Source organism: Pecten maximus, chromosome 3 (assembly GCF_902652985.1).
Source record: "Pecten maximus chromosome 3, xPecMax1.1, whole genome shotgun sequence".
In the NCBI taxonomy this organism is placed as follows: Eukaryota; Metazoa; Mollusca; class Bivalvia; order Pectinida; family Pectinidae; genus Pecten; species Pecten maximus.
The window spans coordinates 4,789,092-4,861,180 of NC_047017.1; the positions used below are offsets into that span (position 1 = coordinate 4,789,092).

Consider the following 72,089-nt stretch of genomic DNA (forward strand, 5'->3'; position numbering starts at 1 on the left):
ACTCAACGAAAAAAAAATTAAAAATAAAAAAAAAATAGAAATGTAAAAAAAAAAAAAAAAAAAATAGAAAAAACTTACTTACAATTCAGAATTATTGTTTATTTTTTAGTTCTTTAACCTGTTTTCCCTAATGGATGCCAATGCTACAAAACAAACTGACCTGATGATACTGGTTGTTATCATGCATATGGTCCAGGGCGATATTCAAATCCACGGCATGAAGCTGAAATGAGGCCAAATAGTAGAGTTTGGTTTGTTTTTTGTTTAACGTCCTATTAACAGCCAGGGTTATTTAAGGACGTGCCAGGTTTGAAGGTGCAGGAAAGCCGGAGTACCCAGAGAAAAACCACCGGCCTACGGTCAGTACCTGGCAACTGCCACACGTAGGTTTCAAACTTGCAACCCAGAGGTGGAGGACTAGTGATAAAGTGTCGGGACACCTTAACCACTCGGCCACCGCGGTCCCTCAAAATAGTAGAGTACTAAATGAACAGTAAGGCACGCCTAGTTTCTAGGAATCTAGTTTATTATAAAGTTAATGCTGAAGTTTGATAGACAAAATCATTTACATCAAATCTTGATCAAGCATTGTAAATTCTATTCAGTTTTAATTGATTCAAAAATGAAAAAAAAAAATGGACGAGTACTTTGAAAGTCTTTTGGATAAAGCTATATGTCCCCAATGTATCTTATGAATTATACTCAAGTTTTCATTCACCGCCATCTCAATCAGTAATAAGGAAGGATGCTAATTCATTATATAATTGGCTAATCGTGACATATTTGGTTAAGAGATTCTGCAATAGCAACATTGATTTTAACCCTTGCCTTAGAACTCCCTCTACTTTGTAAAAATAAAGTGGAATGCACACTGGCAGCACTTAATCATTATATGCCCCCAACCCCCAACCCCCAATCCCAATAAAATGATGAAACATTAAAATTGTTAAATCAAAATGTCGCTAAAGAACAGGAACTACATGTACATCAAGATTACAAAGACTTATAACCATATTACAGTGCTATTAGTTGAAAACTGAAGAGAAGATTTCTGACAAATAAAAGTACACTGGTCAGATTGAGACTGGACATACCATAATACTCCCATCAAATTTTGACAAACATGTAACGACGATTTGAAAATACTTACAAACTTTGTTGGGAAGGCGATGAGGCCAGGAGCTCCATGATCCACAAAGTTGACAAATAAATTATCATTAGATTGACTGTAAAATAAATGAAAATATTCTCGGTAATTAGTGAACAGTGCTAATAGACGAAACAGGTTTTGTCATTATGTACAATGCATGTGTGTATGACATTTGTGTGGGTTAATATAATCATACGTGTGAGTAAAGTGTGTACCTCATGTGTCTGAGCATTTAACATGTGATAAGCCCAGCGCCCAAACATGTAACATCTGTCTAAAAGGGAAGATAAAATACTGAAAATTTATGCGAGGGGGAAATTTACGCTAATTACACGGAGTCCTTTTGATCGCGAAAATTTCACCAACTCGTATCATATTTGATAACAATTTGCATAATCTCGAGCTACAAATGAAGGTGGATCTATCTCGAAAATTACCCCTACACGTAAAGTTTACATATCAAAATCGTGAAATTAACCACCAGCGAAAATAGCCATGTTTACAGTACAAATTTGTTGATTAATTATTGAACATCTGTGGGTATTTTACATAAATTTGGCTGGACTTATCTCTAGACATGGGCTTATTGCCGAAATACTAAGTACTATATGTATGTTAATATCTTGTTCCTTTCTTCTGCACTTCCAAAAAAATTGTTCTTGGTAAGTTTACTAACTTATAATTACTAACTACAATGTTCAGAGATTCACTTTTAATTATTTTTGAACTTCCAATGACATTTCATTTTTATTGAGAAAATCTGAGGGTAAGAGTTGGAAAAACAAGTACTCCATCACTATAAAGTATACAGATTGATAATAACCAGAGGGGTATAGGTTTGAGTTAGCACCGAGGCTGACCTGAAGGTATTGACCACAAGTTCTAACCCCAGGGGTAAACAGATAAACTTTATACGTATATCTATCATTAAAGCAGCTATCATATAATTCCTACGTGGTAAACGTATCTCACGACGATGTTCTAAAACAAGCAAATGTAGGTATCATAAAACTTTATTAAGAATATCATCTTAATCTGAACACTAGAGAATCACCATTGTCCAATTAAGTACTAATGAAAATAATGTGGTAGAATTTGTTTTCTTTTTTATTCAACTGAAACTCTCAGGAGCATTTTATAGCTGCACTTATTGCAAAAAGGTTTTTAATTCACTTTCTACATATTTTCTATCGCAGTCCCTTACGTAATTTGTTGAAGGAACCCTAGAAGAGATTACTGTCAGAAACCACAGAGACATGGTACGATTTCCCACCCAGTACCATTCATAATATATAATACATAAAAATTATTATATTATTACAGTGGGTTGTATATTTGTGCCAAGTCCCTGTGTCTGAATCTAAGAATCAAATATTTCAGTGTTGATAATAAAACATTTGATCCAAGGTCATCCAAGGTCACCGTAACAGCACTTCCAATACTGCTTCTTCAGATTTCTATGTACAGTGGACCCTCGATAATCCGAACACCTTCGTTCCCAGTCGAAACCGTCCGGATTACGAGTTTTCCGGACTGCCGAATTTCGTGTACCAGGTCAAAAAAATTGTTGTGTAAGAGTTATCTCCCTTGATTATATACAATCCGGGACGTTTCATAAACACGTCTAATTGTCAGTCTTTTTAACAATAAATATACTTATGTTTCTGATATGATTTGTAGAAAGTAAAAAATAAACTATGTTTTTAAAAGAACATGTAAAGTGAAAGTTGTTTTATTTATAGCAGGCATATTTGACCTACAAACAACACACGTGTCACGTCCCGGAGGTTCACAAACAAGTAGAAATTACAAACGTTAAATACCTTAAATAAAATACCCGGATTTTACAACTTACCGTCAGTCCATGTTTTTTTTAATGATTTTTACGTACCAGAAACCCCAAGCTATCTATTTAACCCGTGTTCACTTAACAATGTGACGCTTAGTTAAGTATCAGACGACTATTGACTAATTTGTGTGTAATCAACCCAGTTCTTGTGATCACTGCTTAATACGTAAATGTGTATGTAATTAATAACATGCATCTTTCAATGAGTCGTCGTTTCACGTAACGGTGTTACAAAGCCGATATCCGTGTTTACCCAATACAAGTAAGTGTTAATGATGTTAATTACCGATCATAAATTTATTACATGTATTTGAGATTGATTAATTATCGTATCACGTATCTGTATGTTTGTGCATAAATTCTGTAACATTTAGGTCGTACAGGAAAAGCAATGTACTGTTATAAAAACAAAAGCTACACATTGTAACACAGGTAAACACCCAGGCTATGACCTGGCAGCGGTCGCTATGACTACGCACAGTGTCAAGCGATAGTCTGTACAGCTGTCGACATGGGTGACTTGCCCCGACATTTTTTTCTCCTCGTGGTGAAAAAATCGTCCGGATTATTGAGGGAAATTTACTAATGAAAAGTACGTTCCGTTCCCAAAATGGGCTTCCGGAATCGGAATCCGAACTTCCAGACTGGTGAGTACAGAGTACAGTACGTTACGGAAATCCGTTCCCGTGCATTTCCGTCCGGACTGTGAGTTTTCCGGACTATCGGCGTCCGGATTATCGCGGGTCCACTGTAATTATCATGACAGAGAGCACAATAATTTAGATTTATTGCAAAGCCTGATCTCTAGGTCTCAAACACAGGACTTCTGCTTTACTTATTAATCTTTTGCTCCACTGGTAAAGCTAAAGAGAAGTTCTAGCTGAACAGTAGATAGTTAAATAATTTACCTGGGTCATGTTACAATAAATGTATGATAAATAAATGCAATGTCGGATATGATTTTAATTAGATTACATAGCAGCACGTTCTCACCTTTTTATAACCCTACCAGTGCCGATCCCTTTTACATTTTCTTCATTTCCTTGAAGTACGTCTAGAAACGTAGTTGGATTGACATCCTTCAAATAAAAGAGTTCAGACAACAGATATTAAAATTTTTCATTGCATGTACATAATTATCATAGATATATTACTGTCATATTGAATTTCACTGTAATCCATGCTTAATGATAAGCCAAACACTATATATATATCTATTGCAGTGGAATTCACGGGCTAGTAAATGACATTATTATTTCTTTGTCCAGAAGTAAGCCAACCCCTTCTCCCAGTCAGTGTTAATGAACTGACTCCCTGAGCTTAATTATTACAGAATAAAAACAATATCAATGTCTATATCCTTTGATAAGTACATTGTTATATAGAACATCTTAATTATTTTCAAAGAAATTCTTGGTTTTATGTACTGCAAAATAAGTCCGAGCTTAATTGAATTTAAAGATTTAAGACTTCTTTCAAATCAAATATCATATTTTGTTTGTTTGGATAAATCTTCATTATTTCTTTTATTATTAGAATCTGTAACGACTTAAATATCTGATTGGAAGTGGTCTTTATAGGCAGGTTTATGTTATATACAGGTGGTCTTTGTAGACAGGTTTTGTCACACACGTGACCTCTATAGACAGGTTTGTGTTATATACAGGTGGTCTTTGTAGACAGGTTTTATCACACACATGTGACCTCTATAGATAGGTTTGTTTTTACATACATGTGACCTTTATAGACAGGTTTTGTTATATACAGGTGGTCTTTGTAGACAGGTTTTGTCACACACATGTGACCTCTATAGACAGGTTTGTTATATACATGTGGTCTTTGTAGACAGGTTTTGTCACACACACATGACCTCTATAGACAGGTTTTGTTATATACAGGTGGTCTTTGTAGACAGGTTTTGTCACAAACATGTGACCTCTATAGATATGGGGTTTTTTTTACATACATGTGACCTTTATAGAAAGTTTTTTTTAATATAGAGGTGACCTTTAAAGACAGGTTTTTGTTATATACAGATGACCTCCAGGACAAATTGTAATTGTTAATGTATGACATATAATTTCACTCCAGTTTTCTACAAACCTTTCCTCTGTAGTCTATGGCCACGCCCTTGTAGACATTCTCACCATCAGGCTGGTTGATTATCTCCCCTTGGTTGGGATTCCTACCAAAGGAATAAATTAAATATACTAATAAACACTTGCAATTTTAAACTTAATCGACCAATTAATTTCGTTTTCATGTTTTCATTGCCAATGTATGCCCCCCCCCCCCCCCCCCTATAAACTACGGTATATAAAATTTGCTTCACAAAAATTGTATCTAATTCTAATTACATTTACAAGAGAACTGTGCATGCATTACAACATTTAAAAAAAAATATGATTAAGGAGCAACCTTTTTTTTCCTCCAGAGAATGGAATATTGGTACTGTACATGAATTGAAATATCCAGTCACTCTTTAAGTAAAATATGTATATAACTATATATTATCGCCATAAGTTAGAGCGTGTTATCAAATCGACTGCTATCTAGTTACAAATGTAATTATACACTTAACTAGGTGCTAATTACGGTATCAGTGATCAAACAGACTGTAGATAAGAGTAATTAAGTCTCTAAAAGGAGATAGGTTGTACATTGTAATCTCGAAATGGTGTACTAGTTAGGTCAAATTCAAAAGTACCTGCAGCTACAGCAGATTTAAAGAAGTTCAAATAAACAGGAAATAAACACATGCAAATTGTTGTTCTTCAAAGGCTAAAGAAATTAATGTTTCTTCTATAATGAGTCAGAAGAAATAAGGATATATTGGCAAGGAAACTGAATTGTAATTCAGAGATAAAGCAAGGGAATTCTTGGCTTTAATAATTAATTTTAAATTGCCAAAAAAAATATTTTAAAATTAAAAAAAAAAAAAAAAGACAATAAGAATCAGCAAAGGCAGAAAATCATGAGATAAGTAGGGTTTGCTTTTTAAAAAGTCTAATCAGACCTATAGTTCCAACCTGAAATAACCTTTTTTGAGATTTCAGGGGCCCTATATATAACAGAATTGCTGGCTTAATATTAAAGGAACCATCCATCTCTAACCATGTAAATATGTGTCATATTACTGATAACATCAGCTCTATACAGTATATACCTATATCTACACAAGTTAGTAGTAACACAACAGAATGTTGTATTTATGTTGTAACTCCTAATTACTATTGGTTGTAGACTATGACATCATAATTATGTTGTAACTCCTAATTACTATTTGTTGTAGGTTATGATGTCATGTGATGTAACTCCTAATTACTATTTGTTGTAACTATGACATGTGTTGTAACTCCTAATTACTATTTGTTGTAGGTTATGATGTCATGTGATGTAACTCCTAATTACTATTGTTGTAGACTATGTCATATGTTGTAACTCCTAATTAATATTTGTTGTAGACTATGACGTCATATGTTGTAACTCCTAATTACTATTTGTTGTAGGCTATGACGTCATGTTGTAACTCATAATTAATATTTGTTGTAGGCTATAATGTCATATGTTGTAACTCCTAATTACTATTTGTTGTAACTATGACGTCATATGTTGTAACTCCTAATTACTATTTGTTGTAGACTATGACATCATATGTTGTAACTCCTTATTACTATTTATTGTAGACTATGACATCATATAATGTAACTCCTAATTACTATTTGTTGTAGGCTATGATGTCATGTGTTGTAACTCCTAATTACTGTTTGTTGTAACTATGACGTCATATGTTTTAACTCCTAATTACTATTTGTTGTAGACTATGACATCATATGGTGTAACTCCTAATTACTATTTGCTGTACACAATGACATCAATGTTGTAACTAAATTACTATTTGTTGTAGACTATGACATCATGTGATGTAACTCCTAATTACTATTTGTTGTAACTATGACGTCATATGTTTTAACTCCTAATTACTATTTGTTGTAGACTATGACATCATGTGATGTAACTCCTAATTACTATTTGTTGTAACTATGACGTCATATGTTGTAACTCCTAATTACTATTTGTTGTAGACTATGACATCATATATTGTAACTCCTAATTACTATTTGTTGTAGACTATGACATCATATGGTGTAACTCCTAATTACTATTTGTTGTAAATATGACGTCATGTGTTGTAACTCCTAATTACTATTTGTTGTAACTATGACATCATATTTTGTAACTCCTAATTACTATTTGTTGTAGACTATGACATCACGTGTTGTAACTCCTAATTACTATTTGTTGTAACTATGACATCATCTGTTGTAACCCCTAATTACTATTTGTTGTAGACTATGACATCATGTGATGTAACTCCTAATTAATATTTGTTGTAGGCTATGACGTCATATGTTGTAACTGTAAATTACTATTTGTTGTAACTATGACATCATGTGATGCAACTCCTATTACTATCTGTTGTAACTATGACATCATATAATGTAACTCCTAATTACTATTTGTTGAGGCTGACATCATATGTTGTAACTCCTAATTACTATTTGTTGTAGGTTGTGACATATTTATGTTGTTACTGTAAATTACTATTTGTTGTCGACTATGACGTCATGTGTTGTAACTCCTAATTACTATTTGTTGTAACTATGACATCATATGTTGTAACCCCTAATTACTATTTGTTGTAACTATGACATTGTGTGTTGTAACTCCTAATTACTATTTGTTGTAGGTTGTGACATATTTATGTTGTTACTGTAAATTACTATTTGTTGTCGACTATGATGTCATGTGTTGTAACTCCTAATTACTATTTGTTGTAACTATGACATCATCTGTTGTAACTCCTAATTACTATTTTTTGTAGGCTGTGACATCATCTGTTATAACTCCTAATTACTATTTGTTGTAGGCTATGACGTCATATGTTGTATCTCCTAATTAGTATTTGTTGTAACTCCTATGACGTCATATGTTGTAACTCCTAATTAGTATTTCTTGTAGACTATGACATGTGTTGTAACTCCTAATTACTATTTGTTGTAGGCTATGACGTCATATGTTGTAACTCCTAATTACTATTTGTTGTAGACTATCACATCATATGTTGTAATTCCTAATTACTATTTGTTGTGACTATGAAATCATATTTTGTAACTCCTAATTACTATTTGTTGTAACTATGACATCATCTGTTGTATTACTCCTAATTACTATTTATTGTAACTATGACATCATGTGTTGTAACTCCTTATTACTATTTGTTGTAACTATGACATTGTGTGTTGTAACCCCTAATTACTATTTGTGGTAACTATGATATTGTGTGTTGTAACCCCTAATTACTATTTGTTGTAACTATGACATCATGTGATGTAACCCCTAATTACTATTTGTTGTAGACTATAACAATATATTTTTCCCATTATTTTGTGACTCCTACTTACTCTTCGTTGTTGGCTATGTCATCATACATCATCACAATGATCTGCTCCGGAGGAATTCCATGGCTGCGTATGATTTGGTATGCATGGCAGATGTCAGCCTAAAAATAAAGGTCTGTATAGAGGTCATATGTCACAATCAATAATAAAACGGTCACATATCACAGCCAGTAATATAGAGGTCACATGTCACAGCAAGTAATATAGAGGTCACATGTTACAGCAAGTAATATAGAGGTCACATATCACAGCCAGTAATATAGAGGTCACATGTCACAGCAAGTAATATAGAGGTCACATGTTACAGCAAGTAATATAGAGGTCGCATGTCACAGACAGTAATAGAGGTCACATGTCACAGCAAGTAATATAGAGGTCACATGTCACAGTCCAGTAATATAGAGGTCATATGTCACAGACAGTAATATAGAGGTCACATGTCACAGCCAGTAATATAGAGGTCACATGTCACAGGCCAGTAATATAGAGGTCATATGTCACAGACAGTAATATAGAGGTCACATGTCACAGTCCAGTAATAGAGAGGTCACATGTCACAGTCCAGTAATATAGAGGTCACATGTCACAGTCCAGTAATATAGAGGTCACATGTCACAGTCCAGTAATATAGAGGTCACATGTCACAGTCCAGTAATATAGAGGTCACATGTCACAGTCCAGTAATATAGAGGTCACATGTCATAGTCAGTAATATAGAGGTCATGTCATAGTCAGTAATATAGAGGTCAAATATCACAGCCAGTAATATAGAGGTCACATGTCACAGCCAATAATACAGAAGTTAAACTCCTAGTAATCATATTTTAAGATTGGCAAGCATCAATAAAACTTGCCAAATATTGTTACATCTACAGATAGATGCTAGATTAATAGGAAAACTAAATTGATAGGATGACAGGGTTACAGCTTGATTCAAATGAATGACCTTGACCACCTATAATTCAAGTTCATAGGGCTGGGGTCAATTGTGTTAATTGTTGTTTTTTTTTCTAATTATCAGGAGGCTCCAGTCATGATACCCTGACAGGCTCGAATGAATGGTTAACCAGTTAATTCAAACGAATGACCTTTCAACATCATTAGATGAAATTGGTAATATTATTACGTACAATTTAATTCTTCAGCTGAACAAGGATACTATGAATCATTTTATTGAGCAAGGAGCATGATTGGAAGTTTTTTTTTTTCAAATGAAAATGTCTGTTAGACATAAATGTCCCTGATGCCACTTGATACCCCAAAACACAAAAAATGTCAGAAGATCTATGTTTCTCGTAACGTCATAGGGTTGGCAGGTTGGAAATTATATTTTTCAATGCTTTTACAATTCAAGATTATTCTTTATATCATAGAAATGAATTTTGACAATAAAAGTCCTTCTTTAAAATTAACCAAACAGACTTCAGGTTTGGCGCAAAAATAAAAGGTCAGTGTAGGGTCAGTGGTAAACACAGGTATTTTTAGGCCGTAATTAGAACTTCACTTTGTAGATTCTAGATAGAAGGTAACACAGAAAATTTCACAATTAAACTTCAAACTTTCAAATTAATAAGAAACATGCATACACATACATTGTATGTGTGCTATTTATTGTAATAAAGACACAAGGATTCATTGATTTCCAACTTAATTACATTTATTTAACAGCCCCCAATTGGACAAGATATTGATTTTACATAATGTATTCAAATACTTAACTTGAGTACCTTATGTATATATACAGTGTGGCCCTGGTACTACTTTACCAAATTATGGACTTGACCTCTGGCACGTATAATAATCGACAAGGACAGTATGTTAATTTCGAGACCATATGTGTTGACACAGGAAACTTAGATTGTTTGATTATAAATAGATAAGTAATGAAGTGGGCACAGTCGTTCCATGCTGTACCAGACTCAAATACTGTCTCCCTTTTCAGGGACATGACTATTTCTTGTTTTATCTTATCAATGCTATTATTGAGTTATTTAGGATTGGTTGTAAAAATATTTGTTAGCTTTAATATTTACATAGCTGCAGGAACATTTACAAAGTGGATTTTTTTTTTTAATTTGTATATGTTAATACTTAAATAATTCATGTAAATAATTCTTTATTATTTACAGATCAGATATATACATTGTATTACAAAATACCTGTGAGTTTAAGTGGTGAATTTAAATAAATTTCTAAAAATAACATCATGTGAATAAATTGGAGTCGTTGATCAAGCTCTTCATACATTAGACGAGACCTGTCTTGTGAGATCTGTCGATATGAAGTCTTGTGATACAGCCAAGCCCTCTAGGAGCTCACATGATGCTTAGTCATTACAAAATGTTCTAAACTGGGCACATAAGTAACTTACTGAATTATCAACATGTAGTCTTTAGTTAATTAGTTTATTTTGTGGAATATGTACATCAAAACACATGGTGTTTATCTTTTTAACATTCAACTATATTTTGACAAAAGCCAGTGACTTGTTCAAAAAGATTTTAAGTTGAAAATATCCAACATATGTAAAAACACAATTTATTTTTTGTAAATTTTATAATTTATATTATCACTTTATAACTGATCTTATGTCATAAAATTAGCTGATGAAATAACTGTTAGTTAATATATGTGAAACACCGGCTAGTTCCTAATTATAATCCCACCAATAATTTTTCTTTATGCTGTACAATAAAATTACTAAAAATTATTCTTTCACTATCCTGTAATATTTTAGCCCCGCCCCTGACATGCAGCTAAGAGGTTACCGCCTGTATATATACATGTGTTGGCCCCTCGGTCATATACACAACTGTATTACGTTATTGCATAGACCTGCTCATAATTATGACAATTTCTTTTTTTTATTAATACACGGAAATATTTCACAGAAAAACCATGAGCATTAAGTAACTTATATATATTAACCAAGAAGTTATTTTTACGTTGTTGTTTTGTTTAAATCTTCATTGACAAGCTAGCTGTCAGAATGAAATATATATATTAAAATGTTCCTGGAGTCTAGAGTACAAGTTCATTCTATTAAGTATTTGAGAATTTCCTTAAATCACAAAAAAATTAAAAGACAAATTCAGTCATGATGTCATATATAACACACATGTAACAATGCAAGCTAGTATAACCATGGGACCATTGCCAGATACCCATGGATGAATGCACTACACTACACTAATCATAAGTGTAGCGTTACTACAGTGCATATACTGCAATTATCATAAGTGTAGCGTAGTGTAGAGCAATGAAGCATGGGTATATGACAAAGCCACAAGGCAGAACAATATATACATCCCTCGTATGTCCTAGTGTTATGTATACATGTTTGCATTGAAATGATATTTCGTTGATTACCTTACGCATGGTTAGGCAGCATGCTATAACCCTCGTCACATTTCAATATAAAGTCAACGTTTGATTTTCTTACAATTTCAAGAATACAAGTGCTACAGAACCTGACTTCATTCATTAGATTAAACACAACTTAATTGATATCTGATTTTTCAAAGAAATTGACAGAAATTAATAGATCTCTAGATAAGATGCAAGTACTGGTGTAAGAGGAGACAAGAGGCCCAGGGGCCTTAACGGTCATCTGACTCTAAATTAAAACCCTTATATTATTGTAGTATGCATTCTCTGTAGCAAGTATATAGTGGCACTGTTGGCCATGGTGGCCATCTTGGATATCTGACCGACCCAATCAATAATAACACTTGGTCTGGACCATCTAAGGATCATTTCTGGTAAGTTAGAGCTGAATCCCACCAGTGGAATTTGAGAAGTTTGAAATAGGTGTTGTTCAGGAAAACCATGATTGCGCAATCATGTTACAAAATGGCCGCCATTGCTGCCATGCCAAAGTTTTTACAAGGCCGAAAAAATAGCAACACTTTGTTGGCACTCCTTCCTTAACATCCTCACCAATTTCAAGCTCAATGGCACCAGTGGAACTGGAGAAGAAGTTTAAAATGTGTTTTTTAAGATGGCGGATATGGCGGCCATCTTGCATTTCAGACCAATCTAAAAAATAACAACACTTAGTCGTGATCATCTCAGGAACATTTCAGGCAAGTTTCAGCCCAACAGCACTGGTGGAACTTGAGAAGAAGTTTAAAATGTGTTTTCAAAATGGCGGCTATGAGGGCCATCTTGGATTTCGGACCGACCCGAAAAATAACAACACTTGGTCGGGATCATATCAGGATCATTTCAGGCAAGTTTCAGCTCAATAGCACTGCTGGAACTTGGGAAGAAGTTTAAAATGTGTTTTTCAAGATGGCGCCTATGGCGGCCATCTTGGATTTCGGACCGACCCGAAAAATAACAACACTTGGTCGGGATCATCTCAGGATCATTTCTGGCAAGTTTCAGCCCAACAGCCCTGGTGGAACTTGAGAAGAAGTTTAAAATAAGTTTTTCAAGATGGCGGCTATGGCGGCCATCTTGGATTTCGGACGGACCCGAAAAATAACAACACTTGGTCGTGATCATCCCAGGATCATTTCAGGCCAGTTTCAGCTCAATAGCACTGGTGGAACTTGAGAAGAAGTTTAAAATGTGTTTTTCAAGATGGCGGCTATGGCGGCCATCTTGGATTTTGGACCGACCCGAAAAATAACAACACTTGGTCGGGATCATATCAGGATCATTTCAGGCAAGTTTCAGCTCAATAGCACCAGTGGAACTTGAGAAGAAGTTTAAAATGTGTTTTTCAAGATGGCGGCTATGGCGGCCATCTTGGATTTCGGACTGACCCGAAAAATAACAACACTTGGTCGTGATCATCCCAGGATCATTTCAGGCCAGTTTCAGCTCAATAGCACTGGTGGAACTTGAGAAGAAGTTTAAAATGTGTTTTTCAAGATGGCGGCTATGGCGGCCATCTTGGATTTTGGACCGACCCGAAAAATAACAACACTTGGTCGGGATCATATCAGGATCATTTCAGGCAAGTTTCATCTCAATAGCACCAGTGGAACTTGAGAAGAAGTTTAAAATGTGTTTTTCAAGATGGCGGCTATGGCGGCTATCTTGGATTTCGGACTGACCCGAAAAATAACAACACTTGGTCGGGATCATCTCAGGATCATTTCAGGCAAGTTTCAGCTCAATAGCACTGGTGGAACTTGAGAAGAAGTTTAAAATGTGTTTTTCAAGATGGCGGCTATGGCGGCCATCTTGGATTTTGGACCGACCCGAAAAATAACAACACTTGGTCGGGATCATCTCAGGATCATTTCTGGCAAGTTTCAGCCCAACAGCCCTGGTGGAACTTGAGAAGAAGTTTAAAATAAGTTTTTCAAGATGGCGGCTATGGCGGCCATCTTGGATTTCGGACGGACCCAAAAAATAACAACACTTGGTCGGGATCATATCAGGATCATTTCAGGCCAGTTTCAGCTCAATAGCACTGGTGGAACCTGAAAAGAAGTTTAAAATGTGTTTTTCAAGATGGCGGCTATGGCAGCCATCTTGGATTTTGGACCGACCCGAAAAATAACAACACTTGGTCGGGATCATCTCAGGATCATTTCAGGCAAGTTTCAGCTCAAAAGCACTGGTGGAACTTGAGAAGAAGTTTAAAATGTGTTGTTCAAGATGGCGGCTATGGTGGCCATCTTGGATTTTGGACCGACCCGAAAAATAACAACACTTGGTCGGGATCATATCAGGATCATTTCAGGCAAGTTTCATCTCAATAGCACCAGTGGAACTTGAGAAGAAGTTTAAAATGTGTTTTTCAAGATGGCGGCTATGGCGGCCATCTTGGATTTCGGACCGACCCGAAAAATAACAACACTTGGTCGGGATCATCTCAGGATCATTTCAGGCAAGTTTCAGCTCAATAGCACTGGTGGAACTTGAGAAGAAGTTTAAAATGTGTTTTTCAAGATGGCGGCTATGGCGGCCATCTTGGATTTCGGACCGACCCGAAAAATAACAACACTTGGTCGGGATCATCTCAGGATCATTTCAGGCAAGTTTCAGCTCAATAGCACTGGTGGAACTTGAGAAGAAGTTTAAAATGTGTTTTTCAAGATGGCGGCTATGGCGGCCATCTTGGATTTTGGACTGACCCGAAAAATAACAACACTTGGTCGGGATCATCTCAGGATCATTTCTGGCAAGTTTCAGCCCAACAGCACTGGTGGAACTTGAGAAGAAGTTTAAAATGTGTTTTCAAAATGGCGGCTATGGCGGCCATCTTGGATTTCGGACTGACCCGAAAAATAACAACACTTGGTCAGGACCATCTATGGATCATTTCAGGCAAGTTTCAGCTTAATCCCACTGGTGGAACTTGAGAAGAAGATTGAAATGTGAAAAGTTTACGGACGGCGGACGGCGGACGGCGCACGGCGCACGGCGCACGGCGGACGACGACGGACGAAGCATGATGGCTATAGGTCATCCTGACCCTTCGGGTCAGATGACCTAAAAATGCACAGCCAGACCAGGGTTCGAACCTGGGACCATCCAAACTCTAAACAGACACTCTACCAACTGAACTACCTGGTCACCTATGATCAACCCAGTCCAGTTCCGCTATATTCCTCCCTTCTTTTTCTCAAGTCTTCGCCCCAGAGACCACAAGTTTGGATAACCCCTTACTCCCAATGCTTTAAACAAGAGTAGGCAAGCTTGCCAATCATGTACCAGGAGAAAGAGAAAATATAGCAGCCAGACCAGGGTTTGAACCAAGGACCCTTTGAACTCTAGACAGACACTACCAACTGAGCTACCTGGTTGCCAATAATTAACCCAGTCCATATCCGCTACATTACAAAGAACAATAATTTTTGCAAAAATAGTTGAATCCTTGAATCCGAATGCCTTACAAGGAAACACAACATGTCATGATTATAATGCATACCAAGTTTCAAAGAAATCAGTCAAAAAAATAGGAGATCGATAGATAGACAACAGATATATATAACCCTGGCCGGACAGCACCATATACCCTAACACTGACTCCTAGCTGTCAAATTTGACAGGTGTATTTTTCAAAGAAAAATGAATATGAAAAGTTGACAATTATTCCAACAGGAATCATTTCTTTATATGAAAAAAGTCTGCAAATGACAAAAATAATATCATAATAAGCACATTAACTATATTTTGCGATTTGTTAGTTGTTGTTTTTTTTAATTTAAAAGCTATGAAATATCTGATGTTTATTAGATCATATGTTCAATTAATTAGCCTGAGGTAATTCCTTTGGCCCTAACACCAAACTTGGAACTAGACTTTGATTTGACAGGCAGTCTTGTGTCAGGGTCAGTAGAGCATTCCACTTAATCTAGGGGAATGTTTTACACAGGATGTCTTGTGTAACCAATTATTAAAAGGCTTATTTAAAATTCACAAACTTGTGTTCTTATAACTAAAAGAGTAACTAAATCTAAGCTACAGGAAACAAAAGCACCCGATACTACATGTATATACAAATGTATAAATAGTTTTTTTAAATAAATTCTAGACATTTGGCACTCAAGAGTTTTCAGTATCTAATGTTAAACACAATAAAAGATTTTTTGTTTAATGTATATGTCGAGGGGAGGCAATAAAAAGGTCACATACGACAGGTTGTCTCTAAATCCATGTTAAGGAAACTATTGTAGTAAATTATAAATGTCTATATATAGCACTGGGAGTGAAAGTATGGTGTATATATCGAGGGAGTCACTTATTTCTGACAGGTGGTCACTAAATGACTAAGGCAGGTGTGACTGTACAGGAATCGAAATAGAAGATCACCCAGAAATACATAAATCAGTTTGTATAAAGACTTTACATATAGGTATTTCTTACATAAATTAATTTTCTGAGACTATAACAAGTCCCTGTAGACAAAAGAAAATAAAACCAGTTAGGCCTACCTGATGTCTGTAATTGTACCAGCCATTAGATCCAGCAACAAGTAAAGCCCAATGTTTACCACCTTCTTTCAATTTAGGGAGTTTAAAATCAGAAGGAAGAGCGATGGTTACACTGACTAAAATGAGAACAAAAGCTGCTGAAAACATCCTGGTCGCCATTTCAGATGTTTCTGCTCTACTGGAGGTGTCACATGGCTGCCAAGCGTTTTTGTTTACAAATACATCGGAACCTTTCTGAACTTACCACATCGATAATGAAAAGTCAAGAGGTATTCCGATACAAAGGAATCTACTTTCGTTTTGATGCAACAGCTAGGTCACGATTTCTTGTCACATGAAAATTATGTTGTAAGATAGATGTCAGTCAATTAAATGCAAATTATCACAATGATATCACTTTCTACCAAGCTTTCTCTCCAGCAGTAAACTTCAAAAGAAAATACCTAAACTGTCACGATAAATGTCTAGAGTACAATATAATATCTGAATGAAATTTCAAATGTTTCCTTTGGATTACAACAAAGACAATAATACAAAAAATAAATAGAAAGGGCTGTACCAGCAGTTGTAATCCCTATGTAGGCTTACAACTCAGTACTTTGTAGGTGGGGACTGATACTTAAATTCAGAAAGTGAGTATTTGTGGACATGTTTCTGTCTTTCAAAATGTGCATTGGGAAAGTTTCTGCCAAAATAAGTCTCTGCTAAATTGACACGAAGTATGCTGATGCTACGGTGATTGAAACGACGTAACCTACCGGCAACCAGGCCTTCGGTCTATATGGTCGTTATTGTGAATTTATTTCCTTGTGCTAATTATCTAAAGATCAGCCAATGTTTAAATGTAGTTAACATTTCAATAAGAAATCTGTCAAATTTGATACTCCGTTGATAACATCGCCAGTGTTGTTTTCACTTTTTCTGTCCGAGATATACTGTAAAGTAGAGGTCGTTTATGCGCTTGACATCAAAGGCACTATACGAAGCCATTTACAAGCGTTTAATCAACCATGACTGACCTGCTACAAAACCATCACTACGCGTCCTCAGCTTAATTGGTTTTAATTAATTGTTTATTTATCGGGGTATTGTTACCCTTGCAGTCAGTGAAGTGTCAGAATTTCGTTACGGTCTGTGAGCAGGTCAGTTAACTGACCAATGCCCCACACATATGTCTTTCACCAGCCACCAGCGTTACCTGTCATAGGCCTAAGTAAATCTAACAAGATGAATAGGGGCTCCATACGGGGTTATCAAGACATATTCTCCAAAATCGGGAGAATACACTATGTTTTATCTATACGATCGGGAGACGGGGCAGGGAGTCTGGAATCCAAGTTGTGCCAATATCATAATATCAAATGGCCCGAACGTCTTCTTTCCATCTTCTTCTTTATCATTGACCAATTCCGTCAAAATGACGATTATATTAGCGATCTGTTGGAGAGAGGGACGCGAAGAGGGTTATATACAGTGAAAATTGAACTTGAAATAATGTTTTGTTTTTTTTCCACTGAAACTCCACTGCAATCGCGTTTATAAATACTTTTCACCCATATATAACAAAACTATTATTTTCTCAACAGATATTTTAGGTCTGTATTTATAAACATATATAAATTAATTAAAAAAAATGAATGTCGATCCATCGACCAGTAATCCATAGTTCAAGTCTGTATACAGTATAGTTAAGCTGTGAGCAGTACAAGGGAAATTAAACTCAGTTTGAAGAAGAAATTATCAAAATTGTTTGTGCCCCGACAGGTATGAACCCCTTGTTTTATTGATTTATTCAACCTCCTAATTATAAGCGAAAGAAGCATGCTCCATCAGTTGAGTGACAGAGACCATTCTTAACACTATGTAATCTATACAAACCAACTCTCCTGGCTCCAGCGTGATAATTCATAACTTTAAACATCCTGAGCAAATGATTAACACCATGGCAGCCACGATTGAGCTTCTCCTTCAACACTTATATTCAAGAGGTAAAATATAGGCATTCATCGCTCACCTGCAATGTACCTTCAATAAACCATTTTGAAAGCATTTCATATTGGTGACCTTCAAAGCAACCTCTTAAATTAAACCACGTTTTATTACAATAGTCAGCATTTCACTAATTTAACCCATGTGACTATTAATTAAGGGCCAAGATAACTTCTTTTTACAACTATCACACACAGAATATCAGTTTGCCACTAATTTCATCAAGCAGAGCTAAGCACTATTGTGATTCGGCTAGTCGTTGCTATTCAATTATAAGACTTCATTACCTTTGTCAAAACAAATAAATTTGACCCTATAACCTTGAATACAAATGTACATGTATTGACAAACATATACTTAGGTCTTCTATCTCAGACTAACTTACAATAAAAGCCAACTTTGTCAGGCTTCACATGCTCCTACCCTAAATGGTTTAAAGAAAGTTTCAAAGAAAAGTATTTGATGGACACCAGACACACATACTTTAATCACCTCTATGTTATTCCATTCTTGGACGAGTGCATTTGCTAACTGAGGGAGGGTATTTGGGGGGTTACGGCGATTTCGAATTCTTCTGTCTAATTCATCCCACAAATGCTCGATTGGGGACAGGTCGGGGCTATATGGAGGCCAATCTATAGGAACAATGTTCTGTGTCGCAAGAAAGTCTCTACAGACTCTTGCAACGTGTGGTCTCGCGTTATCTTGCTGAAAGGTTAGATGATGCTGCCTAACAAACGGCACAACATGGGGCCTAAGGATCTCATCCCGATAGCGTACGGCCGTTAAATTCCCATTGACTATCACCAAAGGCGTCTTCAAACCATGGGAGATTCCCGCCCAAACCATAACTGATCCACCCCCAAATCGGTCGTGTTCCAAAACACAGGCGTCAGCAAAACGTTCGCCTCGACGGCGGTACACACGTTGACGGCCATCTGCTCGAAATAACGTGAATCGAGATTCATCGGTGAAGAGCATAGACCTCCAACGTCTCATAGGAAAACGTCTGGGCATATGTGCCGTTGCCCATTGCATACGACGTGCTCGACGTTGCGGTGTTAGTGGTAAACCAACGTACTGTCGCCTTGCACGCAAATTAGCCTCACGCAGTCTGTTGATCACTGTTTGGGGATGAATTCGACGGTTATGATTACCAATCGTATTCCTTGCCGTTTCAGCGGCCGTTAATCTCCTGTTACGCAGGTGTGCCAACCTAAGAACCCGGTCTTGACGTCGCGACGTTACGCGTGGACGTCCTGATCTCGGCTGGTCATCGACTCTTCCTGTTGCGTTAAGACGTGAAACTAATCGACTAATAGTCGATTTGTGAACTCTGAATTGTCGAGCGACGTGAAGTTGCGTGTTCCCTGCCAGAAGCATCGCTATAGCACGTCCTCTATCAACCTTTGATAACCGTGGCATAATTGTAAAAGGAATTATTGTTTGCAAAAGTATTGGCGATGATGTGGCTCAATGTTAGTGATGAATTGATACTGGTTTGAATGAAAAAAGAACGCATATGTTTGTACAGGCACGGTTTTTGATGTTTTTACCGCGCCGGAAGTGCATAGGTCTCTAGTCACACTTGGGTGATTTTGAAGATTGGTATGGGTGTTAGGCAGGGTGCATGTTTATTTCCGCGATTTTTATACAGATATGTATATTTAATACAAAATTAATCACAATTTTCCATGTTGCGTTTCTTTTTCGTTTCAGTATATTACTTGAACTGCATTGTTCACTCTAAGCACAGTGAGCTCTACAAAACAGATTTGACCTAAACTTTCAATTACGTTACTTGAATAAGATTTGAATCAAATTGGAATTTATTTAGTTTTTAGACACAAAATATTAAACCTTGACCTTTGAATCAGTGACCTTGACCTTACTAACACCGCATCTGCTTTTGATTCAAATAGAAATTATTTCATATTGTTTATTCTTTGATCATGAAATTGAAGACTGCTTCCTCATCAAGCCCAAAATGAAATCTGGTAAGATTTGTGCAGTATCTCTGAAAAAAAACACCACCTGAACATTTCAGTATCCTGTGAGACAGACATGAATTATGTGGAAAGTCACTTCAATTAAATTCTAGCCTTTAACTAAATTTTAACAGATCAATAGCAGAATGATATATTGGCGTAACCACTCAATTGTATAAAACAATATTTTAAGACTCTATCATTGGCATAATCATAATTTAGCAGAATGCTAATTTCTTCACCAAAACGCTAAAATAACATTACTGCTAAAATATGTACATTCACAATATTGAGAGACAGAAAATTTCTACAATAAACAAATCACAACCATTTAGATATTGGCATATGTTTTAATAAACATCCATGCATGTTTGAAGCCTAGCTCCTCATTATATACATAGGATACGAGTCGGTCTTAACTGCAAAAAGTCCATCTTTGTGAGGCAGCAAGAGACCTTATCCAAGGTTTCTCATGTTGTAACGGCCAATATAAAAATTTTAATGACATTTAAATCATCAGAAACCTTCAGATTACTAGAGACCATTAGGAACCTTCTGATTATGATGTCCCATTGGAATCCGTCCCGTGGGATCCAAAAGATATTTACATAAAGATCTGCTGTGCTGCGTAATTTTCAGCATTGTATATAAAACATGTAACAGCTGTTACGGATACAGAAACTATATATGATCTGAAGAAGATATTTTATCATATGTAATCTGTAGAAAGAAAAACAACAACAACAAAAAAAAGAAAACATTTAGAGACTGGTTTACATGCCCAGTCTTCAAATTAGGGTAAAGAGAATACCGTGGGTGTCAAATGTTCATGAAATCTAACTTAAATCACCTTCAATTGAGCTTGTTAAGTCATCTGAATGCATCTTTATAACCATCAGTATGTCTTTCTATCCAACCCCACAAAAATCATTACTGAAATTTTCAGTGTAGCATTTTCAGAAATTAATTAGAACAGTACATGTATTTTCAAGATACACTAAAATATCTACCTGACCCCAGGACTCCACAATAAATCACTTCTATATACATGGTTGGATTGCCTTCCTATTACTTCTATGTAATTTATTAAATAAATTCTATTGGTGGTACCCCTTAACCAAATCTGGAGTGCTGGGGTGAGGTAGATGTTTTACTGGAAAAGTCCTAAGAATTATTCTTAAAATCTTGTACAATACATAGGCGGGGTTGAAATAATGAAAAGAACAAAGTCTATTTGTGAACACATTTCAAAAAATAGATTCCAGATTAAATTAGTTCTTTGTGAACAAAGACTCCAAGATTAGATCGATTTAGAGGCCGCGAGTGAATTCTGAATTGTAATCCTAAAACCCAATGTGTGTTAGAACTGACTCCATGGCTGAAGTGGTTTCTCGTCTATTAAAATGTAATAAACAAGATGAATATAAAACATGGCAGTGTACAATCATAATTCTTATAATGGTTTACATAATTACCAACAAGGAAATTTTCAAGTTTGCAGACATTTGATGACAAATCTTATAATCAATATTTGCAATTGTAAACTTATACAACCAGGAAAGTGAAAAGATTAAGTTTTTGGTCAGGAAAAATCAGAGGAAAAATTGTAACAACATACCCAGGTAGCATCCTGTTATAAGTTTATGCATTCCAGGAAAAACAGACTTTTTATTTCCAGTTTTATCAAATAAAAAAAAAATGATCTTGCCAAGTACATCACTAAAAAGCCCCATCTTGGTGAAGAAAATGAGCTGTCATTCATTTTAATTTTTTCATTTTTCCAAATTTATTAACCCTTACTGAAGAAAAATTTAATATCTACTTTTCTTGTGAATTTGATTTTAAAATCAAAAAGGTCTTCAATATTAAGGAACCTATACAAAACATGTTAAAATATTTCAGTTAATTCTACGACTCAACTTATGTTGATAATACATGTTGAAGCAGAACAATATACAATGTAAAGGGCTTACAATACAACATTATAGGCCTCTGCAAGAGGCCAAAAGGGCTGCCAAGAGGGTGGGTTGTACACTGAACAAAATGTTGAATATGCATCAATTTTAATGGGGATGTATTTTTTATGTACAGTGTTTATAAATTTATTAAACATGATAGACTCTTTGATAATATTTTGCTAGCTAGCCTGATTCAAAATTTCAAGTTTGAAATTTTTTGTCAGGATGCAGACGTATAACTTGTACAATAGCAGTCTTTTTTAATCCCTTTCCCTACCTTTATCTTAATCTTGTATTTTGCAAAAAAAAACAAAACAATTAAGGTTGACAAAAAGGTTATTAATTTAGATCAGACTATAACAAAATGGCCAGCCAATTTGCACTGAATCTATAATTAATCCTACTTTTCAGTCAAAATTGAATAACAAATAGATACAATGTATGTACCAGATACAACAAAACTGAAAATAATTGCGTACAGCCTCACCATCAGTATCTAAACAATAATATAAAGACACATTTACTTTACAAAATCATTTCAACAATAATTCTATCATTATAGCCGTCACATTTCCTCTATCTAATACCACAGTTACCGTAAACCTGGAATTTACGCAAGGCGGAAATTTACACTCAATACGCAAAGGCCTTTCAGCCGCAAAACATTTCCTCATGCAAATTATTTTGTGATGTATGTGGTATTTATAAAATAGATGCAAAAGTGCAGTAATAACTCCACATGTCTAGTTTTCCTATTAAAACCGCAATATTAATACGCTGCCTAAATAACCACATTTAAAGTATTCAATTTCAAATCATGAATTCACCATTCTAATATTAATTCAGTAAAAACAGATTTGAGAGTAACATCAAAGCTGATGCTAGGAGAAAAATACATATTAATTAAATCGACATGAGATTAAAGACTTTATTTATTCTAGAAACATTATCAAATTTGAGGTGGCTCTCTTGGTATCCATTACTATATTTGTTCAGTCAAATGTCTTCTAGAACTGATTATTTTTCAAATAAATAGGATTAAAATTATTACTTAAATACTGTGTTTGACCAATAATACAGCCCAAATCTTAATCTTATATCAGAACTAACATCAAAACCAATACCATATTTAAAGTTGAAAAAAATGTCTTTAACAATTTGCATAAATATGAGAACGAAAACACAATACACGTGTACTTAACTTTCTTACAATAATCTATGTTCAATGGCTTTAAAACTATTTCTAAGATTTTGATGACTCCATTTTTGAATTTACACTATTCTGCATGTACAATGTATTTATCTTCACCAAGAACGCTTCATCAGCCTATACACATTAATGAAATATTCAGGCGAGAAACTGGACTTTTGTAATACAATGAGGTGATAATGTTAATATTAAAATGGATATATCAACTTAATGATATTTTATATTTTTAAGAATTTTTTCTTGATGATTATTCAACACCCAAAGAAAATATCTTCAATTGTTGAATTCTAAATCAATATCCCAACATTGTTTATCTCTTGTATTTTCTGTTGTTAGATTTAATGCTGGGATAAACATTTATTAATTACATTATTTCAAAACATGTAAAATCTAGGTTTTATATAAAATTCAGTTGTTGTGCAGATGCAAATAAAAAAAATACACAAACAAGCTTATTACAGCTATATATCCATGAAACAAAAGTAACAGAGAAATAAAAAAAAAAAAAATGAAATAATTCTTTCACATGGCCTGCAAACCTTTTCACCTGCATTAACTCTTTTCCTCTAGATACGAATGTGAAGAATTATTTCTGAACCCCCCCCCCCCCCCCCCCCCCCCCTCCCTCCATCCCTCCAGTAATACCCAATACCAATACATTCAAATGCCATTTTTTTATGAGAATCACTAGAAAATGAATTTAAAAAAAATACAATTTTCCCTAAATTTCTGTAAATGTCCCATTAAAAAAAAGTATGATATCTTTAATTGTGTCACAAGTTTTCATGTGAAATATATGAATTACTATTTAAACAAAAACATTAAGAAAATATTTAATGAAGCTTAGCAGATTTTACAGTTTCCCTTGAATCAATGCTGATATATGTAATATACATAATATTTTCATAGCTCCAAGCAACTACTCATATGAAATGAAAATAGATTTACAAACACAATACATCATTCTCCATACAAAAAAATCTCCACAAAACCACAAGATTTCATACAATAAGCCTTCCCTAGAAGATTTACAAATTAAAAACAACTAAGCTGTTGTTAATAGTGAGACGACAGATTCTAGGACAAGACATTGGCAACATTTACTCTGAAACAAAATGATTATTTATGATAGTCCTTTTTTTGTACAATTGTTTTACATCTAACAAGCATTCCCATCTTTCTGCTGGTAGATCAATGCTTGCGTGTCCTCAGGTTTACTCAGAGCTTCAACATAGCTGGTTATTTCTATACGATAAGAAAAATTTCTCATTTTGAGTAGAGGTTGTGAAAATTTTGACCTAAGAAAAATAACCAGTTGCATATGGTACCGCCGATCATGTCCTCCCTAACTATCATATAATGCCGTTTTCACCCTTATTTATTGTTCATAAAAACAATTTCCATTAAAATGTCTTGATTGATCTACAATCCCTTTATAACATCAAAACAGTGCAAAGAACGGCAGTATATCAAGATTTTGAGTATCTCGACATTACCAGCTTACCAAAAATAATTCTAATACTTCATAACAAACTCTTCAGCACTTCCCAGCGGGTTTAAAACTTCATTCAGCACTACCCAGAGAGTTTAAAACTTCAGACATTTTCTCTATCACCACAAAAACACTGGCAAATCTTTTCATTCTTGCAGATTTAAAATGATATAAAAAATCATCAAGTGAAAAATACTGATTTCTTTTCCAGTCTGTGAAGGACATAATGAATTCCCCTGTATATATGATGATTTAACGCCAATATGACCAAAGTTTTCCATGGGAGGTCTGTCTATTTTAACATGTACAGTTATGTGGATGATTAACCATACTTCGTTAAAACTATCTGAATTTTAAACACACCAGTTGGTTATACTAAAACATGTCCAGATTTTTGACTTCATTAAGACTTAGCATTCTGTATTTTCTTATTTTTGATAAATCCTTTGGCATCTTTAACAAGTTTGCGGATATCTTCTGAATTTTCCGGGTCAAAATCTGAATCGGAATCTCCAGGATTCGGATCGGACTCGTCACTATCTTCTGAGGAGCGTGCGTCGTCGTCGATAAAAGAATCCTTATAATCGTATGTATTCGGAAGACCGTCATCATCGTCCAAGGAATCCGTCTTTCTACCTGGAAATAGATATAACAAGTTAATGATTATACCACTGGCAATTTTATTTTACTATGAACTATGAACTATGCACTATAAACAATTATAAGTTTTCAAACATACAAATGTGTAACAGAAGGAGAAAATGTAGCAGCCAGACCGGGGTTCGAACCCAGGACCCTCCAAACTCTAGACAGACACTCTACCACAGAGCTACCTGGTCGCCGATGATCAATCAAGTCCAGTTCCACTACATTCCTCCCTCCTTTTTTCAAGTCTTTGCCCCCGAAGACCACAAGTTCGGATATCCTCTTGCTAAGCATACTCCTAATGCTTTAAACAAGGATAGGCAAACTCGCAAATTATGTAACAGGAGAAGGAGAAACTGTAGCAGCCAGACCGGGGTTCGAACCCAGGACCCTCCGAACTCTAGACGGACACTCTACCACTGAGCTACCTGGTCGCCGATGATTGACCAAGTCCAGTTACGCTTCAAATGTAATAGAAACTTTTTTGATTTTTATAAAACAAATTTTCTGCAAATCCCTCAAAAGACATCATGGCATTGATTTCTGAGCGCAATCCAGGGTGTATATGAACTTAATTTTTTTGGTAAATTATTCAACAAGATATTAACAGCAAAACACATAATTTTTTAGTCACCACAATATAATCACAGTGCCACTTTTACTGAATCTGTGAGCAACATCAGAGATGTATATAAATACATAGTACATCAATATATTATACATCCCTGTTAATACTTGTGGTACACAAGATATTTAGAGTTTGCTGGTCGATAAGTGTGACCCCCGTGACTCAGAATTATTTTTCCTTTGAAAACCATCATGGTACAAATTTAACAATATATCTTCAAATTGCACAAACAATGCATGTATCCCTCCTTAACGGGCATCATCTCAGACAGTCTAAATACCACACACAAGTTATCACAACCATTTAAAAGATAGTGTTATCATAAAACAAATATATTCTCATAGAAACAACACAGTCTCCTTAAAGTTGAAAATCAATGTGTCACTTTCAATTGGCAGAACTAACACTAAAATACTGCAACAACGGAAACTTCTCTATTGTTAAAATTTCCTTTCCTTGATTTTAAATCAGGATATTAAAAATAAGAAATTAATTTTTCCATGTGGAGAAAAGATATTTAAATTGAAAAGATTTTATACTAAAAATGAGAACTGTGTGGTAATCAAATATTAACAATTATTTTATACATAAATAGTGATTACCTGGAAAAAGATAAAAAAAAAAAAATGATGATGCATGCAGTTTAAGGGTCAGAAGAGGAAAGATGTTTATTCTTTTGGTCCTTAATCTTGTCTGATAAAAATCAAACCAGGTATATATAGAGCTTAATGTTAAGATACAGTTTAATAAGATGTGAATATGAACTAAACTGGTGTGGGATACTGAACGATATATCCTGTTTACAAGCTTTGTGCTATGGACAGCCACTTGTACACACTTGAGTGGCCTCACTTTACACACTGGAGTAATCTCACTTTACTAATTGGAGGGAATGTGAAAACTCAGGATATCCTCAAAGGGTTTTCCATAAAATTCAATAATAAAAAAAGAAATTAAAGCACAACTACTTTTTAATAGGAAAAGGACCAATTGTTTATAAGTACAAAACTTCATGACAAGAGAAGGGACATAAATCCTAAGAAAATATTTGAAACATAAGGCACAACGATCCTGTTGAGAATGCATGTAGTCACAAAAATAGGTTACCGGTATCTATATAATTTGTTTTTACAAAATACATGACAAAGTGAGAAAAACTAAACTTGATTTCATAAAACAGATAAAATATTAACATGATAACTTTGGAATATTGCAATATTTACAATTTCAAGCTATTAAAAAATAAAAGATTTTTTATGAATATTTTTTTTTCATTTTTTTTTTTAAATGACATGAAGATCAGCACACATTTTACACTTTCACACACACATAATGTACATGGAAGCGAGTCATCATCGTCATGACTATCACAGATCTCACTGAAAAATGCATAGATCCAGTACTTCACTCTAACTTCATACATTGTATATGTAAAATGAAAGTTAAATGGGTGGGTAGTGTGGAGTTTACATTCACAACTGGTTTATACTGTACTCACTTTTTCTATTTAGTCCTGCCTTTTCTTTCATATTGTCCTTGTATTTAGCATATTTTCTAGAACGAAAAATAGAAACGTTATTGCAGTACCGAAGTGAAAACCTTATATGGAAAAAACAGATGGAGTTCTAAGTTCCAAAAATGAGATAAGCTATTTATTCAGTGAAAAAGTGCTCTCTACATACCCTTATATCACAAAAAAGAAATGTAGAAAAAAAAAAAAAAAAGTTGTAAAAATCTCTGTCCAGGAAAATCTTGTTCACAACACCATGAAAAGAATGAAAAGTTTTGCATCTGACTTTTCACTATTTTTTTTTTTAATTTATTTCCCAAAAAATTTGGAGTAAGGAATGTGTCATTAACTTATGTCACTAGAGTGCCATTAGCAGAGGTTAGGTATACATACTTGGCAAGCATATCATCCGACATTTCGCTGTCCTCCTCATCATATGTTTCATCTCCCGGGTGGCAAAAGTCAGCGAAGTGAACCGAGTTTTTTCTACAAAAAAAATCAGTTATTTAGCAAACATTCAATTAAAATTACACCAAGCAGTATAAGAAAACATAACTATTTTATTGTTAGATAAAAAGACAACTTAGCAAATTAGAGTTCACCAACAAATATGTCATTTTTTATATGTGTCAAAGATCGAAATGTAGGTCAGAGACACAGGGACTTGACACGTTTCTATGACCCAGAATGAAAATCTACTCGAAGGTCCAACCCCTAGATCAAATATTGCCAGTAATAAGTAATCTAGAGGTCAGACCCTGGGGTAAGTGATCTGGGGGTCTAACCCTGGGGTAAATTTTCATTCTAGCTCATTAATTAAAACATTTCAAGCCCATGTAGACAGAGTATCCAACTTTTGATAATTTTTTTCCCTTTGAATTTATTTTTCATTTTCTTCCAGACATAGCATGTACATTACATTATTAAATGTTTCCTTAACATTTTGTCTTTATCAATAATTATGATCAACGAATGCAATGTCATGTGATATGCAAGTCCATGTTATTGTATATCAGTATTATAACAGTAATTTCCTAACACACTGAATGTTGTAGAAGGATGAAACATGCATGTAAGATCTATTTGGAAAATCATGTGAAGTAATAAACCTCAAGTATGGATTCCAGAGACATGTGGTGTTGTTACGGACTAAATACTATTTCACATTTTTCAGTTGTCAGACCAAACTTACAGTGTACCTGCATTAACATTTTTTACAATTACAAACTGACTTTCCATTTCATTTTAATTTTGAACATTTTAATTGTCTTCAGTGGTATTGTTCCTTCCTTTAAACACGAATATTATAATTCTTGTTCCTTCCTTTAAACACAAATATTATACTTCGTTAATCTCCCTTCCCTTCTAACAAGATCTGGTCGGGTGGCACAGTGGTAACACACTTGCCTTTCACCGAGACGACAGGGGTTTGATTCCCTGATCGCACGTGAAAAAGTATGCGGTCACCTGCCGGATCACGTGGGTTTTCCCTGGGTACTCCGGTTTCCTCCTACAGTAAGACCCCTTGCACCCTTCTATCCGGGCCAACAAGCATGATTAATATAACTTTATTTTGTATTTTTTCATATTATTGGGTATATCTTTAAAAAAAATATCCTTATGAACAATAACCATTCGAATTTGATGATATATGTATATAAAAAACATCAATTATTAATTATAAAAAGGTTATCACAATTCGTTGATCAATAGTCTGAATATGCAAATTTTGTGACATATACGATAACACGCATGCGCACAACACACTAAAACACCTGAAAACAAAAATGGCTTCCAATGTGAATCGACTGCGGTTGAAAAGGATAACAGCTTCCGCAATGAAGAGAATAATTGGAAAATGGGTCAAACACAATCCTAGAATTAAACTGGGGAAGCAGTACAATAGATTGTAACAGTTCAAACATGAAAACAGCAGTAATACGGACGCCGCTCTGCTAATTAACAGTACACATATTACCTGTAACACTTCTTTCCAAACATGCATTTCTTTCTCTTTTTCACTTTCGGAGTATCATCTTCCTCCTCCTCCTCCTCTTCCTCCTCCTCACTGTCTTTCTTTGCCTCCGGCTTTGCCACAGGTTTAGCTGCAGGCTTGGCTACTGTCTTCGGTTGTGGTTTTACTGCTGCCTTTGAAGGTTTCTTCTTCTCCTCCTCACTTTCAGACTCGTCACTATCTTCGTCCTTTCCCTTTTTCTTTCCTTTCTGAGCCTTGGGTTTTTCCTCTTCAGATTCATCCTCCTCCTCCTCTTCTTCACTCTCACTTTCACTCTTCTTTTTCTTTGGTCGTCCCTTCTTTTTTCTGTAATCTTCCTCAGAATCCTCATCCTCGCTGCTTTCTTTCTTTCGACGCCCTCTGCCTCGTCGTGCTGATGGTCTAGGTTTATATTCCTCTTCTGAATCCTCGTCATCAATGTCTTTGAACTTCCTCGTTGCTGCAGCACTTGCTCGCCGTTTACTAACACGGGGAACGTAACTTTCGTCAGAATCACTATCCGATCCGCGTCTCCGACGCCCTCTCTTCCGACCAGGTGATTTCTTTGGCGTCTTTTTTGACTAAAACAAAATAATTCCTCCAACATTCAAGTTAAGCTGCACATTTTCAAACATGTTAGCCAGAGTATATGTGAAATATATGCTTTTAGACTTAAAAGTGGATTAATTTTCAAGAAAAAAAAAGACTGACTTCAAACACTCTTTCTTGAAATTGACTATAATATTGTGTTCCTTAGAAAATTGTTGTTTGTTTTGTTGCGCAACTGAAAGTCATTCAAATCAAGACCAAAACAATTACTTTATAGAATATTTATGACTAAAATATAATCAATCTTAGACCCCAAACACCTTCAATTCTTCAAAAATGAAACTATGTAGTAATATTTCAAATCTTTTTGTCTTGCCACAAATGAAACCTTCCTATTTCATGGATGCCTCCTACTAACTAAGAAAACAAAATAATATTTCTTTTCTGTCGGACTGTACATTTACTTTTCTATTTGAAGCCTCCCAATCGCTGCCAGAGTCATCATCATCTAGTACAAAGTCGCTATCCTTGGCGTCCGACATATCCTCTTCCTCGTCTGACAAGTCATCTGGTGCAACAAATTCATCTACTGCAAAAAAAGGACAAAGAAAAAAGGCCCATTGGGCCTGTACTGCATACCATACATAACTTGGGACTTAATGATCTAATGATTACTAGTAGATATATAGCATCGCATTAACTGGTTTGACAAAGCATTTGGCATTGTTTTTTCACAGCCGATTGACTGTCGGAGTCATTGATATTGTACCAAAATCACAGCAATAGTTTTAAGAATATGCATTTCAATCAAGTTCAGGTAAGGTTAGCGATTCTTAAATATACACACCATAACTGCCCCTCTTTGTCGCAGCTGACCTGGCTGGACGACTCGTGGAAGGTGTATTCCAATCCCGCACTCGTCTTACTCGCTTAAAGGGCTTTTTCTTTACTTCTTCTTCTTCAGATTCATCTTTCCGTTTTGATTTCTTTGGTGACTCCTCTTCCGACATTTCCTCCTCGGATGAGTCATCACTCTGCTTTTTCACCCGTTTAGGTGGAGATTTTACCACAGGTTTCCTCCCTCGTCCTCTGCCAGTATTTCTAGGTTTATATTCCACCTCTTCTTCATCATCATCTTCTTCTTCCTCATCATCATCCTCATCTTTCTTCCTCTTTTTTGGAGTAGCTTATAAGAAAATAAAGCACATACATATAAATAAGAAAATACATGAGCAGTGTCTTAAGATATAAGCTATATTTTGACAAAGGATAAATAACAACAAAAACACATTTTTGCAAATGACTGGGATTTCTTATCGCTGTACAGCAAAAATATACAGACAGAAGTATTTCTGCAGGATAAAATCAATTATGATGTTTTTTCCTCAATGACCAATTCTAAACAGTAGCTCCCCAAATCAGCACCACAGACTGATATAACAACAGCACAAGCTTGTACCTAAATATAGTACAAAACAATGAACTTTCACACGTCAGGATATACCACTGGGTCAATAAATCATCATATTCACCTGAAAACAGGTAGATAATTGTACATTAACATTTCCACAGTGTCCTAGAATACAGACTGTTACATCACTACTTCCTAAACAATACCTTTGCCCCGACCACGCGGTTTGGGTTTGAACAGACTGTTACATCACTACTTCCTAAACAATACCTTTGCCCCGACCACGCGGTTTGGGTTTGAACAGACTGTTACATCACTACTTCCTAAACAATACCTTTGCCCCGACCACGCGGTTTGGGTTTGTACTCCTCTTCGGACTCCTCCTCAGACTCTTCGGACACCTCCGATTCACTGGCTGCTTTCTTTTTCTTAGTTACTTCTACATTCACTATACAAGTATGCATATCATTAGAAATATTGTACCAAAAACAAAGAGGTAACCATCAATTCTCATTTTCATTTTTTTTAATTTCACTTAATTTCATGGAGTTAAAATTTTGAAATTGTCTCAGTCAGCAATAATTTGCGAATATTGAATCTCAAATAACCATGCCTTGACACTTCTATACATTATGAGTATAATTAATATATAAATTCTTGCTGAGTATTTATTTTTGCACTACATAATATTATGATTCTGAATATACCAAAATTAATTCCCCCAAATATTACCAAATATACAGTAAATGTTTGATGGAAAACATACAAGCTACATTAATTAGACATATTTTGGTTAGTTTCTACCTTTGGCTCTTTTCTTGGGCGATTTTTGTTCCTCGTCGGACTCCGCCTTTTTGAGCGTTGCTGTTAAAACAAACCAGTAGTAATTTCATTTTACTAAGTAACCACAAAGCCAATTTTTTAAATGACTCTTTTTCAGATTCAATTTTTTAAACTTATTCGAGGTTTAGATCCCATCCATTTTTAATTCTAGCACATGTATCACTTTAGGATCTAGAAAACCTTGCCTTAATTATCATCTCAAATTCACTAATACACCAGATTCAAGTTTTGATTGTTGTTTAAAACTTATACTCTGTGCAGAATAGATGTTTGGGGGTTTGTTGTTGTTCATAAAAGGAAACTGCTTTCAATAACAGTACTTGCATTTTTTAATTAATAATCACCAAAGTACCTGAAATAGAAAACTGAATCTTCATGACTCCATCCATACATGTGAAGAATATGACTGCTTGATGGCCGTCTTGTATTCCATAGTCAAATCTTTAACAAGTAATAATTTTTTGGTATGGTATAATGAAGAAGCGGAAGTTCCTTTGTAATCTATTTAATCCTACCTGGTTTTTTCTTCTCTGGTTTAGCTGTTGCCTTCTTGGTTGGACTAGAAGAAACGCCAGATACTTTGGCGATCTGTACCATCCAGTTGGGAAGTACTCGCTTCTTTTCAGTGGGCAGACTCATGTCTTCCTTACTAGGAGATTGTGTCTTCTATAACCAAAATATCATAATCATGTTCAATACGCACATCACAAACAGTTAAAAAAAATATAATGTAACGTTAAAATAATTTTTGTCTCTTTTCATGCCACCATAACTCATACCAACAACACACATATTTTAGCCGTAGGCATCATTTATAACATTTCATGCACATTGTAATTTAATATTTAACTCATTTTGAAACAGATTTTGATCATACTTCATATAGTGGTCAAGTCTGAGAAAAACTTGAATGAGTTGGAATCAGGGCTTATCAACTGCAGGTAAACTTGAGGGGATTTTTATCGCATTCGATGACTTGCTAAAATATACTAAACATAGTTTATATGCAAATATATCACATATACAGGTACCTTTCCTTTCTTTGCAGGACTTCCAACATCTTCCTCTTCCTCATCCTCCTCTTCCTCATTTTCTGAATCTAAAATTTAGTTGGGAAATAATGTGTTACAAAAATTTGATCATGTGATGACATGATATCAATCATAGCACAACTATACATGTAGGTTTCTTTACACATGAAATAAAGTATTCCAACACATACACAACTCTATTAGCCTGTAGCAGACATGTACCAGGTGATAGATTTGAAAATAAAGACATCTCAACATCCACAAACAGTTATCTTATTTATTCTGGTCTAACTGTCGTTTTCCTGTTTTGACCACTAAGCCACCATCATAATTATTTACAAATTCCACATGCTCTTTATTATAAGCACACATGTTTTTCCCCAAAAAAAATCAACATACCTGCTGACTTTTGAGCTGCCGTGTCATTTTCGCCACTGAAAATTAAACATATACGGTAATATATGTTTATTATAATATATACAATTCTACATAACAGTAAATTATGTATGCCCTTAAATAACATACTTAAGACTCAAATGTCAAAATTTGTGTAAAGTATTCAATAATTTAATGTTAAATTAAATCAAATGGTAATGATGTGCCCTCACACCACTGTACGCACCCTCACACCACTGTACATGCCCTCACCACACCGTACACGCCCTAACACCACTGTACGTGCCCTCACACCACCGTACGTGCCCTCATTATTAAGATAGCTTGATTTTGCTATAAAAACATTACACTCACCCCTTGTTTGCTCCATTTGTAATTTTGCTTGATTTTACTTTGAAGAAAAGTTTATCCGGCAGTAAACCAAACACATCTCCCTCTCGGAGACATCGCTTCTCGTCTTTAGGGAGAGCAACAGCTGAACCTGCTCCGTTCTTTTTGAAAAAGCATGGATTACTGTGTGTCTGAAAGGAAACACAACACAGAGAATGTAGATTACAAACGATTATTTTATTTGATCTGTGCTTGCATTGTACTTATATACTTATAAGTACCTGGCAGTGACCAGTTGTAGAGGATATCTGGTGTAATCATGACTTTAAAAAAAAATTATCTTGGTTTATGAGCTGCAAAGAATAACAAAAACTTTTCAAAAACTAGGACATTTAAGTTGATTTGATATGCAAATGATAGCCAATTAACACATTCTATACACATGAAAATGCCCAGATAAAAGGACCTGGAACAAGTTAAAACTCTGTTTAGCAGAGTAAAACAAGTTGTTCCCAACACCACAACATGAGCCAGGCCTGTACCAAACAGCACTCAGTTCAATGTTAGAAGTCACATAGTAGACTGCAGCAGGAAAAATGGACAGCCTCGAAAATTAACCCTTACCACGCTGTGCAATATTACTATAGTATATGCCTGGCCGCTGCATTCGTTTTGCCTAAGTACTAAATCCGTCATGTATGATGTTCAATCTGTAATAACTTTTTTTATTTGTTGTCACAGTGGAAAATTTTATGTAAGAAAATTGTTTATCAGATCCTGCTCTTTCCACCTGTGTAAATTTTGATGAGGTAAGATAATCCTTTTTACCTGTACAGGCAGGTAAAGTTAATTAACAGGTAAGAAAAAAAATGTAGACTTTAAGATAACTTGTAACAATTTAATTATTGGATATATCATTAGTCATAACATATTTCTTGAAAATTAACACAATTCATTGATAGTTGTATATTACCTGCTAAAATTGCACCTTTTTTACGGGTAAAATTAATTTGCAATTAAAGGTATACTAATTGAAATAAACGCTTGTACATTGCCTTGTTTTTTGTGTATTTTATCACAAGTCAGTTGGTCACTTCATTCTATCTTCTATAATGAACTTATTTACACAACCATGTATATCACATGTTTATGATTCATGACTAGATAGGGGCTGTTATCGGTACGTGATCTTCCCTTTCCCACCCCATCTCGTTATCCTCGACAAGGTCTCGATCCTTTGCAGATTGGACCATTTCAACCTGCCGATCTTCCACCAAATGTGCATTAACAACATCGAGGGGATCAAACCCTTCAAATTCCTCAGATTCTCTATCAGAGTTTATTATCATATTCATATAATATCATCAAAGTTATCAGCCTAACCTTCTGAAGAGTCCGCCATGTTTTGCAGCGACAATATTAATGTGCCCACTCATCACCGGCTCTGTTATCAGTTATTATCTTGAAAGTTTTACTTAAACCCCTCATAAATAACAAACGCAAATTAGACTCAGATTCATGCTTTATTAGATAGAGATAAATCCAGATGTGTTCCGGGTATCTGTTACCAGTAACAGTAGCCCGAGTTTCCTCTGGCCCTGTCACCATGTCTGATGTAGGGCCAGAGCGCACAACTATATGAAAACGTGGAATTCTCCGACACCGTTTGGTGTCGCTAAGAATCTGGTGCAAATACAATAAAATCGGGAGTGACATAACACCTACCTTACATATATGGATAAATGAGATATTTATTTACCCCAGAACACCCATTTAGTCCCACATAGGTGTTTTATTCCGTCCGTATAGACCCTCGCTTTACGCTAGTCAAAATTTCATACTGTTGACCCGCCATTTTGTAAGTGATAGTACGACTAACCACCCGAATCGGAACGCAATGGACCGAAAAGACCACATATCAATTATTGTGTTTTTCTTCTTACATAGTTAAAATTAAGAAAACTAAGCTTATTATTTCCCAAAACCTGTTATATTCAATTCAAAAATTTATTATTTATAAACTATAAGCGGTAAAATATATAAAAATAAATGTTGTATTTTTTTTTCTTTTCGCTCCATCGCGCACTGATCAGGGTAATTAGGCCGCCCACGACCTACATAGTTTGCAATATGGCGTCGAGTCAAGTATAAAATTTTGACTAGCGTAAAGCGAGGGTCTATACGGACGGAATAAAACACCTATGTGGGACTAAATGGGTGTTCTGGGGTAAATAAATATCTCATTTTTCTATATATGTAAGGTAGGTGTTATGTCACTCCCGATTTTATTGTATTTGCACCAGATTCTTAGCGACACCAAACGGTGTCGGAGAATTCCACGTTTTCATATAGTAGTGCGCTCTGGCCCTACACCAGACATGGTGACAGGGCCAGAGGAAACTCGGGCTACAGTAACAGGTGGTACATTCTAGAGGCTACAAACAAACGGCATATGCCGTGATTAGCAGTACGGGACAGTTTTGTGAGCACGGCATATGCCGTGATAAGCGTGGTAAGGGTTAATATACCTAAGTAACAGGAGAGGAAAATCACAACGACCAGACCTGGACTTTGATCCAGCACTTCCAAACTCTAGACAGTCTCTCTAACCATTTAAGCTATGTAGCCTGGTCACTGAAATTCAGCCGGTCAAGTTAGGCAACGCTCATTCCACCCTCAAAAAAGTCTTTGATTCCAGAAACACAAGAACATATACCACATCCATGAGTATTTAGATGGCTGTCAAATTTAACTGGGTAGGGAAAAGGCAACAACCAGACCGGGACTCAAGCTCGGACCTCCAAACTCTTAGCGTCACTCTTACCATTTACCTGGCCACAGGTGTTCAACGCATTCGAGTTCTGCACACCTACACAAACAGTTAAACTCATAGGATTTGCACTGGGTATCTTTAAATTGGGTATCTTTTAGATTAAATGAAAGTTTCCATTACAGTTTGAAAGGAATTCCTGAAAACATCTGGTACCCTTCTTCTTCTTGTTTTCTTCAAAAGGCTATGGGAATGCTTAAACACAAGATATTTGATAAACATAGAAAATAATGTACTTACTGGTGTCAGGTATAAATCACCATTTTCCACTTCCAGTATGCCATGGTTCCGTGAAACTTTCTTATCAGTGACCTGAAAATTAAACAGATAGATTCAGAAATTAATTTTAAAAACATTTTTTTTCCGACATGTTTAAATTCATCCAATATAAGTAAAAGTAGAGAAGTGTCAATTTCGACAGTATTTGCTGATAGAATATCAGATACAGTAGTGTAGTATATGTTTTTCTTTTTGTTTTTAAATTTGTGCACAATTTTGTTGTGATTAGTCAATCTAATCAATGATTAAAGCTATTTATTTTACCTTTGACTGACTTATATTTATCAATCTTGATCTTCTGTGATAAATCATGATTTGACTCTATAACTTTCAGGAGTAATTGAGATTTACAGCAACTCGAAAAGTGATTAACTGAACAAAATTGCCCATAACCTTAAATCACCTAAAATATATTATAGCTACAATGTAGATAACTTAAAACCTATCAAACACTTTTCCCCAATTTTTGGTGATGTTTTTGCAGATATTTCCCTTTCTTTGCATGAGAGATCATTAATCAACCATCAAACATTAATCAGAAATTGTTATGACCAATCATGACTTATTTATTTCTAAAACGATTCCCAACTCTTAACTTTTGTTAAAATTGCAATGATAATGATTGCCAACTGTAACAGACAATTTTACCTGTAGGAATGGTCCCCTTCCTATCACTGTCTTTGCAAGTGGCACTTCAATCACATCACTGCCATCCAATGATATAAGTGATATACCAGACATGTTTATTTTTTCTGAAAAAACAGAAATATGTTTTATGGAAAAATATTTCAGAAACAGTTCTTCCCAGTTGAGCTGGGTTGGATAATGACCATTAAGTGTTATGTATTGTAAGGTAGAAACAAATTGAAATTGGAAATACAAGAGAGCAATAAATTGACAACATCAATCTGAGAGCCATAATTACTTAGCATTATATCAGTGGAACATCAACCAGCTATCTGCACCATATACCATGTTAAAGTAGCATTGATCTGTGAATGACATTGATTAATTAGAGATCATCAGCTGGTTAAGTGGTTTCTCGGAATTAGAAACAGTAAACATAAGACATCTTTTCTTCTCAAAATTTGCAAACTCATAGCATTTTTGCTTATTTTGGGCAGTATTTGGAAGTTATTTGTCTGAATACATCTTAGTCTCATATGAAGATTCAAAATAATATTGAATATTAAACTGTTAAAATAAGCTCACCCCACATTGCAGACATAATTTTCAAGAATGCAAGACAATGCTATGCAGGCCTTTATTCTTTAAATGTACACGACGTCGGTCTAAATTCTAATGATTTTCAATATTGCTTGAGAAAATTCATGCAAAATTCCTTTACATTATCAGATTTGAGGCAGTTTCACTTCAAACGCAAGTTAAACTTTTCTATCTGAAGTCCGCCCGTTGTGTGCACTTTTTATTGCATCACAAATGAATTCACATCAAAATCAACGTTGAAATAATGATTGTACGATTCGTTACAATCTTATGATGAGGATGCAGATGTGCGCCGATTATGAAAAGGACAATGCCGACGCCGAAAGTGATGATAGATGGTAAACAAAAAGGCGATGTGTAAACAAACTGGGGTCGATGGCCATTGAAAATATAACAATTAATATTTAACAATTATGCATATATAATAGCGTGAATGCAATTACATTTTGTTTGCCAAACCATGGAAAATGATGACCAAAGACAGAATTCTTCTCGGCTCTAACGCATGTTTCTTGTTTTCCCTTGCATTTTTCTTGCCTCCAAGCCAGAAGAGTTCTTCTCTAAAGAACGATAACGCGAATACTTTTCCGCCGCGAATAGGAGATATATAAAAATCGTCGGGCATACTGTAAAACAGATACCATAAGTTATGAAGCCATTTAGTCGACCTACATTTGTCCATGTCATAAACATACAGCGTACATTAAAATATCCACAAATACGCTAAGAAAAAAAAACTTTTCAAGCAGAACAGTGTCAATCTGGAATGAATTGCCAGAACAGTTATATCAGCATTAAATGTAAACTCCTTCAAAAACAAGCTAGACGATCACTGGAAAAACCAAGAACTTTTCTTTAATTACAAAGCATCAATTAAATCATAAAAACAATGTACAGTAGACCGGACAGAAGTACTATATCAATCTCATGTATTATTTTGAGTCTGGTATAGAGGACTTTAAAAGTCCTGAACCAGAAATAAACTTATCTTATCTTATTGTTATACAAACATAAAACACTCTAAAAAGCAGTGAAAGTTAGTTACGGTACCCAACCACTTTGACTCTACTACATTGTATAATATGGCGCGAGAAGGATGTCATAATTAAATATTTTTGCCAATTCGATTTTTGCCTAGGCAAATATATTTCTGCCTACGCAAAATTCGATTTTTGCCTAAGCATAATTATTATTGCCAAGGCAAAAATCGAAGCAAAATTATTTTTGCCAAGGCAAAAATCGAATATTGCCTTGGCAGAAATATTTAATTATGACATCCTTCATATGTATACAGCCTTTTTTGCAGCATGCGCTTTAATAATCGGTTCAATTTCAATTCTGGGACAAAAACAAAAACCAAAAAAAAAACTTAATTGGCAGCATTAACAAGAAGGACGATATCGCGGAAATCTAAAGTGGTTGAAAGTATCTGTTTTTGTTCATTTTTTTTCTGGTAAATTATTCGTATTATGCGTATCTCAAAGATGTTAAGCAATATGTAATATGTAGTGGTCTTCATGAACTTGTGGAATTCATATGATTTAATACTTAAAGTATATATATATGATGACAATATGTTTCATTTGAAACCGTATTTCCTAGTTTTGGGTATGATGTTACGTGTTGTGGAGGCATATGGCGGTGTGGTACATGTATCTTGCGTATGATTTTGTAAGTTTCTATTAAAGCCATTTGTCTCATTCTTCGGATTTTTTTTTTTTTTTTTTTTTTTTCAATGTAGTTATTTGTGCTTTGGTTGAGTAATCTCACCATATGATTTTTTTTTTTTTTTTGTGATTATTTAAATGACCAAGTGCTCGGCCGTGTACTTGGATTGAATATTAAGCAGGGCGTATGAACTATTATTATTTACATATCATAAATTTATACTTTTTGTTTTCTATTTTCTATATGTAAGGCAATCTAATACATATGTTTTACTTGTAGTCTTTTTAGTTGGGTTCTTTCTCCCTTTCAGTATTTTTTTTCAGTACGATTTTTTATAGTTTGTGATGTCTTGTTTACCACTTTAATGTGCTTGTGATACAAAATCGGTGTTACTATTAGTTCGAAAGTGGTGGAAGAGCGGATTAGTAGAACATTTCTGAGAGATAGTCCGAGTTTCCTCTGGCCCCGACTACAGACATGGACATTCTGACAGATAGCCCGAGTTTCCTCTGGCCCCGACTACAGACATGGACATTCTGACAGATAGTCCGAGTTTCCTCTGATCCCGACTACAGACATGAATATTCTGACAGATAGTCCGAGTTTCCTCTGATCCGGACTGCAGACATGGACATTCTGACAGATAGCCCGAGTTTCCTCTGGCCCCGACTACAGACATGAATATTCTGACAGATAGTCCGAGTTTCCTCTGATCCCGACTGCAGACATGGACATTCTGACAGATAGCCCGAGTTTCCTCTGGCTCCGACTACAGACAGGGGCATTCTGACAGACAGTCCGAGTTTCCTCTGGCTCCGACTGCAGACATGGACATTCTGACAGATAGCCCGAGTTTCCTCTGGCTCCGACTACAGACATGGACATTCTGACAGATAGCCCGAGTTTTCTCTGGCCCCGACTACAGACATGGACATTCTGACAGATACCATGGACATTCTGACAGATAGCCCGAGTCTCCTCTGATTCCGACTGCAGACATGGACATTCTGACCGATAGTCCGAGTTTCCTCTGGAGAGAGTTCTAGTAAATAATTCTCTAAACCCTGATTATTTGTGTGGTTCTCTTGTCAAAGATTGCGATCACGTCTTCTTCCATTGTCCTCGCTACTCCACTAATCAAATCATTATTTCCCCTTTTATTATCAAGTGTTTGATAGACACAATAACACCCATGCTTGAATATGTTTATTTTTTAAACCAATCAATATCGTTAAAGGGGCACTCCTTCGTTTGAATGAAGCTTAGGTTTGGTTTGTTTTTGTTTAACGTCCTATTAACAGCCAGGGTCATTTAAGGACGTGCCAGGTTTTGGAGGTGGAGGAAAGCCGGAGTACCCGGAGAAAAACCACTGGTGGAGGGCTAGTGTTAAAGTGTCAGGACACCTTAACCACTCGGCCACCGCGGCCCCTATGAAGCTTAGGTCGTCAAAATTAAACTAACTGGAAAATATGTATTTTTTCCAAATAGTAAAAGTTATAATCTTTACATTAATAAGGCAGTTTTACTCTCAAGATAAACCAATGTTTTTCGAGTATTAAATCCTGAAAATTCTTAATTCGACCCGAAGTATCACTAATTAGTGATTACCGCAAAGACATAAGGTATTTGTATGCGATACGTCTTTTCTTATATATTTCGGCGTTAATTTCATTACATGTAGGCACAAACACTCATATAATCATCGTTCAGACATAGATTTCACCAATAGAAATTGTTCACGTTTCTGATGTCCGAACGAAGGAATGCCCCTTTAAAGATAATATGATGCATGTATGCTATCCCACTAAATAATACCATTCCTACATTCCAACCAGTTTGTGTTTACGTGACCCAGCTGATTAGATACCCAAGAGTTTGTTCCCGATATTTCCATTTCCGTACATAGATGTCGACAGTTGACGAGGTGAAAATCTTAAATAAGAATACACCAACCCTCACCTCTGACGAAATTTTCTTTACCGCCGCCCAGGAATATAACCTAGGAGATCATATCAATTTCACGTCAGAGCGCTGTGTATCGTAGTGGAAGCCCGATTCTAGCTCTTTGCGACTATTTGTTGAACTGATACTTAAAAACAACAACAGAAAACGACTTTCACTTGATATTTATGTTCTCTTGACATTAAAATGTTATACACTATAAAAAATAAAATAGTTTAAATTTCTTTTTCTTTGTAAAAATGAATAATGATAAATCAAAATAAATAAAATTGAATCTAAATTGTAAATTTATGTCTTATTATTTCATCATGAATTATCTTTTACTAAATTCTGCAAAAATATTTTAACTGCTTCCTTGTGATTATGTTTCTCCAATCACGCACTGTAGTAGCTGGTGGCTAGGGAAGCTGTGACGTCACCGCTCACTTTACGCTGAAACACGAAAACGTTTAACTTGTAAATACAGATATACACAAAGAATTTAATTAATCTGGATTAAGCTGATATCCTCGATATTCAAGGCTTTAGGGGAGGAACACGATGAAATGCGTCTAGCGGTTGGGCCAGATTTGTTTGTTTGTTTGTTTTTGTTTAACGTCCTATTAACACCCAGGGTCATTTAAGGACGTGTCAGATTTTGGAGGAAAGCTGGAGTACCCGGAGAAAAACCAGGTTGGACCAGAAGATGCTTGGAATAAGTTTGCAGAAAACTGCGCAGAAATTAATTAGACGCATTAATATTTTCGAAATCCAAGGGTTCTATGAATGTACCTTGTCTCGACAAGTTTTACCTAAACATTCGCACTGTACTTACTGTGAGAACAATGTCATGCAGTGATTTCGTCGCTCTGTGTTTCTTCGAAACTTTGAACCATAAAGATTCTGGAATCAAATCAAAATTTTGTTTATGCTTTGTGTTAAATACATAAGGTTTCTCTCTGTATCACGGGGATTGTTTAAACACACTTATCTAAATACGAAATGAAATTGAATTTTGAAGCCATTTATCAAATACATACATTGAAGTTTGATGATACGTAGATTTCTGCATGTATCAATTACTTATGACAATAAGCAGTTGCACCTCAGTGCGAAATAAGCATACATGTAGAATATACTGAATAAGCCCTATACACATACCATTCTCAGTGCTGGAGTAATCTCTCTTGAAGAAGAGGTTGTACCAGATTTTATTTCGGACGTCACTTTTCTCTCTCAGCTCTAACTCCCCCTTCTCTTGAGCTGGGCACTCTGTCCATCCTAGAGCCGATTTGGATTCTATTGTAACCGAAACAATATTTCATTGTTAGAATTATTTCTATGTTGAACTCTAAACTATTGTTTAAAATAACAATAATGTTCTCTCTGAATTCTCATTTACAAATCGGACATTATCTAGTTACTGACACAGGACCCGGCAAAATCATAGACAGTAGAAGAAATCAAGATATTATACGATGAATTGATCAAATTGATAACCGATTCCATGTTTAACTTACCAGGTAAATCTGGGAGGTATTTTGACCACGCCGGTGTCAACATGTCCTCTCTGGTGGCCGGAGCAGGAGGGGCAATTATAGAACCTAAAAACAACAAAACGTCAATAGTGTCAAACAAATTTTGTTGAAAAACAGAAGAGTGCATTTTTTTTTCTGTTATTGTCAGAAATACGCACGTAACTTTTGTATTCGCGATTCCCAATCGTAACATTTCGGTAATTTCCGTCAAATTCCGGACACTAGCGAAAGTTTGATATCAGTATTCTACTTACTGTGCATGAAGTCTTTCTGTGGATTTGGTGCTATCTGCTTCAATCTGATGTAGCTTGATTTTTCTAATTTGTCTTCAAGTGGAAAAAACGAAAGTAAATAATTTATTAAAATGAATAAAAAGGTATTCAAAAAGGAAGAAATCTAGTTAGGATAATTACTCGCTGAAATGAATATTAAAATTTTTGAATTGAAGGAATTTTGAATTTTAATTTTAATTTTTTTTTTACCGAGCGGAAGATCAAATACGACACGACAGAAATTAAACTGCTTACTTTGTAGGTATTTTGACCATTCCGGGGTCGTTAGGTCATTTCTAGTGGCCGGAGGAGGATGGACAATGGGACCTGGAAGTTGAAATTGAGTAAATAATGGATGAATGTTAATAACAAGAAAATGTATTTATGTAGATATGCAATTAAAAACTCACACTCTATAAACATTGTCTGATCATGATTAGTCCGACATTTGAGTACGATTTAGAAAGAAGTTTTATTTGTGCACTGAAATCCAAACAACCATACATTGTACTTGTATGTCTATGATAACAGTTTAAATTTTTGATACATATAGCTGAGAACTCTCTGGAAAACGAAATGCACATCACAATAAGGTAGGATGTGTCCTTCAGTCAAACTTACCGTGGATATAACCAATCCGTGGGTTTGGTGCAATCTGTTTCAACTGGACGTTACCTAGTCTCTGTAGAATTTCAGCTTCAAATAAATAGAACAATAATTAAAATATGGCATCATATAATTACGATTTGGAAAATAAAAGATTAGCTCTATCCGGGGACCTTGTTTCGAGCCAGTGGGGTCTTAATAGTTGGCACAGGATGTGATGAACTTTAAAATAGCAGAGTGTTTTGAAAAGTGAATAGTATGAACTTCTGCTATCGGCATCGGAATAGTTTATTTGAATTGTTTATTATTTGATAACCCATAGCCATCAATGAATATTTGTTATTTATATCATTATGTATATTCATTTAAATAAAACCTCTCTCTCTCTCTCTCTCTCTCTCTCTCTCTCGTGTGTATTCGATTGAATGACCCTGACCCTCTTTCAAGGTCAAGTGAAGTAAGCTTCACAGAACAAGTTCCATACTGACCAAGTCTGAAAGGACGGATGGATATTGTATATTGAAAACTCGTTAAGACACAAAATGAGATACATGCAATATATAACATAAACACCTACTCAATAGATTTTCCTAAAATATATATAAACTCACCTTCCATAGTCTGCATAGACGGTTGGATTTCTTGATTTTCTCGATAGATTACAACTTGATAACCACCGCAGCTAATTTCGCGCAGCGATAATTTGGTTGTGAAGCACAGCGATATTGACGTAACAATAGCACGGCATCTATGACGTCATAATTGATCAGAATGTCAATGACGTCACAAAACTTGAAGAAATTTATAAGGGAGGTAAATCTATTTCAATATTCTTGACATTTGATCCATTATTGTTTCGTACTTATTTAATATAACCGAAGGCAAATGAATCTCACGTGTATTTCCAGGATGACTGCCGTATCTGAAAAATATATCCGTTCAACATAAAACACAAAATCGATGATTCAACTAACAGAAATCATTGAAACATGATTATGTAGAATGAAAAGAATCATTTTATTTTGAAAATGGTTTGACACCCTTTTCCCATCGAAGACAGAAAAAAAACAAAAAAAACAGAAAAAAAACAAAAAAAAAACAAGTTCATTCTACAAATTACAAATTTTGTACTAATCCCTTTTAGTTTTTATTCAATTTTCCTCTCTGGTTTGTGAATACCATTGATAAACTAAGAAATGAAAACAGAACCCATCTTTCCAAATAATATATAATCCAATTGTTTGCTTATTTATAGACAAGACGACCAGGCGTTCCGGAATGATAATGGTTTTATCGCCTAATCAACGTCCATCCCCTTGTAAATATTGGTGAAATCGAGTCAATGTCACCTTGTCAAAATAAGAAACGTAGAATTAGTTAAACAGAACTGTTGAAAATATCGGAACATTTTCCCAATATTTTAGGATACCTTACTGAAAATTATTGATATCCATAGGACAACTGTATTTAGTTTTGGTCGCAAAAGCAGTAATAATTCATATAATGTATTGTGGTATATATATAGGTGACAACAGTGTAAATAAAAAACTTGTTTATAATCTATAAGCTGTATAATAGTTGAAATATGTTAAACCTCAAGTGCAATATATGATTGATAATAGAAAATAATGCCGAATGAATGATATAGTCGAGTAGACCTCATTATTCCAAAATTATAGGTTTCTAATTTCTAGTATAAATCACAAATCTATAAATCCATTTGTCGACTCATCTGAATACATATATTTGTTTTTGACAATTCACTGGTGTATTTGAACACTATGAGTTGTTGTGAGAGTTGTTTCCCTTTAAACGTGCATGATCAGAAACGACAGTAGTTTCGTCGATAAAATATAATTTTGTTGATGTTTTAATTTGAGTTCACCGAGAATATCTAGAGATGACATATTTGCCAGTAAAGGATGTAAAAAAAAATAAGGAAAAGAAAGAATGCACATCCAGGTATATCAGTACATACGAGGGGTGATAGATAAGTAGTGAGCCTCATATTGAAGGATTTGAATTTTGCTGGACATGTATTATTTTTCAACATAACCCCTATCAGTATCTATACACTTTTGCCAGCGGTGTTTAAGGGCCTCAATGCCACGTTTATAGAACTCCCTTTCTTGGCTGTTCAGAAAGTCATTCACTGCATGTTGGGGTTAGGGTAAGGGTTCGGGTTAGGATGCCTGAAATAGCTGTTTTCAGTTTTGGAAATAGATGAAAGTCTGATGGAGCGAGATCAGGTGAATAAGACGGATGCTCAATCAATTTAAAGCCACAACCGTGAATGGCAGTCATGGCAATGACAGACTCTTTCACTCTAACCCTAACCGATTTTATCCATTTTGCAAAAGCCGCTTGTCTTGTTTTTTATTAAGAGTGCTACCTTGTCGATATAAACCAACCAAATGAGACCAGTCCTTGGGTACACGGTCCTATATAGTCAGATAATAGTAGGACTTAAACAGAACATCCATGAGTACCTCCTTCAATACGAGGCTCACAATATATCAAGCAACCCTCGTACTTGTTCTAACAACGACATTAACGTCAATTAGATTCAATTTTTATTTCAATTAATCAACATGTTATTGAAATAAACATCACCTACAACAGGAAGCCGAGACAGGTGTTCTTTTCACGTGCCTGAATTGATTACAAAGTACATCACAGAAAATAATATATTCACGATAGACAAAACCTGACAACACCTTTTGTTTCATTGTCAATACCCTACATCTCATGTTGAGAACCTGTGACGTAGATTTACCTGGCAGGTGTCGCCGATGAAGCCACAAGACGCTTACACTTCCAAGACACCTGGTCCTAATTTCCTTGTGATATAATCTAACTCCCTCCCGTTTATGCAATCACTAACTCCCTCCTACCTATTTAAGGATAGTCTAGATTTTGTTTTTAATTTCTCTTCTTGTTTTATACATGATTATATATTCATGATTATATCAATTAAGTTGGAGATTAGAAAATCTAGTCGATGAAAAAAGAAAAAGAAAATAAAATAAAATCACTCGTCAGTAATGGGGAAATTTGGCCATTGATAAATACTGATTAAATTGCTGATGTCATCATAACTGCTATAACCGCCACCCGTTTGTCTCATATCTATTGTGTACTGATGCCCTGTTCACCCAAAGATTGATGTCCTTACTTCTCTATCTAAGCCATCTCCTGGACGGTTACCATAGTTTATAGTCCTATGAACGCAATCACATCATACTTGAATTGGACTTTATAATCACATTTCACTATACTGTCATGTCGCTGACACATTGTTATAACATATATCTTCGTGTACGTTATACCAACACTGGAACTGACCTGTCGAGATTATATTTCCTTGTTATACCCCTCTAGGTGCCGAGCCGTCTATCGTGTATGACCCTAGCTGTAATTTCGATTCCCTTACCCGAGTAACTAAAAACTCAAAAGACCTCAAAATCGACAAGACCAGATGCTCCGATGGAGTGTGCGTCTTTTGCTTCCACGACGACATCCGTCATGCAAATCTGGGTCAAATTCGCGTAGTGCTACGTTCTCAAAATGAGAACTGGGGTAGTGACAACGGAACAACTTGTTATATGACCGAGTATCTAGGACGTCTGACGTCAAACCGCACAAGGAATTAGAATTTCTTCCAATGAGATAATGACATCTAACACAAAAAAAAACTTCATTAACCTGCAACTCTCAAAACTTTATTTATTTCTAATCTGTGGGGTTTTTTTTCTGTATACACTTCCGTTTGAAGTCTTCTGACATTGACATGATTCCATTTCCAAAATTACACTTCAGCAACGTAGTGTTTGAGTGTGGAGAAGATCTTCTGTGAATTATTTTGTCAAAAACAGTAGCTGTTTGACGCTAGAATCTATGTTAGGTGTTGTGATCGTCCGTATATTTTTTAAGTTCATTCCGTACAATTCGTTGAATCATTGGAAGCCGATTTTACGCTTAGTCATGATGTCTTCGATTCAATCGCAAGGAATGTCCTTTCTTTTACGGTCTGGTGCATTTCGTTACGAAGCAAACAAGATTCTGTTTAATGTCTGGACGATGTTCAGGCAACACGTCAACTCTGGTTCCATTTTTTGTTACGTCCTGTCTAGATCTCTTACTCCAGGAAGTTCAGTCAATTAGTCTATTGATTAATGTAATTAAAGATATAATTCTGTTATTTCTTGTGGAGTAAGTTTACAATGCGGGTTGCTTTCATGTGAAGATCTGTACGTTTTGTGTGGTCGACGCTCCCTACTCTTGTTTCCTTATCCTAATTGCCCTGGTTGATAGGATGCGGCGGGCATCCGATATGTTAAGTGATGTAGCCACCAGCTACTACAAATATACCCCACCTAAAATTGTACTGACTTTTAACAGGACAACAAACCCATGACCATCTCCACCAGGCTTACCACGCTTCACTCTAACATCGTGGATTAATTAAAGAAATAAGCATACGACTCAACAATATTTAAGATAACTTCTCTTGCTTATCAAATGTATCGATGTATTATATCATATGTCCTGTACAAATTTGGTATGTATATAATTCTCTACACTTTATATGTTTATGAGAAATATTGTCATTGGAGGTCGTCGACCCACTCCACCACTACTAATCTCAACACGCTTTACTCGAACATTGTGGAATTGTAGACCCCCTCCATCACCATGGTAAGGGCCGCGGTGGCCGAGTGGTTAAAGTGTCCCGACGCTTTATCACTAGCCCTCCACCTCTGGGTTGCGAGTTCGAAACCTACGTGGGGCAGTTGCCAGGTACTGACTGTAGGCCGGTGGTTTTTCTCCGGGTACTCCGGCTTTCCTCCACCTCCTAAACCTGGCACGTCCTTAAATGACCTTGGCTGTTAATAGGACGTTAAACAAAAAAACAAACCAAACCATCACCATGCTTCATTCGATCATCGTGGAGGTCGTCGACCCACGCCACCACTACGCTCACCACGCTTCATTCGAACATTGTGGAGGCCATTGACCCCCTTCATCACCACGCTTCACTCGATCATCGCGGAGACCGTATAGGCCCCCTTAATCACCACGCTTCACTCTATCATCGCGGAGACCGTATAGACCCCCTTTATCACCACGCTTCACTCGATCATCGTGGAGACCGTATAGACCCCCTTCATCACCACGCTTCACTCGATCATCGTGGAGACCGTATAGACCCCCTTCATCACCACGCTTCACTCGATCATCGCGGAGACCGTATAGACCCCCTTCATCACCACGCTTCACTCGATCATCGCGGAGACCGTATAGACCCCCTTCATCACCACGCTTCACTCGATCATCGCGGAGACCGTATAGACCCCCTTCATCACCACGCTTCATTCGATCATCGTGGAGACCGTATAGACCCCCTTCATCACCACGCTTCACTCGATCATCGTGGAGACCGTATAGACCCCCTTCATCACCACGCTTCACTCGATCATCGTGGAGACCGTATAGACCCCCTTCGTCACCACGCTTCACTCGATCATCGTGGAGACCGTAGATATCGTACGGGCAAATATCAACTCTTTATTACTGGTTAGAGGTTTCACACTTCTGTCTAAGTAACCTCTTTCTTAACTTCAAAACATTTTGTTATTTAACTTCCTTAGTGCGCAGCGGTTAATTTGCTGAGGGAATTTCGCAAATAATTTCATCTTTGGATATTTGGATTCTACCGTTGCCCACTCAAAGAGTTCGATCTGAGAACATTTTGACTTTTCGACTGTTCCAGGGTTCCTTGCGTAGGGGATCGCAATGTGCCCTGAAAGAGATCGATACCAGGTGTCCGAACCTATCCTAGTATCAATACAATGGTAGACACATTGAGTTGTATTGAAAAACATGTTTCTAAAACGTTTATTTTTCTGATAAAAAGAATTATTTTCAGTGGTAACAAATGAAATGGACAGTTCATATTTCTTTTTAAATATTTTTTCAGTGTATCTATTTTAGTGATTATATTCCATCGACAAAAAATATCACTAATCATATCACATTGACAATCACAGGGACTTGACCCGAATCCCTGTCTCTATTGACAATCACAACCTTTTAAGTGTTTTGTTTATACATTCATATTTTTAAATGGAAGTTTCAAAATTTCAGGTTATTTTGTAACTTTTAAGGGATCTCTCTAATGAGTTTGAAAACTGTTTTCAGCGTCAAATTTTTTTCCCGTGGTCAGTTTTGATTAGCGAACTAGGCCGGAATGTGGCTGACCAATATACATTTGTATTATTAGACCGTATACAGTTAGCACATCAGGGAATCCGGTACTGAACAAGGTCACTGGGTAAAATACACAAATTTTACGCTGTTCCATTGTACTTTATACTGGGTATCGAAGTTCTATTGCAACACTAGGCTTATTTCTTTTCCATTTGATATTGTAACGTTTCATACTGTTCGGCTAATATAACGCAAATCTGTCATGACGCAATCAGGGCACAGGGAGCGTTATCGAATAGAGCTCGCTAGATCTATAAAGAATTGCTACACATTAAACATTACATTCTTAAAATCACTTATATTTCGCGCGGGATTTGTCTTCGTGTTAATACATTTTTTTTGTATGTGAAAAGAGTAAGTCGCGAAATACAAGACTTCACGATTATTTGTACGAAATTGACACCTTTGGGTGGCGACCAAGCTACCGGTTATCGATATAGGAATCTTGCAGTGTTCATAACTCTAATAGCTCATCATTCACGAATTATAAATCATTTCTATATCAGAGTTTGTGAAATCATGTATTCGCGAAAATATCTGGAAAGGTAAGTTCGCGAAATAAAGCATTCGCGAAATCAAAATGATTTACATTATTTGTTGATATGGTGAACTGAGTAGTATGATTTCCATAAGAACAAGAGTACATGTATATGCTTTTGTACAATTCTTATAAAAATCATCTATAGAAATTCTAACTTGCGCGGAATTCTGCATTCGTGCATATTTAAGCGTGCTCAAAATTTAGCGGATAACAGAATGTTAACACTTTCGCACAATGATGAATTATTGCACTAATAGTGCTTGCCATAGAAAATAATGCACGCAAAGTTCAATAAGCACCTCAATCAATTAGAGGAAGGTTTCCAACGCGAAAAGCGCGAAAATGAGATAACCGCTAATATACGTACGTTTGCAGTATCACTTTATATACGTATACACGTCAATATGCTGAGTCAGTCCTACTTAGACGTTTGCTACATACTTTATTGTTTTTATTAACAATTATTTTTTTATTTCATTTGTTGAACTTTCTGATTACTCTTCGTTTGATTCCTCTAAACTCTAATCTTTTACCAGTTTTAAACATGGAAGAAAAAGACCAATTTAAAACGATTTGCTGAGAAGAAGGTGAGCGTACCCATGGGTCGTCTGCTGGGATTAACGTGCGTCACACGTGCATCACGTGACCAACCCTGTTGACCTTTCGTTTGTGAATCACCATCCAATAATCGGCACTCTCGTGGTAACCTAATCAGTTCTTTTTTCTGTAGATACCGGATGAAATTACATTAGATTCGAAAATTTCTCAACCAGGCGTAGAAACCACCTTTAGAATTGAAGAATTTTATTAAGTGTCCCTTTAGAGGAGTTTTATTTGGAGAAGCCTGGCTAAAGATTACATTAGAAATTTCTACAGGGTCGCATATCACACATAACGATTGACGAAGAACTCCGGTTTGGAAGCTAACGGGATCGATCGAGGTACCAAAGGATGCATTGGAGTAACCTGCACGAGAGAAGATCGGAAATCGACGATTTTAATTAACTTTTATTCTATCTTGTCAATGCCAGAATGCCCTCTTCGAGGCATTTAATCACATCAAATATCTGCATCTACTGTCAGACTTTTTCTTACCTACATTTCAAATTCTCCGAAGACTTTTTAAAATCCTATTTACATTTGAAGTGTGATTCCCCCCTGTGTTTTCATGGAGCAAAAGTGGTAGGTACTACTTATCAATACTTTTATATTCCGAAATTCGCATAGCTCCCTGTGTCATGCTTGACAATTACAATTACATGTATTTGTTTAATTATTACATGATACACAAAGTCGCAAAGTCAGTTTGAAATTGATCATACAGAAAAAAAAAGGGAAAAAAATAGTTATATTTACATTCAAACTTTCTTGCGGCGTCAATTTTTTTCGAATCTTAAAAGAGGAAACCTAAATTGCACTGCAGTAGATACGGAATATACTGAAATTCAATTCATTTTTCACATTTTTGCGGAAGAAATTCGTGACATTATCTATTTGTAGCGTGGTCCGCTACACGAGGTTTTGTGGAAACTATGAACCGAGCTTCAGTAAACCACCTACTCTCTAAAGCTATGTTGTGTGCAAATATGGCATCTAAGATGTATGAAATTCACTCAGATCCATTTAACTTAAAATGTGATTTTAAGCTGATATTTTGGACCTTCTCTGTGTAAAAGAGTTGTTTAAATCTACATATTTTGCATGTTCAATTATGTTGGCGGATCTCTCTTCATTGTGTTAGTCAAGACGATAAAGAGGTGTTTTATTAGACGTATACTCTCAAGATTTCAAATGGATGGGATATCATGATATGTAGTTTTCAAGTGTTGCGCCCTGGTCAAACATTCGAGGTGTACTGCGAGGGACAAATATTCGCTCTGTTGTGCGAGGGATAAATATTGGCGGTGATTAGCGGGAATAGACATTCAATGAGGGGATGTGGTCAAGCATTCGCGGTGTTGCGATGGGGAAACATTCGCGTTGTTGCGATGGGGAAAACATTCGCGGTATTGCTAGGGGAAATATTCGCGGTGTTGCGATAGGGAAACATTCGCGGTGTTGCGATGGGGAAACATTCGCGGTGTTGCGACGGGGGAAACATTCGCGGTGTTGTGATGGGGAAAACATTCGCGGTGTTGTGATGTGGAAAACATTCGTGGTGTTGCGACGGGGGAAACATTCGAAGTGTTGCGATGGGGGAAACATTCGCGTTGTTGCGATGGGAAAACATTCGCGGTGTTGAGACGGGGGAAACATTCGCGTTGTTGCGATGGGGAAAACATTCGCGGTGTTGCGACGGGGAAACATTCGAAGTGTTGCGCCGGGGGAAACATTCGCGGTGTTGTGATGGGGAACTATTCGCGATGTTGCGACCGGGGAACATTCGCGGTGTTGTGATGGGGAGCTATTCACGATGTTGCGACGGGGGAAACATTCGCGTTGTTGCGATGGGGAAAATATTCCCGGTTTTGCGACGGGGAAACATTCGAAGTGTTGCGACGGGGGAAACATTCGCGCTGTTGTGATGGGGAACTATTCGCGATGTTGCGATCGGGAAACATTCGCGGTGTTGCGATGGGGAAACATTCGAAGTGTTGCGACGGGGGAAACATTCGCGTTGTTGTGATGAGGAAAACATTCGCGGAGTTGTGATGGGGAAAACATCCGCGGTGTTGCGATGGGGAAACATTCGCGCTGTTGTGATGGGGAAAACATTTGCGGTGTTGCGACGGGGAAAACATTCGCGGTGTTGCGATGGGGAAACATTCGCGGTGTTGCCATGTGGAAAACATTCGCGGTGTAATTAGGGGTGGGGAGATATTCGTAGTATTGCTAGAGGACAGACATTCGCTGTGTTGTGAAGCATTCGGATGACGTGGTGCTGTGTGCACTCGGTGTCAAACATGTGGTGTGTTTCGCGAGGGACAAACATTCGCACTGTTCTACGATATCAAATACACGGGGTATTACGCGGGGGGGGGGGGGGGGGGGGGGGGCGTTGAAACACACGATTTTACGCGGTTTTTCCCCAGGGGAGGGGGAGCTAGGGAAGCAAACACTAATGTTGTTGCTTGTGTGTGTTGAACTTCCAAGAGTAGCTGTTACTACGAAAGCTTAATGCGATTTACAAGTGCAGCGTTTTTGTGTTTAAGGGAATTATTTCCCCCTTGTGTAAGTATAGTAGACCTCGGCGATGAACGGGTAAGATTGCCCCAGGGCGGCCGTTAACTGTTGAACTTTACTCTCGCAGCGGAACATTACCTATTTTTATGGAACTAAAGTTGAACGGATATTTCATTGCTTGTTTGACGCTGACACGACAGGACGTTTTATTTTCACCGTGATTAATTTTGGACCCATTTCCGCACTTTAGTAGTCTCCTTACGGACGGATTTCCTTACTTTAGTACCTTCCCAAATGGTGGGCGAATAATTGTTGGAAAATTAAAACGTTAGGTTTGACAAACTTTAACTGCTAAATGTAAGAAGGCTCGGCTCGGTATGATATAAACAAAGGCATTAGGATATTCCTGATATTTTAGTAAGTCTTAAAACTTGCTTTAACTTTTTAGATTGCATCATAATTTTGTTTTCTCGTCGCCACGGTTGTGAATGTGGCCTTGGTTTTCTTTTAAAAAGCTCTCAATTTTAAAGACGTTGGTGTCATGACGACTTACCACGATTTTTTAACCAGTATTTATTTTTAAACATAACCCTGAATTTGCAGTGGAAATATATACACTGTATATAAGTAAAGATGTAAGTAAAGGGTGATTATCGTAGAAAATTGCCTATTAAGGATGCCGTGTGAATGGTCTAATTATCAATGAAATCTAATGAAAAGGGAATTATGATACTTTAAAAATGGAGATGATCGTTATTAGTCTTCATAATAAAATGTGTCGCGGCACTTCCCATATGAGAGATTCAACTGTGAACCGAGAATGAAATAGCTCTATTTCTGGATTAGACTTTGAAATACTTAAGTAGGCCTTTTTGTCACTTCAGGAAACGAGTTCTTTCTTAATATATATTTACTGTACATAAAGTAATGTTTTGCTTTGGAGGGGGGGGGGGGGGGGGGGGGGGGGGGGGGGGGTACTCTTACGAAGATAACTAAAATGACATGATTACATTCGTAATTAAATAAATGCTTATCCAGCCGTAGATAGATTTAATGGGGTTTCTAAGTTAATATGACCGATGTGATGATATGACCATCGTTATTCTATGCAGGTTTCGGCATGGCCGAAAGCAGGCACCATATTTATGAAATGATAAAAAAAAACTTTGAGCGTTGTTAGTGCATGTATGAGTGTGTAGCTGCGATAATGTACATGTAGCTCTGGACGAACGATGGACGATTTCTGACAGATGATCGTAGAGCAGGCGGAGAGCATTGTAGGCAGGGTATGAATATTTGTTGTATACAATATATCATGCATTGTATCATTAGCAATATATTTAGCCTTTTTTTCATTGGGCGTTGACCTTTGAATTCCATGACACGAAAATTGCGATACAAAGTTTACAAATCAACACACAAAAAAACACGATTAATAAGTGATGCAAATTTTGCAAATAATTTAACTCCAATTCGCCAATCGGCTAACCTCGGCCGTATTCCGGCATCCTTCGTGTAGTTACGGAATCTGTCGTGTTGTGACGAGTGCTGTAAAAACACAAGATTTTTAAAGGTGGTGAAGCCACTATTTTTTTTTTTTTTGATTTATAGCATTTCAATAGAGTAAGTATCCTCTAGTGATGCAATCTAATTAAAATTTAGAGGGTCATTATCACTACGTTACATGATCATCTAACAACATCCCATAAGGGGTCACGTCGGGATGACCTTTGGATTAGCCAATCAAATGACTACTTCCAGAATCTTGGAAGTGAATTTTATATGTCCGAATTAGCATGACTAGAGTGCATAGCTTGCGTAATCTGTCAATTTGTTTCAAGTCATTTCGTCCCTGAAAGCATACAGTAACATGTACATACATGTTGTGACGAAATGGTTTGCTTCGATGATATCGACAAATTGACAATTCGCCCTGAAAGTGAAATACACACATCTCAAAGGTCATGAGAACGTGACCCCTTATGGGATGTCGTTAGATGTTCATGTAACGTAGTGAGAATGACCATCTAGATTTTAATTAAATTGCTAGTGATGTCGGTGGTGTCCAAGCAGACGACAAGCGTACCACTTAGTAATATCAGACTACTCAAATGACGTTAGACCGTCATAATAACGTCAAACTACAGTAATATTGACGCCAGATTACTCATAATGACGTTAGACCGTCATAATAACGTCAAACTACAGTAATTGACGTCAGATTATTCATAATGACGTCAGATTGCCATAATAACGTCAAACAACAGTAAGTGACGTCAGATTACTCATAATGACGTCAGACTGCCATAATAACGTCGAACTACAGAAATTGACGTCAGATCACTCATAATGACTTCAGGCTATTATAATTAGGTTAGATAAACATAAATGACGTCATACTACAACAATGACGTCATACCAAAATAATGATACAGACTACTTCTATGACGCAGATAAAATATCTGGGACAATTATTATGTCCCAAATGTTCTCTTCTGTTTCCGATATCTCATAGCATTGCCAAGGAATGCTTGACGCAATACATTTTCTTTGAACTATGAATTTTTATTTTTTTTTATTTTGACACTTTATTTCTTGAATATTGTTATGCATTGCAAACTATAAAGCTATAACGCATTCCTTAACCGGCGAAATATTCTTGCTTTAAACTGGCTGTTACAAGTAAAAAGATGAATTTAAATTTAAGTATTAAACTGTCCTCTTTTGAAAGTAATCGCCCTATATTTCTCACGGGATTTCAGACAAATTGGAAAACGCGATTTATGATTAATTTGTCTACAATCCAGTGAGAATTATAGGACAAAAAGATTCCAAGAAGGCAGTGTGATACTTATATTGCCATTTCAGACTCAAGTTTTTTTGTAGCAGTGTTGTATTCAAAAGTCAGATTTCATGCCGCCAATGGGACCTGTTCTTGTGACGTCATGTGTACACGCAACCATTCCCGGAAAAATATATTTCATGGAAGTAAACACAAAATCAAGTAAATTTCAACATTTTAATAAACATATTCCACCTTAAAGAAACTATGATAATTGTTGGGAGTTACATTGATAAATCGTGTTTTTAGTCTGGTAGCATGGATAACCGTGACGTCAAATATACATTTGATATAGTGACGTCATTTAGTGATGTCACGAACACTGTTCCCCAAATGATATGCTAACTTTCTATTTTGTTTGCTAAGGTTATATACATGTACTTATCTTTTCTCTTCTTTCTTAACAACTTTCTTCTTCCTAACGTCTCCCTTGACAATGCCTCACTTTTGGCCTTTAGTTGAGCGTTCGCCGCTGTGAGGAAGGCTTTGGGTTCTGTCCCCTAGCCGAGACATACCAGAGTCTTTAAAAATGGTAGTTGCAACTCCTGCTTAGCGCTCAGCATATTTGGAGTGGGACGACTGGTTGGCCCGTTGTCAGTATAATGTGACCGGGTGAGATGTGCTGCTGGATGTCTTCGGCAGTATGCTTCAGTGAGATAGCACTTTAAATCGGCAAAAGTTCCGGCCTATCACAAGGAGACTTAACACGAACATACCGCAGCCTCCCAAAACACACATACGCACTCACCACACGCATACATGTCGCACGCATGGGAGGCCGTCCTTAAATGACCTTAGATGTTAATAGGACGTTAAACAAATTAAACCAAACCAAACCAAACATGTAGTGACATTGCACAAACAATAGTAATATATATACCTACAATGTATATGTATATTTATTTCTTACTGACTCATCCCATTGTCATTTTATTTGTCAATAAAATATGTTTAAACTAAAATTATATATTTATTTATCGTGAAAGTAAACAAAGACATACAAAAGGTAAACACATAATTAAAAAAAATCTAAATCATCAGTGTTTTTCCCTAGTATGTATGCTATCTGAATATTATACATTCGGAGTAAATTCGTGACATACAATTTATTAAGTTATGCATTTATGAATACTATACTTATTATCCAACACCATTTATAAATAAAAATTCTATCAGTATCTGTCACACCATAAAAATGCCAGCGTAATGAATATTTATCAAAAACAATAATTAATATTCATCAACATTCCTGGTATTTTGTTCCTGCAATTTTATGATGGTCCATAGGTCAAGATTTCAAAACAATTTGAATATCATCGATTCACGAGGCAAATAAGATGATAAATCTTGATTCCATATGAAGAAAAAATAACTTGGAAATAAATATTTAAATTAATTAATATCATGTTCCCTGCTACTTTGTAATTGTGTGGCGATTTAAATAAGGCAACCTCATTGTTCGTCATCGTTATTCATGAATATGCATGAAAATAATATTGAAAAATACATAGAAACATATCGACAAAAAACACATAATTTTAGAAGGCGTCATGTATTGTATTATCCAATTATAATTAATTTTATAAGGCGTCGTGTGCAGTCCAAATTATTTAAAAGGTGTCATGTATTGTATGAGTAAAGTCTTGTTTATTACGTCGTATTGTCCAAAAACAAATAATTTGATAAGACGTCGTATATTGTACAAATAATATGATACAGTAATACGATAAATTAAAAAATAGTTGAATATTCGTGTGTTTTGCAAATAATTTGATGATACGTCGTGTGTTGTACAAATAATTTGACAATGTGTCGTGTGTTGTACAAATAATTTGATAATGCGTCGTGTGTTGTGCAAATAAATTGATAATGTGTCGTGTGTTGTACAAATACTTTGATAATGTGTCGTGTGCTGTACAAATAATTTAATAAAGCGTCGTGTGTTGTACAAATAATTTGACAATGTGTCGTGTGTTGTGCAAATAATTTGATAATGCGTCATGTGTTGTACAAATAATTTGATGATACGTCGTGTGTTGTACAAATAATTTAATAAAGCGTCATGTGTTGTACAAATAATTTAATAAAGCGTCGTGTGTTGTGCAAATAATTTGATAATGCGTCATGTGTTGTACAAATAATTTGACAATATTTCATTTGTTGCACAAATAAATTGATAATACGTCATTTGTTGTACAAATAATCTATAAGGCGTCATGTGTTGTTCAAATATTTTTTCAGGCGTCGGGATTTTACGGTACAGATAAATCGATAAAGCTGTCTTATGACAAAGACTACAGTAAATTCTATGTAGTGTCGGGATAATTTTAAACAATCCTTGAATACGGATAAATCATCGAAAATTGGAGCCGACGGGGATTTTTTCACGTGCGCTCTTCGTCGATGTCGACAAGCTGTTTGTCATAAGAATTTCAACAGAAAAACGCAAGCACCTCCCAATAACTAGCAGTAATATATGTAAATTACTGTCCCAAATGTCAATTTAATGCAAGACGTCTATTTTCTACACAAACCAATATTTACATCTCAAATTAGAGAGAGAAATAAAACACAACAGGTAGCTAATGTCATCTCGAGGAAAAACACCCCACGACGCACGGACGAGACCGTCAAAATCTCATTATACTTGAGATTCAAGGAAGTAACCAGTAATAACGAAATTATTGTTATAAATTCCCCTTTATTGCTTAGAAAAATGACATTTAGGACTGGAGATCGGAGTAGGTATACAGTCAGTCATCAATCAGAGTGTCGGCCGCTGTCAGAGGAGAGCTCGTAAGTCATCACGCTAAACCATATGTGTCGCGTTGATGTACCAGGCGAAGTCACAGGAAATATATCATTCTGCCTTTTCTTTGAATAAGACTCCAAATTGGGATACAGTCGAGAATTTCGCCTTTAACCATTGAGGAAATGACAGATATGATTTATTTCTTCTGAGTTCTCGTTTGACGGCTCCTTCTATTTTTGCATAATCCGACATATGTTCAGCGTTGTTTTCCTGTGTAATAGGTGTCAACGTTGTCGCATGCTCTATAGAAAAAAACACTGATGTAACTTAATAAAAATTATAATACCGCTTAATTAGTTTTTAATATATTTTAAACTTTGAGAACATTATGGTACATCTCATATGACTAAAACTGAAAGAGAGATGATCATTATGTAGTATATAATAGCTTTTAATATTATCATGGTAACGTTACGATTATTAAAACATCAAATCTAAATGAGAATGGAAATTTTAATTAAAAATTTCCCTAATGGACTTATACCTGCCTATATAACATTATCTTAATTTTGTTCATAATTAAGAAATGCCTTATTAGCTAATTTCTGTGTTTCATATTTTGCCCATAAATCGTCGTTATTCATTTTTAATTACAGTTAAAAGCTATAAAATCAAATTGTAAGTTTTTCGACACAAGACATATATGCAGTGTAAATTATACATATGTAGATGTACCGAATTATACGGTTTGAAATATGTGCCGGATTCTTATTTTACGTTTTCGGCTTTAATTTTATTTTGTACATTAAAGATCTTATTCTTTGAAACTCTCACTTTAATGACGAGCAGCAATGGAGGGTTATTCTAGTTAAAAATAAAGCATTTTGATTAATTAATTATTTTATAAAGGGACTGCATTTGAAAACATGTTAATGAAGTGACTCTTGCCAGTTTTTTTTTTTATTTTCATTCTTCATTTTGCGCGACGTCGTTTGAAACTAGAACACCAGTAAATTGAATACGATATTTGCGATAAATCTAGTTAATATTTTATTAATCACAAAATAAATGTAAAAATCTTTTTTTTTTGTTTTGTTTTTGTTTGTTTGTTTGTTTGTTTATTTTGTTTATTATTACTAATATCATTTATCTGCCTTTTTAAATATTTTACGCGAAGAAAATAAGCATGTATGCCTCTCTTCGAATATTTGTTAATGCTAATCGTAGCATCAATTATTTGGCGAACGGGACGATTTATATAATTTACACTTTTTTTATTGTAAACTCATTACAAGTAACAAACAGGACAACAACATTGATGTAAATAGTCGGATTCAGAAACAAGTACAATGTACTTATATTAATCCATCTCCGTATTATAACGTAAGGAAAAAGACAGTTTTGATTTAAACATATTTGTATTTGTTACTTAACTTTACAGAGGGATTGGGCACAAGTTATACAACTTATATAAAGCCAGTACTGACAAAATAATGTTATACATTGATTCATAACTGCAGGGAAGGGGAAGGGTAATTGTGCAGGGGTTGAGAAATGGAAACTGTTGTAGATATGTCGATACAAAACTTAAGATATGTTTTCTCGGCCGAAATTAGTTGCAGTTTAATCTCACGAAGGGACGATTTATTCATTTAACCATATCGACAACAGTGCGTTACCCTGTATATAGGTATCCCGCGTTTATATGCATTGTTTCGACTGTATATTAGCATTGTTTTAACATGATTATACTATTTTTGTTCTTACCGACAATTTTCCGTTAAAAGTACACTTACACCTCGCTTATAATTTATTTTTATTAATATTATATATTCTACCGTTATCTTATTTCTGCGTTCTGAAAATATATACATAATTACATACATGTCAATCTTGTATTTTTTAAACATTTTTACTAATTTTTATTTTATAAATCAGTCCCTAGTTGACAACTTACATATTTGCAGGTCTGTATTTCTTTGTGTCGACGCCTGCTTGTTCACTGTCACCAACCTGACGCGAATTTCCATAATTTATTTGATTTAAGAAATTAAAGGTGACTTAAAGTCCATCAGCCAAGCCTGTCATTCCAAATGTACGCTGTCATAGAGGTACGAGACAGGACTGCCTTTTCCCAGGTGTATCAATTAAGTATTTTCGTATAACCGTCGCCAGCGTGAACTTATACCAACCCCAAACTTAAACTTTCTGACCCATGCACTGACATGACTTGAATATAAATTAAAAGATATAAAATCGGTGATAGCTATAGTACAAAGCATTATTAATTTTTCGACCAAAAAATAAAAATAAAACAAAAACAATATAATCAAATGTTTTATGGCGCGAAACACATCCAGTTAGAGTTGTGTCCCTTCTTATGGTAAAACCAAATTTTGAACTTCATACAAGCAAGCGCTCGAATTAATACTGGGGATTAAGGCATCCCGTTAACGGATATATCGGATTAACACCTGACATGATTAAACTGGCGGTAGTAGATGAACTCAACGATTCCGAACTCTAGATGTGAGACATTGTATTGATAGAACCGTCCTACTTTATCAATTATCAATGTTATAAGCGACAATACACTACCGCCTCTTCTACAGATAAATAAATAAAAGAATGAATAAAAACGAAGATAAAAAAATAAACAAAAACAATAAACGATGGACTGTATATGTTCCAATAACGTCGTTACTAGATGAAATACGTCACGTCACGTGACCTTCCTGTCAACGTCAACTAAGTACCTTGTTAACCATTGGTGTCGCCATTGACAACTCGCGCCAGAATGTATGACAGGCCCGACAGTTGGTGACAGTATCCCTTCACACATTTCGCTGTCTTCGAATCTGTCATTTCCGTAACAGATAATGTCTGAAAAATTAATTAACAAATTACTATCTGCCAGCCATTGGACAATTATGGTGAAACCTACAGACGTAGAAGAGCAAGTCACTTGTTGAGGAGATAAATTATGGCCTGTACCATTCCCATTGCATAGCACATGACGAATATACATACAATGTACAGTGACAAAACCACATCTGCCTTGCTTTATCCAGGATTCAAACAACACAACGTTGTACATTTCTTATTCAATTGTGTCCGACCGAGTTATAGTTATGTATTACCATGATGTGGATGAAAATGAATTGACTTTAAATAATTAAATGTTATAGAGATATCTAAAAATAATATATAAGAGATATATTTCTAATAGAAAAAAAAGAATGCATATAAAATAATTTGACATATCTTTTCAGATAATTTTATGAATATGTTTTTAAGTATCAAAGTGATTTATATCATTTTTAACAGAGGCCTCTCTTAATTGTTATCCATCAGTGAAAAAACAATGATTTCTCTAAATTATCAATTATCTTCCTGTTTCTCGATTCAATGTTTCCTTGTTAGCGATGTTGTCTTTTTGTTGTCTCAATGTTGCCTTGTTAACGAACAGTTGTCTTTTTCTAGTTTCTATATTTTCAATGTCGCCTTGTTAACGAACAGTTGTCTTTTTCTAGTTTCTATATTTTCAATATCGCCTTGTTAACGAGCAGTTGTCTTTTTCTAGTTTCTATATTTTCAATATCTCCTTGTTAGCGAACAGTTGTTCTTTTCTGTTTTTTTTTATACTTTCAACGTCTCCTAGTTAGCGAAAAGGTGTTTTTTTTTTTTCTGTATTTTCGATGTCCCCTTGTTAGCGAAAAATTCTTCTTTTTCTAGTTTCTATATTTTCAACGTCTCCTTGTTCGCGACAAGCTGGCTTTTCTGTTTTTCTGTATTTTAATTGTTTCCTTGTTAGTGAACAGTTGTTCTTTTCTGATTTCTGTCTTTTCAATGTTTCCTTGTTAGCGAACAGTTGTCTTTTCTGGTTTCTAAATTTTCAATGTCGCTTGTTAGTGGATAGTTGTTCTTTTTCTAGTTTCTGTATTTTCAATATCGCCTTGTTAGCGAATAGTTGTTCTTTTCTGGTTTCTTAATTTTCAATGTCTCCTTGTTAGCGAACATTCAATGTCGCCTTGTTGATGGACAGTTGTCTTTTTCTAGTTTCCATAATTTCAACGCCTTGTTAGCGAACAGTTGTTTTTTTGTATTTTCCCTAATTTCAATGGTTTGTGATTTCTAAATTTTCAATGTCGTCTTGTGAGTGAACAGTTGTCTTTTTCTAGTTTCTATATTTTCAATGTATCCTTGTTAGCGAACAGTTGTCTTTTTTTAGTTTCTTTATATTCAATATTACTTGTCAGTGAACAGTTGTCTTTTTCTAGTTTCTATATTTTCAATATCGCCTTGTTGACGAACAGTTGTCTTTTTCTAGTTTCTATATTTTCAATGTCGCCTTGTTAGTGAACAGTTGCCTTTTTCTAGTTTCCATAATTTCAATGTCTCGTTGTTAGCGAACAGTTGTCTTTTTCTAGTTTCTATATTTTCAATGTCGCCTTGTTAGCGACAAGTTGTGCATTTATGGAGTTTGTATTTTCAATGTCGCCTTGTTAGCGACTGTTGTCTTTTCTAGTTCTGTATTTTCATTATCTCTTTGTTAGCGAACAGTTGTTCTTTTTTGGTTTCTATATTTCCAATGTCTACCTGTTAGCGAACATTTTTTTCCTTTCTGATTTCTATATATTAGCGAATTTTCTTCTATATTGACATAAATAAAAATAATCACTATAAGATCTGTATATCACAAAATATCAGGTACGTTAAAATCTGATTTCCAACATGTTTCTATCCCTTATCCACATCAAATATGTGCCCTATTAAAAGATCTAAAATACTTAAAAACACAAGTCCATTATACACTGTATCAGAACGCTTAAAACCAGGCGCCAGTAAATTTTTTAAATATATTTCTAGAGTAAAAATGGGGTTTGCTTTGAAACCTTAGCCTGCCGTAAGTTAAGGTTTTTCGGTATATAATACAGAACCGTACACATGTTGGTTTGGTTGTCTATGTACCGGAAACAGCCGTGTCTCTATGGCTACTTCTGCTCAACCCGAATCAGCATGATATCCACGTCTAGACGATATGGGTCTTTGGCCGTTTCACAAACTTCTGGAACAAATTAATTCTTCTATTCTCATTGTGTAATCATATTAAATTTCCGGCGCTTTTTTACAATAAATTTGTCACTTGATATACCGGGGAGACACGAAGTTCTGTCATCGTTAACGAAATCGCGACCTTTGCCGTGTTCGGTTGAGTATTCGCCACGTTTACCGGTACTTCCGGTGGATAGCGTTTGTTTTATGATTATTTTTTCTCAAAGTTTATGACCCATAACTCAATGCTTGATGGTGTTGACTGTCGGAGTAGGATCATTGTTCTTCTCGCAAGGGAAGCGAACCTAACCGAGTCGATTCCATTCACGTGTGAGCCTGCTATATATTGGGCGAGTCTGAGTCGTGTGAGCGCTCTAGTTGTGGATATGCCTCATTTAGCGCAAGTAATAGGTCGGCCAAATGGTGTGCATCAGACTCCTAGCAAACAGAAGTCGGTGCTGACATGCCGACAAGCCAACTCTTCGGCTCATTTCCTCGGTCCCTGGCGTTCTGGAACCCGAGTGCGGACCTCTAAATATACACAGATCCTGTCTTGCCAAGATGTCTCAGCGAGAAAGCTGGTAGTCAAAATGTCATGAGAAAATCCGTCGAAGATTCCTTTAATATGCGTGCATATCTACACTTGAATGTAGATAATGTGCCGGAATCTAACGGGATTTCACAGGGCATGGCTATGCATGGATACACGTAAATGTCATTTGTAGAGATGGCTAAATAGTTTGAGTACATTTTTTTCTTCTAAAACTGGTTCAACCCACAAAAACAATTTAAAACTCTCCTTGCCTTGCATTAATTCATTAAACCCGTGTCCATTTAAAAAGTTAAATTTGCATCAATGTGAACTAGTACATACTTACACATTGTGAAGCAAGGCATTTCTGGAAAAATTATTTTGAATTATTTTATTGCGTTTTTGTTTTACTATTTGTTACAACAGTCTAAATTCCTATAAGAGTTACCTCCCTTCCTGCGTATATCGGTTACAAATACTTGACAGAGTTTGACCGCTGGCTATAATGTCCGGGGCGTTTTGCGGACAGGTCAACCAGAATATACATGGACTTTACCTGTTTGATACCTGTCAACTTCGGCTGTAAAACTGACAATCTTATAATGTATGTATAGACTATTAATATAGGTATATATGTACTTTTATTGTATGCTAATGAGGGTATGTCGGAGGATATTTCCTTATGCAATATATTTTATTGACTTCACACATCTTAAATTATGATTCTGGTATATATTATTTTGGTTGTTGTGACCCGAACTAAAGCTTGCTATGTATACAGCTAAATCTCCAATGTGAACCTTCTTCATGCAAAATAAATATCTTTTGATGATGTCATTTTAAATAGATAATTACATACATGTTCTGGAATAAGATTCAATAGAAATATTGTTCGAAGCATTTCGCTGTAGACATATTCAAACCAATGAAATCCGGAGTGTGTATATCTTATTATAAAGCCGAATATAATTTTTTGAACTTAAAAGCTTAAGTAACGATTCTAAAACAAAGTAAATAGATAAATATATCATTTAGATAAATGAATAAATAAATGAATGAATAAATAAATAAATAAATAAATAAATAAATAAATAAATACTCCCATTATCAGCATTTTTTCTGTGAAGATTGTACCATGAATTCCAAGCTCAAAACAGTCGGACGAGGGAAAACCGTTAATGTATTGATATTGATATAATCATATTCATTAAGTATGAATATTTGCTCGGACGTGTGGACAGACGTCAGACAGAAAATGGACGCAATGAACCTAGTGTATCGGCAGTATTTGAAGTGCACGTAATGACCTTTGGCGCGTCAACGAGGTTCTGCTCACTGATACAGAAAGTCGTTAGCTAGTCGTGGAAAAGAAATGGGGCGGAAAAAAATTCACTTTTAAATCGCTTAAAGGTGAGGGGTTACCTTTTTATAGTTTGAAATAGTCTAGCTATCCGTGCGATCAAATGAAGGCAATTTTAAAAGTAATCAATACTTAAGTTAGGAAGAGAGAGAGAGAGAGAGAGTGAGAGAGAGAAAAAAATCCTCGACAAAATTCCTCTAAACTAGCAAATTCACCAGAGCAGAAATGGCCCGTTTATGTTGGACACGTGAATTTGTTTATAAGAGATCATCTGATACTTACCGATCAAAAATCATGTATAATGAAATGTAAACAGTTCAATTATCCATTTTTGGTTGATATGTTTAGGCTCGATACAAACAAACAAACATATTGACATCTCACTTCGGGAAATGACATAGAAAATCAACTTCTATCCGGGGTTTGACATCCTTGCAGATCTGAAATAACGAAACCATGATTCTAAGTCGAAATCGATATATTGAGTGCAAAATACGACAAAAAATACCTATTTACACTGAGACCCATGGAGAAGTACAAGGAAGATACGACCAGATGTTCCGGAAATAGTAAGCGTCCTCTACTATTCTGACGACATCCATACACATCTAGGTCAAATCCGGGGTTAAGTATGAAGAATTTCCTGTTATTACCAACTAATCTCACCTGGAAAAACTCGTCTTTGGAATGAGTGTGAGCACCCGGGCGTGTGACAAACCTATGTGTATAAATTGGTACTTGTTTACTGCAGTTTGATTGACGTTCACATTGGCGATAAGGACTGCTTTGTCACTTGTCTGTATCACGTGATCGGTTGGAGTATCATGCCTTGCCCAGGTTAGCATTTCAGTATGATGACGCTATAAGAACGTCCGTCTGTGACCTCATTATCCGTACACACCTCCCTATGATATTACTTTAGCTGTTGCGATGGCGTGATGTTATAAATCGGCTGAACGATGAACAACTGTGACGTATGAAGGTATGACACAGCTCGAACAACCAATCACGAGGGAACGTTTCGAAATGTCAGAAAACATTACTGGAGCTCGAAGGAACTTCTCAAAATGTCAGATACTATACCAAGAAGATATTTCGATGGAATATCTCAGAATAACAAAAAACAAAAAACAACAAAAACCAAAAATAAAAAAAACAAGAAGAAAAAAACTTCACCGAAGCTCGAAGGAACATCCCAAAATGTCAGATACTAAACCAAAAAGAAGATATTTCGATGGAATATCTCAGAATAACAAAAAACAAACAAAAAACAACAAAAAATAAAAATTAAAAAAAAAAACAAGAAAAAAAACATGCTCTAGGGAACATCTCAAAAGTACAGAAAATTGAACCAAGCACTACTGAATATCAGACGAAGTGCCCATAATAAGGAAATGTATTAACACTACACAAAACTGTACCATGCTTGAGGGAACATCTCACAGTGTCAGTAAACGGTACCGAGACCGAAGGAACACCTGACAATCAGAAGTACGTGTTCCGGACTTGAGGGAACATCACATAACGCCATAAGTATACTAGACCGAGGGGACATATCACGATGTCAGAAATAGAGAATACGTGGTTAGTATCTCACAATACAAGGTTTATTTTTGGCGAGGGTTAAGACAGACGAGATGGCGAGCCTTTGGCGAGCCTTTCCGTTCCGAGCCAAAAATAAACTTTGTATTTTAAGATACTAACCATGTATTCTGTTGATCCTGCAACAATTTTCTACGAGTTGGCGACATTCAAAACAAGCAAATTACCGTTTTGTTTACCTTTCTTTGGTACGAGTGACCCCGAGTGACGTGAACGGCTACATCGCGCAGGAAAATACCCATTCATTGAAACCACTTGTGTTTATTTACTACCAACACAACTATCAATGCGCCATTAAAAATAGTTCCACGCTTTTTATGTAAATCAGATATCAGTTTCTGTTAAACAAGTATGGAAATATCACAAATACTAATTATTCCTCACAAAGACCCTATTTAAATTACAATATGTTTAAAACAACAATCAACAAAACGATTTAGAATTCGCAGACATCAGACACAAACTTCAAAGTTGAGGGTCAAGTTAAAAGTAGTCCCGTCAGATGTGGAACAAATTCACGTGAATCGTATTGACGTATAAAGCAATTGTATGATACGTTTATCCGTCAGTAGTTATCGGTGACTAGTTGCAGGATAAAGCTGAACCAAGACCGAGGGAACGTCTGACAAACAGAAATAAATGTTCCAAATTTGAGGGAACATGTCGTCATAAATATACTAGACCGAGGGAAAATCTCACAATAACAGAAATCTGTACCAAGACACAAGGAACACCTCATAATGATAGAGAGCTGTACAAAGCTAAGATAAAGGAACATCTCAGAATGACATAAAACTGTACCAATCTTTAGGGAACATCTCACAATGACAGATAATTTACCCCGCTTGAGGGAACATCTCAAAAATAACATACAGATGGCCGCTCATCAAGTCTGCTGCCGCCGCAAGAACAAACACTTCATCTTCAACAAGGCAACATTCAATTATTAGAAGGATGCATTACTCCCGATAGTGCTAATATTTACACAACTCGGCAACACTCCATTGCAATATTATAAGAGAGGAAATCAATCCTTCAATTGTACAAAATTCATTACGGGAGAATGAATTGTAAAGAAATTGCATTAACAAAATTAAAGAAGGGAGATAACTATTTATAAATGTAGGTGATTTTATCATGCAAAAATGATATCACATACACAAGAAGAAAAAATATCAATGTCCGGAATAAGCGAACCGACTAATAAGAATATTACTTTTTATCCATAATCATAGGGTATGGGATATGGAACGTTGTCAACGACGCCACATAAAGTGGAAATACGTACTGACGCGTGAAACCCTTTGATACGCGTATACCATTCAAACATACAGGTGATGTGATGAACGGAAGTGAACGAACGAGAAGCATTTGCGTGATCCAGATCATTAGATATCTTATCCGGGTACTCGCGTAGTGCGATGATATTATATCTACATTTTGTTTTTATGTATTACGTTTGCTATGCTCGTTGCCTTTTTTTATCGACATTTTCCTCTGTGGCATCGTAATCATTACCATCCCGACAGGACAGCGACAGGCAGACAGGCAATTAACACGTACACAACACAAGAATGCACAGCCCTGCGTGTGCTGGAGTTGATAACACAAACGACAGTATTTCTTTTACACATGGTCTAATAGCTTTCCATGTTTTCCCTGCAAAAGAGCAACCAACACTCGTGCTAACTACCTTTGTCAAGTTCGGTTCAACTGGAGGATTTTAGAGTGATTTAAAGTAGAAATTACACTATGCTTGAATATTGTTTAGACTTGACCCATAATTTGTTTCCCATATGGTAACAAATGATATGTATGCTACCATATTATTATATGTATACAATATATTTATTAACAATCTATTATAAACATACTGATGTCTTGTCCGGGTTTTCCCATCTTACCTATAATACATAAACAAAAAAACATCACCAAGATAATTTCTCTTTTCATCTACATGTATTTTGTCTATTTCTTATATCTCATTTGAATATGGTTTTTTTTTATAATAATCCCTGACATCTATCGACTAAGCGTTTAATTATTCAAGGCTGTTAAATGTCACTTTATACTTATTAACTCTAATTGAGATCTAAAAGGTTTGGCATGTAATATTTACAAATTCCACATTCCGGTTCTTTGTTTAATTGGGCCCCTCTCTTAGATCTAGATCATACATTGTTACATATGATCTTGTGTAACATGTCAACATATTTTTTTTTTCTTTTCTTTTCTTTTGTTTGTTTCTGACTTCGCATGATCAATGTAACATGTAGAAATCTTGAATATGATAACATCCTCAACTCATATTGTCATTATCTGTGATTGTGTGTTTAAAAGTACTGTTAGTTTAAATGAACTTTTCTGTTTAATTATTTAAAATTGTTAATGTTTAATATGTGGTTACTTGTAGACAACCAGAAGTTACCTACTAATTAAAACAACTTGTAAACTTATGTCATATAGATTTTATCATTTTCACATCCATGTAAATCTAAAGACTTAGACTTAGGGTTCTTAACCGGAAGTTCATATGTAAAACGGAAGTTAGTAGTTGAAACCGGAAGTTGTTTCAGTAGTTAACTAAGTTACTCATGATCTTTTTTATAACTATATCTAAGGGAAACATTTTTGATTTGTCAATGTCTTTGAATAAATCATTCAATTCCACTTACTCTGTTGGTTTGTAAGATTCATTCTCTATACTTTGTAAACATTTCATATGGTTTAATAGTCTTTTACACCCTAGTTAAATAATAGTACAGTATATCTAATTATTTGTATAAACAATTATTTGTCATGTGTAAAGCTCATTTGTACATTGCCATATTGCAAGGATTTACTTTTTCAATTAATTATGTATTTTTTTCGGTAAACAAAAACTGATATAAATGTATTTTCCCTATTTGCTTACCCCTTCATTGCTCATGTTTAATCATTTGGCTTCGACCACTCACTGTTAAGAAAGTGTAGCTCTGAAAAATTAATTCCCCGTTTCTTTTATTGTTGTCCGTCATATGATTATCACAAATGAACATTGTTCTTTTCGACATTTATTTTCATTGTATTGTTATTAAATCCAAAAAGTGGTTTAATTCGCGATTGACATATCTATATCTATATCCGTAATAAAGAATGTTTCTGTATGATTGTTTGTATATGTTGAATGGCACTTGAAGTCGGATATACCAGGCTGTCCCTATTTTCAGTTCATCAGAAAAAAACAACAAACATAAAAACAGCATAAAACACCCATCATTGGGTCAAGAACACTTGACCATTGGAGAGCAGGAAGATGGAGAGGGACGTTAAATGTTTT

General features: G+C 35.6%; 3 protein-coding genes and 1 non-coding gene across 6 annotated transcripts in view; all 4 read right to left on the reverse strand.

Moving 5' to 3' along the window:
* Window positions 1-16,573, reverse strand: part of LOC117323002 (legumain-like) — a gene marked incomplete at its 3' end in the record, with an annotated part of 22,961 nt that extends 6,388 nt beyond the window's left edge. Inside the window, 6 exon segments of the mRNA XM_033877981.1 lie at window positions 161-223; window positions 1,151-1,226; window positions 3,993-4,078; window positions 5,103-5,184; window positions 8,465-8,562; window positions 16,360-16,573. Coding sequence (XP_033733872.1) covers window positions 161-223; window positions 1,151-1,226; window positions 3,993-4,078; window positions 5,103-5,184; window positions 8,465-8,562; window positions 16,360-16,518 — 564 coding nt within the window. The 5' untranslated portion in view covers window positions 16,519-16,573.
* Window positions 16,574-24,125: 7,552 nt separating this feature from the next.
* On the reverse strand, window positions 24,126-39,214 carry LOC117323003 (aprataxin and PNK-like factor). Of its 3 annotated transcripts, none has more exons than XM_033877983.1 (15): window positions 39,112-39,214; window positions 38,090-38,193; window positions 37,403-37,474; window positions 34,357-34,523; window positions 34,006-34,040; window positions 33,607-33,674; window positions 33,091-33,241; window positions 32,537-32,596; window positions 32,067-32,180; window positions 31,169-31,507; window positions 30,786-30,907; window positions 29,758-30,353; window positions 28,173-28,265; window positions 27,768-27,823; window positions 24,126-25,632 (listed from the first exon to the last, which is right to left on the reverse strand). In XM_033877983.1, the coding sequence occupies exons 2-15, from the start codon at window positions 38,180-38,182 to the stop codon at window positions 25,400-25,402; spliced, it is 2,199 nt and encodes a 732-aa protein (XP_033733874.1). In that variant the 5' UTR covers window positions 38,183-38,193; window positions 39,112-39,214; the 3' UTR covers window positions 24,126-25,399. The 3 variants fall into 3 exon arrangements, with proteins under 3 accessions (XP_033733874.1, XP_033733873.1, XP_033733875.1); XM_033877982.1 differs by having other exon boundaries at window positions 30,786-30,910; XM_033877984.1 differs by lacking the exon at window positions 27,768-27,823 and having other exon boundaries at window positions 25,413-25,632; window positions 30,786-30,910.
* Window positions 26,004-26,075, reverse strand: Trnas-aga. Its single transcript has one exon. It is a non-coding gene; the product is annotated as a tRNA-Ser (tRNA).
* A 3,234-nt stretch (window positions 39,215-42,448) lies between the features above and the next one.
* On the reverse strand, window positions 42,449-45,466 carry LOC117323005. Its single transcript, XM_033877985.1, has 8 exons — window positions 45,305-45,466; window positions 44,709-44,783; window positions 44,343-44,414; window positions 44,070-44,141; window positions 43,798-43,881; window positions 43,439-43,576; window positions 43,113-43,180; window positions 42,449-42,730 (listed from the first exon to the last, which is right to left on the reverse strand). The coding sequence occupies exons 1-8, from the start codon at window positions 45,318-45,320 to the stop codon at window positions 42,674-42,676; spliced, it is 582 nt and encodes a 193-aa protein (XP_033733876.1). The 5' UTR covers window positions 45,321-45,466; the 3' UTR covers window positions 42,449-42,673.
* Between the last annotated feature and the right edge of the window lie 26,623 nt (window positions 45,467-72,089).

Bases quoted from the DNA above. Each gene is read 5' to 3' on its own strand.
- LOC117323003 (XM_033877982.1), bottom strand. From the start codon at position 38,182: ATGTCTGGTATATCACTTATATCATTGGATGGCAGTGATGTGATTGAA. The intron at 31,508-32,066 runs GTATTGTTTAGG...TTTTCTTATAAG, and splicing joins ACCGCGTGGTCGGGGCAAAG to CTACTCCAAAAAAGAGGAAG. The intron at 30,911-31,168 runs GTGTGTATATTT...CTTTTTTTGCAG, and splicing joins GACAAAGAGGGGCAGTTATG to TAGATGAATTTGTTGCACCA.
- LOC117323005 (XM_033877985.1), bottom strand. The intron at 44,415-44,708 runs GTAAGTTTGACT...TTCAACTTCCAG, and splicing joins ACGGATTGGTTATATCCACG to GTCCCATTGTCCATCCTCCT. The intron at 42,731-43,112 runs GTAAGTACAGTG...TTCGTGTTTCAG, and splicing joins TGCATGACATTGTTCTCACA to CGTAAAGTGAGCGGTGACGT.